The 70182-nt window shown below is 38.9% G+C and overlaps 3 protein-coding genes across 5 annotated transcripts; 1 reads left to right on the forward strand and 2 right to left on the reverse strand.

Annotated features, from left to right (window-relative positions):
• Positions 1-1063: 1063 nt before the first annotated feature.
• cubn (cubilin (intrinsic factor-cobalamin receptor)) lies at positions 1064-33375 on the reverse strand. Its single transcript, XM_053631408.1, has 66 exons — positions 32932-33375; positions 32378-32507; positions 31833-31961; positions 31491-31592; positions 31295-31398; positions 31066-31192; positions 30111-30279; positions 29645-29776; positions 29193-29288; positions 28684-28808; positions 28244-28430; positions 28043-28161; positions 27698-27932; positions 27072-27253; positions 26803-26965; positions 25911-26101; positions 25613-25769; positions 25188-25366; positions 24868-25033; positions 24524-24749; positions 24278-24408; positions 23971-24157; positions 23722-23882; positions 22996-23177; positions 22738-22894; positions 21483-21673; positions 20516-20675; positions 18309-18490; positions 16163-16337; positions 15831-16012; positions 15320-15476; positions 15077-15193; positions 14875-14988; positions 14622-14750; positions 14385-14517; positions 14065-14270; positions 13752-13933; positions 13175-13367; positions 12854-13051; positions 12602-12748; positions 12293-12483; positions 11817-11985; positions 11508-11679; positions 11221-11399; positions 10913-11122; positions 10685-10825; positions 10406-10587; positions 10063-10234; positions 9742-9939; positions 9511-9660; positions 9283-9404; positions 8966-9191; positions 8661-8848; positions 8391-8547; positions 8133-8282; positions 7764-7952; positions 6886-7015; positions 6036-6253; positions 4676-4875; positions 4354-4516; positions 3906-4114; positions 3650-3794; positions 3349-3530; positions 2712-2877; positions 1357-1592; positions 1064-1228 (listed from the first exon to the last, which is right to left on the reverse strand). The coding sequence occupies exons 1-66, from the start codon at positions 33048-33050 to the stop codon at positions 1121-1123; spliced, it is 10875 nt and encodes a 3624-aa protein (XP_053487383.1). The 5' UTR covers positions 33051-33375; the 3' UTR covers positions 1064-1120.
• A 124-nt stretch (positions 33376-33499) lies between these two features.
• On the reverse strand, positions 33500-41420 carry trdmt1 (tRNA aspartic acid methyltransferase 1). 3 transcript variants are annotated; one of them, XM_053631517.1, is made up of 10 exons: positions 40988-41420; positions 38072-38181; positions 36826-36902; positions 36673-36744; positions 36444-36509; positions 35398-35467; positions 35004-35087; positions 34573-34895; positions 34291-34478; positions 33500-33730 (listed from the first exon to the last, which is right to left on the reverse strand). In XM_053631517.1, the coding sequence occupies exons 3-10, from the start codon at positions 36897-36899 to the stop codon at positions 33630-33632; spliced, it is 978 nt and encodes a 325-aa protein (XP_053487492.1). In that variant the 5' UTR covers positions 36900-36902; positions 38072-38181; positions 40988-41420; the 3' UTR covers positions 33500-33629. The 3 variants fall into 3 exon arrangements, with proteins under 3 accessions (XP_053487492.1, XP_053487475.1, XP_053487484.1); XM_053631500.1 differs by lacking the exon at positions 40988-41420 and adding an exon at positions 39649-39870; XM_053631509.1 differs by lacking the exon at positions 40988-41420 and adding an exon at positions 39667-39867.
• A 5020-nt stretch (positions 41421-46440) lies between these two features.
• Positions 46441-52221, forward strand: vim (vimentin). Its single transcript, XM_053631485.1, has 9 exons — positions 46441-47338; positions 48151-48211; positions 48690-48785; positions 49224-49385; positions 50773-50898; positions 50980-51200; positions 51337-51380; positions 51652-51734; positions 51834-52221. The coding sequence occupies exons 1-9, from the start codon at positions 46797-46799 to the stop codon at positions 51873-51875; spliced, it is 1377 nt and encodes a 458-aa protein (XP_053487460.1). The 5' UTR covers positions 46441-46796; the 3' UTR covers positions 51876-52221.
• Positions 52222-70182: the final 17961 nt, after the last annotated feature.

Consider the following 70182-nt stretch of genomic DNA (forward strand, 5'->3'; position numbering starts at 1 on the left):
GAACATACATAGAATGTCATGCATGCTTAGAATATTGTTCACGTCATAGATATATCATCCGTGCTCATTTTAAAAAAAAAATCTAGTTTCTAATATCATTAAGAATTAATCATACAAAAAGACATAGATGCTGCTCCATGCATTTGTGCTGGAAAGTCTGTGTTTTCCTATTGCCAAGGTCATTTTGTTGAACGTCAAATAAATACATACAGCTGAGAATTTCCCATGAGCTCACAAAGTTGACTAAAAAACTGACTATGTTCTTAATCTGCTTGTGTTCATTGTCTCTTGGGATGATATAATTTCACAGTTTCGCTTCCCACAAATCTTAAGTATTTGCCATGGGCAGTTAATCTAAAACCTCTCTGTACACCTCAAAAAGTGATTACAGTTTATAAGTTTCTACCCAGTTCCCAGATTGTGTGAATGTGTGTATGCATGGTGCTACGTGATGGACTGGTGTCCCCTCCAGGGGGTCTTCCATCTTACACCCAGTGTTCACCAAGGATAGGCTCCATCACAACTGAAGAATACTGAAGATGAATGAGTGAGAAATGCTACTCCTTGAAGATGTTCACAAATCTCATTCACAACATTTCAAGTCTTTTTTTTTTTTTTTCATTTGAGCTGTTTTAGAAGTATTTTGAAGATAGTTGTGCTAACGGAACAATTAAATAATTTGCAAGTTGGCACATTCTATATGGGTGTCTGTATGTATATTTTCATGTTTTAAGATAGGTTAGTGGGATTTTCTTAATTGTGTATCTATTGTAGATTTCACATTATTGATTCTGAATTTCAGCTGATATTAAGAGGCCATAGAGCATCAGTTCACCAAATTCTATGGTTTATGCAAACTCGACATGGTCACTGCAAATGTCCGGCAAAAAATGGCTTTATTTATCCAAAAAAAAAATATATGTATACATTTTATATACTGTATATTCCTCATTTTAAAACATGTACAAATATCACAAGATGATTAAACAATTATTAATTACATTAGACAGCACTTATTGCACTCAATTGTGGTTTATATCATTGAAAATCTGTTTGTAAACATGTATCTAAGTATATGTATGTGTATTTATATGCATATGTAAATTTTTCCAGCTTCTCTTCAGCTACTCCATGTGAGCCTGAATCCAGAAGGCAACACAACAGACTGGGCATGGAACACAATGAAGACTTGGTGGGAGCTGGCTCTGAATGGGGCTATATTTGTCTCCTACATGCAAAGGGGGGAAAAAAGGAGAAAATTTTAACAATGTGGTACACAACACCATAGTGTTATGTAAGTCTAGAAGATACGTACTAAGGGATATTATACTCTCTACAAAACAAACTGTCCCATACCGTTCCACAGTATGGCCCAACAGGTGGTGAGCTGGCATCTGGACCATCATAAAGTTTCAGATAGTTGTTCTGGCAGTCTCCAGGGTCATCAATGCTAATCTGGTTGAATGTAACCATCACAACTCTTCCACTGGGTGCCCTGATGCCCCACTCACAGTGAGTGCCATTTGGATAGGTAGCAGGGTAATCTGGACTGGTAAAGGAGCCGTGGTCTCCATACAACCCCCCACCACAACCTGAGGAGGAAAATACATGAAGTTAAAACTGTTAGAAAAAATGCTATTGTAAGCTACTTGTGAAAGAACATTTTATAATGTCGATTGTGCTGCATCATGCAAATTTATCTCACGGCTGCGAGTGCCAAGTCAATACACAATCAATGACAATTCAAGACTGTTCCAATCTGCATACTCTGCACTAAACAGCATGCATAAAAAAAAATACAACCCCAATTCCAAAAAAGTTGGGATGCTGTGAAAAAATGTAAATAAAAACAGAATGCAATAATTTGCAAATCTCATAAACTCATATGTTATTCATAATAGAATATAGAAAACATATAAAATGTTTAAACTGAGGAAATGTACCATTTTAAGAAAAAAAATTAGGTCATTTTGAATTTGATGGCTGCAACATGTCTCAAAAAAGTTGGGACAGGGGCAACAAAAGGCAGGAAAAGTAAGTGTTACTAAAAAGAAACAGCTGGAGGAACTTTTGTAACTAATTAGGTTAATTGGCAACAGGTCAGTAACATGATTGGGTATAATAAGAGTATCTTAAGAGAGGCAGAGTGTCTCAGAAGTAAACATGGGATGGTATAATTTTTCTTAAAATGGCACATTTTCTCAGTTTAAACATTTGATATGTTTTCTATCTTATATTGTGAATAACATATGGGTTTATCATTGCATTCTGTTTTTATTTACATTTGACACAATGTCCCAACTTTTTTGGAACTGGGGTTGTAGTAACAAGCTATTTAGTACAGTAGGATACAATCTGTTCCTTTTTTGTCTTATTGTAACATAATATTGGTCACTCATGGTGTTAGGTTTGTTGTTTCATCTCTCACTTTCCTTACTACCGTGATTGGCTGCTAGCTCTCACCAGCCACCATGCAATCAGACCTCATTCATGTCTGAGTAGGGACGATGTCCCTGAACCAGTAATATTTTTTTTACATTTCATCTTCAACAAATTAATCCTATACATTGTTATACTAAATCTGTAATGCTACTTTGTGTCTATGTCTTGGCCATTGTTAAAAGCACAATACAAATAAAATTTAATAGAATTGAATTGACATCCTGTACATATCATTATTAAACATGATCAGTTTATCAGTATGTGCTCACCTTGTGGGGAGGAAGTCCAGGTGATCTCAAAGCCATTTCGGGTAGCTGAGAAATCACTATGGAAGTGCAGGAAGAGTTCGTTGGACTTGGGGAAGATAGGATTGGGCAGTGTGTTCCCACAGTATTTGCCCAGCAGAGGAGCTGTAGGTGTGCTGCCGTTCCTCACCTGAAACACAAACAGGGAACATGACTGCACATCTGAACTATAACAGTACAGTTATAGTACAGCAATAGCAGTTAGATGTGCAAGTAAATTTGTTATCAGATTAAAATTAGCAGATAAACAGTAGTCTGGCAGGGATCAATTGAACAGTGCAGGACAATTAAACTAGGAAACAAAGAACAGTGGAAGTCAGAAACTGCAAAAATCTAAAAAGTGATAGAACACACAGGAAAGTGGCAAAACCTCACAAAGATAGTGAGTGAGAGAACTGGTTTAATATAATTAGTAATCAGGTGAATGGGATCAATATAATATCCAGACTGGAATCAGATGTGAAGTGGATTGACTATATAATATTAAATTGCTCAAGAATTTTACATCCTAATGCCACATGATTAACTTCACACAAGAGCTGTAACTGATTCAAATCAAGGGCTTGGTGATGCGGTTCATCACTTATCATCCTGTTCTCACCTCTAGATAGTCAAAGTTGCAGGAGGAGTGAGACTCCACATCAAAACTGTCAAAGAACAGTGAGATGGAGCTGTTCTGAGGTGAGCGAAGGACAATGGTGCAGTCCATATCATGAGGATACACTGCAGGCCAGCCAGGGCTCTTGAGGTAACCATAAGACTGCTCATATACTCTGCTACATCCTTGTTGATTCCAAAGACAAATATACACAAAGACAATCATTTAGCTATTAAAAAACAAATAAGTGTTCATAAGTATTACATGATCTGTAAATGTGGAAAAGAAACCAATTCTGACACACCAGCCACTTGGTAGGTCAGACTAAAGCCATTGCCAGTGAAAAAGGTATCAGATTGGAAGGTGAGGTGCATGGTCCTGTCATAGCTGTAGAAGTCTGGGATGTGGGAATCTGAACCACAGAACTTATGTGCCTGCCCATAGTCTCCCTAAAAAAGACCAAATATGCATAATGGGTCTTAGAGGAAAAGGAAAAAACCCACTGTTGTAATACAGAAGCGAAATTATGGCTGGTATGTTAACTCAATATGTTAACCTACCACAGGCCAGTCTTTCATCTCCAGGAAGTTGCTGGAGCAGCTTTGGCTGGGCTGCAGATGGAACTGTTGGACTATAATTTTCACTGCCTCCTGTGGTGGAGCATCAAGAACCCAGCGGCAGAAGGTGAAAGAAGGATATGCGTTGGGGTAGAATGGAGAAGTGATGGTCTGAGCTGTGGTTGTTGCATTATATATTCCTCCACATATTCCTGTGCAGATGCAAAAAAAAATCTTTAAGCTAATTCAGTATGCCATATTTTAGACATTAGATGATTCGATCCTTGCTGATCACTTTAATGTGCAGCAAAAACCATGCAAAATAGTGTAAAATCAAATTATTCATGTAGCTATAAAATTAACACAATATTATTTAATTAACAATTAATTAATAATTATTTAATTAATATTAATTAAGCGAAAAATCCTAAGGAAAAGGAGCCTGTCTTACTGTCAACTGCACTGTAGGTGGCGTTAAAGCCTCTGAAAGCCACTGAGCCATCAGTGACAAAGTGCACCGTCAGAAAATTACTGGCTGACACGAAGGCAGTAGGGATTACGGTTCCACAGAATGTTCCAACCAGTGGGTAATTAACACTGTCACCATCATAGATCTACAGAGGTAGAACAACCAGAAATGTTTAAAGAAGGACACTGACGATATACCAAAACATTTCTTCATATATATCATTAAAATGTAGATAAAAGGTCGTTTTAAAGACCAAACAGATTTATATGTATTAGAATTCTTAAATTATTGTTTTTGTCTGTACCTTAACATAATCATATGGACATGAAGAGCCACCCTCCAGCTCAAAAGTGGTGAAAGAGAGGTTGATAGCTTTATTGGTTTCAACACCAATGGTCCAGAGACAGCTCAAGTATGGCTCATACTTTCCATTCATGTCAATGTCAGGAGAACCAAACATCCCAGAGGAGGAGGTAAGGTAGCCTCCACAACCCTGCTGAGTTCCTGAGTGAGCAAGGCAGAGAGAATATTCAAGTGCCTTTCCTAGTTTGCCAACATTGTACAAATACACAGCAGATGGCGGTAAGTGTTCACTTATGTGAATTCCAGCATGTCACTTTTTTTTTTTTTTTTTTTGCAATGCTTTAAGAGGATTAAGCAACACACAATAAAAAACGGGGTAATCATGTAACCATAAACTGAGTAACCTGACCATAATCAGTGTGATTTGAATTTATGATTATGAAAGTACCCTTATGGTACTATACGTGTATATTGTCCTAAATGTCACTCACTCATCTCAATGCTAAAATCAGCTATCCCTAAGGGGTAAAGGAAAATTCCCGAGCCATGTAAAGGAATCACAGTGTGGGAATGAAGGATTCTTATCTAGGATACAAACATAGCAAGCAGGAAGACATACAGATAAAGCTTGCTGGAGGATTTACTAAGCTGGCTTGTTGTTTTTCACACTAAAAACAGCTAATGGGTGTGAATGTAATGGGATTCAAATAAATGCATTAAAATCAAACAGAAATGAAATCTCATATAGGCAACTGAAGAAACATTTCTTCTGTTTGTACAAATTTCAAAGAGACACATAATAAAACATTATCCTTCTGTTTCTGCCCTTTGACAACAGAAGCTGAGAGTGGAACCTTCTTTTTCATGTATTGAGACAAAGACCAAATGGATTGGCATGAATACACTTGCTTGTAACCACTGAGTTATGCTGAACGTGCCTGGCCCTGGAGGACAGAGGATAAAAGTGTGAGGGCAGCTTGTTTTCTATTGTTCACTAAGAGAAAGTAAAATTGATCCATCCAGGCAAGCTCTTGAGGCTCTAAGGTTCTGTCCAATGTGATCTGATTATTCTAAAAATACTGGCACATAAGAACAAAAGCTGTTTTGAAGCAGCAGTTGTTTGCCATGTGAACACCCCAGTTTGGCCCCTCCATCCTCAAACACTTTCTAATGCCTCTGGATGACTCACTCAGCAAATATTCCTGTGTGCCTCCTCTACAGAGCAGTTAAGGTCTATGTAGTAGAACAGCTACTTAAAACTGAAAATAGGGAATTCAGTTATAGGGAATATAGGAAATAGGGAATACACTTATGTAACTGATATTAAGATAGTGGCAGGAGTAGCAAAACAAACACTGTACCCAAAGTTTCTCTGTAGGTTGCCCTCCAACCTTCAGCAGCAACTGATGCATCTGTTTTGAACACAAGAAACATCTGATTGGTCGAAGACTTGAGGGTTGGGGGAAGCACACTGCCGCAAAACCGTCCAAGGAGTGGGGCCAGGGTGTTTGGTCCATCATAAACGGCCACGTAGTCAAAGGCACAGGTAGAGGAGGCTTCCAGGTGGAAACTGTTGAATCTAGCAAGTGGAGTAGCATAATACAATTTGTATTAAAAATAGCACTATATAATTACCCAGAAAGTTCCCTTTGGATGCAAAACATTATCTCTGTATATAGAGCTGGTACTTAAAATGGAAATTTTGAATATGTAAAGGAAACTGCGAAGGAAATATTTCCTCACTGAGACATGACAAAATGTCTCAACGCAGTTGGCTACACAAAAGGTCTAGCACCTGCAAGGGAAACAAATGGAGAGTCACAGTATATATTTCTCACTGCACACCAGGGTGCCTCACTGGGTGAACAGAAGATGGAGGATGCAAGTGAAATGGTAGACTCTGAGTGTTCAAATAATTTGATAAGACACTTCTGGGTTTCATTGCTTTAGAGAAGAGCTGGATCAGTAATATAAAAGTAGTACCGTGCATTACATGTCATATAAATATAAATAGATGAGATAGACGTTTTGTGTGGTTCAAAGATTGTAGGCTGTCCTGATGAAGCACAGTGAGTGTCCTTTCCCAACAGCTGCGTATGGCTGATCCAGTGTTTCAGGGTTAATATTAATATAGCAATCACTATATGAGTCCTGTCTTTCATTAAGTGTGTAAACAGAATCCATGTAATTAAGTATATAACATAGGCTTACTTGAGTTCAACAATGCGATTGTCTTGTAAAGAGATGTGGTAGGTACAGTTCATGTTGTGGTGGTAGTGGATGACGGAGGCAGCAGGACTGCCAATTGTTCCAGTAGTGCCATTGAAAACGCCTCCACATGCTGTAAACACAACAGTAACATTACTGTCCATTTAAATGATAAAGGTACATATTTAAAGACGTCTATACGGTCAAGAACAACACACAGGACAGCACTTATAAACTCATAAAGTACTTATAAGATAGAGCATGTAGGGGCTGCTATGCAAGATCTGGGCCTAGTATCCTACATCATGCCCCATCTTATAGTATACCATTCGACATAAGCTTGTTTCCTCCAGCAAAGAGCTTATAATGAAAGTGTGCAGAAGACCAAATGTCTGACTAAAAGAGAGTTTAGAGAGCACAAATTGTTCAAATAAACTATACAATCATCTAGTGAATGTGAGTGACTGTCCATGTGTGTGTGTGTGTTTGGGTGCTCTCTCAAATCTCCCTTTTTGTTTGAAAAGTGTTGAGTCCTTTCAATCCAATCATTCCACATTTTTTGTACTCAGTGGAAGGCTGTGACATTCCTGCCAACAGGAAACAGGGGTAAACTACCAAAACCCACAGCCAGGGTCACTGCCAAACTACAGGCATAACAGTACCTAAATTCACAAGTGCCCACAGTGTGTACCCTTCTACACATATTATATCAAACCTTACAACTGCATAAATGATTATGTTGCAGTAGTTAGCTTTACTTTAAAAGATATTATTATTAATAGTCATGGTATTAGATTAAGTGCATGTGTCAAATAAATAATATTGGATTATACTGTACGACTGACAACAATGAAAAATATATTTTGTTATATAATACTCACGAATGGCCATATATTCAGCCAGGAAGCCATTGTCATTGATAATGGAATCAGAGTAGAAGTTGATGAGCATGGGACCGAAAGTGGAGAATGGGCCTGGGATGGTGTTGCCACACAACGTGGCAAGAAGATTTCCACTCTCTGAAGAGCCCTTGTAGATCTTTACTCCATCAAAGGAACATGTTGAGTGAGCTAAAACATTCGCCATAAATAAGTAACGTTTTAAGGGTTTGTCTTCCCAAGTGTATTTAAAAACAAGCCTAATCATAATTACATGATTAGCCTAATCATATCAGAAATGCATTCATTACATTTTACTCATTCATAAAAACAGTGTTTTGCAGACTGCACTGATCTTTATGGATGGCCTACCCTCTAACTGGAATGTTCTAAAAGTCACTACAATGACTGTCTGGTCTCCAGCATCTATACGGTAGTCACAGTTGGAGTTGTAAGGGTAGTGATCTGGATAGTTAGGGGATACAACACGACCTGCAGGGGCAGAGAAGTTTGCTCCACATCCTGAAAGACAACAGACCAGCAACATGTAAGGCATAAATAGATTCGATGCAAAAGGGGAAAATTACAGTATGCTCAACAGACCCTAAGATAAAGGCCCAGGATACACACGGGTAAAGAAGGAGGCTGAGAAGCCTTTGCCAGGTGTTTCAGTGGATTGGAAACGGGCAGTTATGATGTTGAAAGGAGCAATGATGGGAGGAGGAGCTATGGAGCCACAGCCTGTTGCCAACAGAGCATCATTCTGCTGTTTGTCACCAGCCCACACCTGAGAAACAAGCAGAAAGAAGACAAATAAATGAAACCCAAATACTCATGGTAGGTTATTAGCATTCCTTCATACAAGTGTAATGCTTGCAGAAATATCTTTCAAATGGCCACCTTGATGTAACTGCTCTGGCAATGTCCGCTGGAGTCAGGTATCTGGAACTCACTTGCAAAGCCCATTTCCAAATGATTACCCTCATGAGCAATGATGGTCCATGAACATTCAGAATTAGATGGGAAGTTTTGGGGGTAATTGGGGGACTTGAAGCTACCCAAGTCAGCATGTATGACCCCACCACATCCTGAAAAAAAAAAAAAAAAGATAACAATTAAAAAACAAAACAAAAAAAAACAAGTGTCAGAAAGATCTGCAGCCAGATAGTAATCAAGTGTGAGCACATTTGTTGGTGACTTCATACCTGAGGAATCCACTGACCAAGTAGCCACAAAGCCTCCTTTGGACACAGTGTGGTCAGCCAGGAACACCACTGATAGCTTATTCGAACCTGACTGGATTGTCCCAGGTGATGTATGACCACAGTATTGTCCAATTATAGGAGCACCTGGCGAACCTCCATTGAAGACTGTTACTGAGTCCCAAGAACACTGGGTGTGTTCTTCCACTTGGAAGTATGTAAATGTCAGCTGGTCAAAGAATATACAATTAGTACACATTTATAGGAATGTAAAACAGTAGTGTGTAAGAATCAAGGTTCATGTGTCAATATAAATTTACAGTGATGGTATGGCCTTCTGGAGCTTCTAAGAGCCAGGCACAGCGACTCGGGCTTGGGTAGTTATCTGGATAACCTGGGCTGTAAATGATCCCTTCCACACCACTTTGCAAGCCTCCACAATCTAAATGATAGGACAGGTCAGTTCAAATCCTGAAACAAATACTTTCAAAGCAATACTTTCAAAGACACAAAGATGGCGATTTGTGTCACCATCTGCAGACTGTTACCTGAGAAATAATATGTAGCTTTGAATCCCAAGTCAACTACCGCTTCATCGGACAGAAAATGAACCCAAAGTTCAGACGTGGACACCACAATGGGGACTGTGGGAAGGGTCTGACCACAAAATCTGGCCAGAAGTTCGCTGTTCACATCACCTAAAAAGTTTATTTAATTATTTATAAACAAACAAACAAACAAACAAACAAACACATATTTTATTATGCAACGTCACTCACCAAGTCTGAACTCAAGGTAATCCCATTCACAGGTCTGATGGTGCTCAAGATGCAGGTCATCTAAGATCACCACAATGGATGAGTTCACATGTTCAGGATTTTGGATCAGCCACTCACAGTTCAGATTGTTGCTGTAGTTACCAACACCATAGTCAGGGGAGGTAAAGTTCCCTGGGGTACTGAGGATTCCTCCACACACTATAAAAGTAAACAGAGACCAACCACAAAAAACATCACATAAGGTTTACTATATGTAGCATATCAACGTTTGAATGTATGCGTAAGTGAATGAAAATACAGACAGACTATGAGTTTGCTCACCTGCTGCCTCATTAGAGGAGTAGTCAGCAGTAAACCCACCATTAGACACGGAGGAATCTGTGACAAAAACAACAGTCATGGTGTTGCCAGAGGACTTCACCTGTGTGCCTGCAGGTACAGAACCACAGAATCGCTGCAACCGAGGGGAATTGGACAAAAAGCCATTGATAACCTTAAAAAAAAAAAAAAAAGTCAGATCAACAAAAAGATTAATGTCACTAGAATTTCAACACCAAGGATTTTTTTTTTTTATATCAAACAGAATTAACAAGTTGATAACTGACTTTATAATCATACCCTGAAATATTTTTTTCCTATAATAGCTAAAATGTAATACCCTCACCTCCACATAGTCAAATGTACAGCTGTTGTGGTCCTCCAGCCGTAGGTCATTAAAAGTGAGGGTGACTCTACGACCCTGAGGCACCGTGATCTTCCAGCGACATAACCGGTTATGAGGGTACAAGTTGGGGTAGTTTGGTGACGAGATGGTCCCAGAGGGTGCATTCAAATCCCCACCACATTCTATAAGAGATAAAGCATCAACCATGATGACATTAAGCCGGAAGCTAATGTTTCCTAATTGTATGATGCTTGTTGTGGTTCATAAAAGTTTACCTACCCTCTACACTGGCTTCAAATGAAAGGCTAAATCCTGTTCCACTTCCACTGCCATCACTGACGAACTTCACATAAGCAAAGCTGTCTCCTGTGTCCACGGGTCCAGGCAGACTGTTTCCACAATACTTTCCTATCAGGCGGCCTGGAGAAGAGTATTAATATTTTACTATATTATAGTACATGTAGTGTATATTCTTGTGCATTATATTATTTATGTTGTTTAACTCACCAGAAGCATTGTACTCTCGTATTTCTACATAATCACTGGTACAGCCAGCAGAGCTCTGCAGGTTGAATGCCATGAAGCTAAGGGTTAAGTAGTGTCCAGTGGGGCCTTCCAAGTACCATTCACAGTTAGAATTGTCTGGGTAATTTGAATCTGGGTATCCAGGACTTTTAATGGTACCACTCTGGCCAATGTACGTGCCACCACATGTAGCTGTTTGGTGGAAGTAAAATACGAATTTCAACTGAATGGAGTCACAAAGATAGAAATCTGAACATGTCTACATACCAATAGATGCAAACTCTTGTTACCTATAGAGTACTTGGCCTTAAAGCCCTTGTGTGTGATACTGTCATCTGTGCGAAAGCGGAGATACATAGCAGAGGCTGTGGAATGTTGGGTAGATGGTTTTGTATTGCCACAGAGCTTGGCAATGAGGTCAGCATTTGAACTGACACCATCACGCACTTCTAAATAGTCATAGGAACATCTAAGAGAGAAGAGAGTGAAAAGATTAGGAGTGTACAGTACGATGTACCAAGGGTATGATAATGGGTAATAGCTATGAATAATGATCAATGAGAAATGCGTCCTATACCCAGTGTTTGGCTCAATGTAGAAATCCTCAAAATCCAATTTCACAGACTCCCCATTAGGAACCATGATAATCCAGACACAGTCAATATTCTGAGGGTAGTTTGATGGATAATTGGGTGATGTAATGTAACCCGGTGGATCTCCATCACTTAACTGAATGGTTCCTCCACAAGCTGAATAAACCCAGTCATTATCAATCTCATTTAATAACGATATGCTGGGTTACACAAGAAGTAAGTAAATCATACCAAGAACATTACTCTGCATGCAATAACCAGATAATTAAGTAATTAATTAAGCTTTGCAGTACCTGTACTATGAGCTTCAAATAACAGTTTAAAGCCAATGCCCTCATTTGAGGTGTCCGAGACAAAGTGCACATGAAGATGGTTGTCAGTGGTCTGTGTAAGAGCAGGGGGGCTGGATCCACAAAGACGACCACCTAAAGAGGGTGCATTACCATCTGGCCCATTCTTCAACTAGAAAACATTACATGATTGACATCATAAAAAAGACGCACGTCTATCTCCAAGTAAGCATAGACCTTTGGGATAAGACACAAAATGTACCATCCAGCACCAGCAAAGTTACTGGGTTTAGCAGCCTGGAAGGATCCTTAAAGTTTCTATATAGAGATTTGGAATAGAGGGTCTGCCTTTCAGAAAGGTTGTAGAAGTTCAAAGTAGAACCTCTTTATAAAGTTAGAACTGTTAACCATGCAAATCACTGTTGATCCCTTTCCCTTTCTAAGAGTGTATGGCTATATTTATCCAAATAAGGTCTTACCTCTAGATAGTCTCCAGAGCTGCATGCTGTGCCAAATCCTTGCACCTGGAAAGGACTCAAGAAAGTAACAGATACTCTATAGCCAGGAGTCACCATCACATGCCAATTACAGTTGAGGCTAGGTTTGTAGTTCTGAGGATAGTGAGGGGAGCTAAGAACTCCTCTGTCTGTATGGAGCAGGCCTCCACATCCTAAAAAACACACATCATAAATGGTACAACTACAAATCAACAGGCAGAGCATGTGTTTTTAATTACCGTTGAAACACAGTCAATGAAAAGAATGTTCCACCATGGTTTTAGAGCTTGCCTTTAGAATAGGAGGCATTGAAGCCACGGCCGTTAATGCTGGAATCAGATGTGAAACGCAGGAACATGGCGTCACCAGTGGAATGAAGAGAACCAGGCAGCTCACGGCCACAAAGCTTTGCCAGCTCTGGTGACAAGTTTGTATCACCTGGGTTACAAAACATCAAAAGTTCATTTTAGCCTGTTTATCTATCATTTTAATCCCATGACAAATATAAAAAGGTGTGAATTAGTCATGGAATTAGAGCCTCACCATCCCTAATGACTAAACTGTCATACAAACACATGGCTTGATCCTCAATGTCCATAAACAGCATATTGAGTTCCACAGTGGAGTCTGGTGACCGGATTACCCATGTACATTCCAGGTTAGGCTCATATTGATTAGGCCAGCCAGGAGAGAAGAGGAACCTTGGAGTGTCTTCAGGCTTCAGAACCCCCCCACAAGCACCTAAAATACAATTTTAACATAGCATGTTTACCACTGGATAAAATGGTCATTTTCCTCTCATATGCGTATGACTTGTAAAAATGTTAAGGAGTAGATAATTTTCTCTTCTGTTCTTCATCACACCTGGTGCTATAGTGGGCAAAGGTCCAGAGCTCTGAACAGCTGTCCACTCCACAAGAAAGCCTCTTCCTCCAATCACAAAGTCCGATTTGAACTCCAGAGTCATGGTGCTACCAGAGCTTCTCACAGGTTGAGGCCGAATCAGACCACAGAAAACTCCCAGGGGATATGCATGGACATTAGGTCCATCGAATATCTGATGAGAAGAAGAGGAAATTAATTTGCACATACCTACGCAGTAGTAGATCATCTTTGAATAGATAAACAGATAGTATATGATTATTAACCAATGGATATTGGGGTATTTCAAACTGGTATAGGTACAGGTCAAAATAAGAGTATGGTATGATTGGTTTGATTCCCATTTAACTTTTTATTTTCTCTTGAGGAAAAATCCTCTTGAGTCTCATTACATTCACCACCCCTTAAAAGCATTTGTGACCAGTCTTCGTCCATTTAATCCTTTGAAAAACATACAAATTTGTACCTTCCCATTTGTGAAAAGTGACTATGAATAAGCATTAATTTCACAGTTCCATTAAAAGCTAAACAAATGCAAAATTTCATTAGCAATGCAAACCTTGAGTTGGTCATAGAAGCAGTTAAATAGATCCTCTATATCAATGTCCAGGAAACGGATCTCAATGTAGGAGTCTCCACTGACGGTGATGGTCCAGCGGTAGTCTGCATTGTTGGGATAAGTACGTGGATACAAAGGTGAAGCAATCTGGCCAGAGCTACCTGTGACATCATTTCCATACACTGAAAAAAATGGATAACAGAATAATGAGGCACTATAAGCGCTATTTATTAATGTAATTGCTGCTTTTACAAGGTCCAAAAAAAAAGGACCTCTAGTATTAGATTGATTATGTGCAGGGGAATAAAATTACAGTGAGTGAATGTGGCCCTGAACCCAGCTCCACTGACAGAAGAGTCTGAGACAAACTTTATCCACAGCACATGACCGATGAGTGAGGTGTAATTAGAAGGAAGGGTGTTTCCACAGAAACGACCAACAAGAGTGCTAGTAGAGTTCCCCTCACGAATTTCCAGGTAGTCATTATTGCAGCCTTGACTCTGCTGCAGCTCAAACAGACTACATTACATAGAGAGAAACAAAATATACATAAAAAAAGCTAATCCCTCACCATTCTCATTCAGCATGCTTTAATTACAAGTATGGTGCATGTAATAGCAAGAAGATGCTTACATGAAAGAGAGCTGAAGACGGTTACCAGGGGAACTAATAATAGTCCATACACACTCAATGTTGGGCGGGTAGGCGCCTGGATAGTTGGGACTGTTGAAGGCCCCCGACTCCATGTGCAGGTTACCACCACAACCTGAGGTAAGAGAGAAGTAGTTAGTAAATGGTTACTTCACAGACAGATATCTGTTTACAAATTGCAATGCATGAATGACTGATGATGACTTATTGCATTCTGACCTGAGGTTGAGGCCATGTACGTTGCCCTGAAACCTTTCTTGGTCACAGATGAATCAGAGACAAAGTTCACCACTAGTGCATTGCTGAATGAGGTGACTGGATGGGGTAAGTCAGTTCCACAATAGCGACCTAAAAAAGCACAAAAGAGTTCCTATACTGTCCTACCTTAAATTATAATTCACTATTATATTTGAGCATCTAAGGTTTAATATTTAGAACATATTTGTGCAAGTTGGCTTTTTTTTTTTTTTACCAAGTACTGGGGCCTCATTATTGTTGCCGTCTAAGATCTCTACAGCATCATGGGAGCAGTTTGTGTTCACCATCTCCAGCTCAAAGTCAGTAAAGGAGAGTGTTATATGATTAACTAGATATGGATGAGATAAAAGCATAAATGGAAATATTATAGAAGGAGAACATAGATTTTAAAAAAAGGTAAGATGTTTCTCACGCACATGGCTCTTGTGCCACAATGATCCAGCTGCACTGCTGATTGTTGGGATATGAGGAAGGGTAATTAGGGGAAGCAATATCACCACCCACATCATCAGCCATGATGGTGGACCCACATGCTGTAAAGAAAAAAAAAAAAAATGTTGCACCACAAGCTTTCTGTAGACAAATGATATAATCCCATATGGCTGCAAAGTAACCTAAAGTGAAATGCTGGAGAACCGAGGAACTGTCATGTGACTAACCCTCTGAGAACTTGGCTCTGAAGCCCTTGTGGTTGTTGCTGACATCTGATCTAAAGCGAACATAGATGACATTCTGCGTGGAGATGACGGGATCAGGTGTGGAAAACCCACATACTTTTACAAGCAGAGGAGAATGCTCTCCTGGTCCATCATGTATCTAAAATGTAAGGAGGAATAACAGACTGAGTCTCTCATTTTAAATAGCTGTGCATAATGCTCTGTATTTAGGGAACAGTCAAGATGTAGGGCTTGAAAATTTTAAATTGAACTGTTGATCATTGGCCTAATTGTTAAACATGACCATACAATGGTCTATGAATAGTCTATAGCTGGTGCATCAATAAATCACTTCTTAATGGCTCTTTAATTTGTAGAATGTGTGTGAAATTAAAGGCAGTCTCCTTTAATTATGAAGTTCTGTGGTGATAAATAATTGATAAGCTACAAAGTCAATTGGCCACACAAAATCCTGCCAAAGCCTGCACGAAGGCACCAAACATAAGTCACTCACAGCCACATAATCCCAGTTACATGTAGTGTGACCCTCAATGTCCATGTCAGTAAAGTTGAAGAGAATCCGGTGTCCAGTGTCCACAGTGATGACCCAGGAGCAATCGGCATTGTTGGGGTAGTTGTTCGGAAACTGAGGAGAATGGATCTCTCCTCTAGGTGCTGTGACAGCTCCGCCACAGCCTAAACATATCAGAATAATAATAATGAAGTTGTGCATTAACAGAAAAAATGATGAGTATTAAGTAGGAGACAATAAAAACCTCAAAAGGGCTTTAGTTGGAATCACATTGTCACCATATATGCAGTATGAGAGTAAAGCTTACTGCCTACCTCCTGAAGTCTCCTGCCAGCTAGCATTGAAGCCCCTCCCACTGCCAACTGAATCACTTTTGAAACGCACAGTGACGGCATTGCCTGTGCTGGACACGTGCAGGGGATTGTTGGGGGGTCGAGTGGTGCAGAGCTGCGCCAGTCTAGGGGAGCTCATGTCAGGACCACCGTAAACCTGCCATGAAAAATGTCCAGGTAAACACATGCTCCTTACTGTATAAATTAGTACAGTGTCATCTGATGCAGTATTAAGGCACTGTAAACCCTTAGGGGGCCACTTTTAGAGTTGAGTTACGCACACGTAGTGAGGATTTAATACCGAAATTGCGCAGAAATAATGTTTTGGACTCTACATTCAAAACACTATGAATTCCATTATTGTTCATTAATGAACAAGCTGTCATGTCACAGCAAACTAGCGACTCCATTTCCCAGAATGCACCGCAAACTACAAGCATGGCCAACGACGACGACTACAACTCCCAAACTACACACAGATATGTTCACCTTCCCCAGAAGATTAATCACACACACCTGTCCCCAATCACAAACACCTGTTCCCAATCACACCACTCTTTACTAGACCTTTGCGAAGTAAACGCTCAGCTGATCTAGTCTCTGTCGTTACCAAACCATTCTATTGTGTTGTGATTCTGGTTCCTATTCTGTTTTGACCTTGACTCTGATTATCTGCCTTACTTGCTCTAGTCTCTTTGCCTGATTGTTTGACCTCTGCATGTCCTCATTGTTGATTTTGCCTTGCACTTTGGATTATATTCTCTTCAATAAAAGCTCTTAACTACACTTGCTTCCGTCTTAACCGCCATGATATGGCACAAGCGATGAACACTTGGTGTGCTGGCCGTGTTTTTCTGAAACCTTGGCATTATTTTATTAATTTTACAGTTCAAAATAGCCAATTAAAAGCATGTATTAAAACAGCCTGATTTCTGCACACACAATATGATTTCACTGCTTCACTGGTGGCTTCATTAATTTATGCACGCAAAAAACTGTCAGTGCAGGATTTGTAAGTTAATATACAAAATAATAGCATGTGCTTGATCGAGTGCTGTTTCATAATGGGTGGAAGCCATATTATTAAATGAAACCAAATTTGTAGTAATTAATGTGTTCATTACAACTAGAACTATTCTAAATATGACTAGCTTTCCCTGTATAAATAATGATGTAACCTTTTGACGCAAGTCAACAAGTTTCCAATTCTGAATACAGCCCTGTATGTGAAGAAACATTGCTTTTGTATATATTGCAGTAATGAAACTGAGTTGCAGATGGATGAGACCAAAAAAAAAAAAAAAAGCACCTTATGCTAAAATCTTTGTTTATGAACAAAAGGCTACAGGGCCACAATATTAGGAAAAGAGTTAGCAGAGCTAGCAAGAAATTACACTGCCACACTAAAATTAGCAGGCTGGTGTGCATTTGTGCATATATGAGTGTGTGCTTTGGAGAGAGATGGAAACAAAGCCTGTGCTCTAATTGTTGATTTCCACTTTTCTTCCACCCTGCTAACTCCATTCACTGCTATTGTGGAGGTCAGCATTCCAAAGGTCTGAGATACTCTCACACACACACCCCTAACAGTGCCCACTGAGTCTGCTGTGTGCCAACAGGCTGCACACACACACACACACACACACACACACACACACACACACACACACACACACACAGTGTGATCTGATCACTGCTATGCAACACTATGAAGTGTTGAATTCTATAACAAATTCATATCCATTCATATTCATATCTGTTATTATGCATTACTAAGTGTATTTTGTAACGCGTGATAAATAGTAATTGTGTTTTGTATTAGGTAGAGTCATATCAGTACAAATTTAGAGATGCAAGCTGAGGAGACTGTGTCTCTGCAAAACAATATACTGTCATGTGTTTTATTGTTCAATAGGTGATGATTTACTTGTGGGCTTACAAATGGACCTCAATGTGACATTCTTTAACTGAGCAACATGAGCTTATATTTGTGCTACATGTGTGTTCATGATGAACGCTAGTCTTTTTATAATATCAGTTTGATTTTATTAGTGGCATGGCAATGGAGCTCTTATGAAGAAGGTTGCACAATAGCAGAAAGGCAGGGATGAATATAACTATGCTTTACCTCGAGCATGTCATAGTCACAGTCAGGATGGTACTCAATATCAAACTCATGAATAGTGATGGTGATACTGCTGCCAGGGCTGGTCTGGATGTACCACACACACTCCCGGTTGTCTGGATATTTATTAGGATAGCCAGGGCTGTTGAAGGAGCCAGCTGGCCCAGTGAGATCTCCACCACAGCCTGCAGGGGGAAATAACAAGCCTGAATATGACACGAATGACCTTCCTGTAAAAGCTCTCATGAAAAGAGAGGTTGCCATGCCAGCTTTGTGTTTACCATTACTTCATGTCCTTTAAAAGCATTAAATCCTGTTATGTTTGAGGTCACTTAATATCATTTAACTACGATATAACCGTGCCCATGTCAAAAGGGAGGACTGAATATTGCACATGATATTTAAATTGAATAAGCACATGGTACTTAATGCTGAATAAGCATATGATGTTAAATATTGATATTTTCAATAATTCCTTCTGTAGAGAAATGACCTAAAATGACAGAAGAAGCTGTGATTGATTAAGTGTAAGAAAGTCAGGTACAGAGGAAATCCTGGTGAGATGACTCGGGGGAAGAGAGTATTTTAATGTCTATGATCATTTGAAAAAATGTGAAAGCATATTAGAGATGATTTGAAACACTGTGGAAATGTGATTACTTTAAAGAGGCACCTCTGATTGTTGGTGATGCATGATGTGTCTTCTGGAATGGCTGTATAACTCTCTCTCATCAGTAACATAACGTTCAGCACAGTCTAAGAAGAAGCTCTGCACTCTAATTTGTGCCAAACTTTAAAAAAAATCTTTAATCAATAACATCAATCTATTACACCGACAGACCACATGGGAAATGAAGATTGGATGCGAGTTTCTCCGAATAGAAGTTGTTGTTTTGTTAATTATAGATATAATAATGTTCACTAATCTGCCCTAGTCTTTGAAAAAACTCAATTAAAAACTATTGGCTCCCACTTTCCCCCATTTCCATCCATTTTTTCTTCTTTATTCCTTCTTTCCTTCTTTATTCCTTCAGAACAAGGCCACTGTATTAGTTCTGCATTATAATAACTTTATAATAAATTTAGAGAGTGCTATACTTGTTTCAGTGCTTTATACAGTGCTGGCCCTTAGTCTGCTGTCCCACTAAGAAATAAATGCAGCCACACCCATTATCCCAGTGACTCATTATCTCTGGGCATTAACTCCACAACACACACTCTGTCACACTCTGGCAAGCCAACCACTGCTACAACACAATACACACTGACACAAAGTACTACCACCATACACTTTACAAACTTCTAGTCCTCATGAATTAATACTCTTAATATTATTATTATTATTATTTTACTAAACAGTTGGCTGAACAGTTTTTGGCAAAACAATATACCCAAATGACCTCAATGACAGACTGGACTTGCCAGTGATGTCAATGAAACCATGGTTGGGTTGCAATAGTAGTATGGAATGTTCTTTTTATGAAGTATTTTGCAGGATTTTCCACACTCCCATTCTGGAAAAGATGATTAAGGACAGCCCCTATCCACACAGGCTTACACTGTTAGTGTAATATGTAAATTTACAGTGTATGCAGAGCACCTTAAACTTATGAAACTGTCCAAAAGGGGGTGAGTGTGATAAGGAATTGCATGTGAAGTCTACAGCATGTATAGTATGTGTAAATTGTATGCATAAATATAAATATATATGAAATATAAATATAAATATGTAGACCCTGCTTCCATACAGTTGTACAGAATCTAATTCTGTTTCTCTTAGTGAACCATTTACAGTGTCATGCTTAACATTAATCAGTACAGGTGAAAAGGGAAGGTGAAAAGGGGATACATTTCTCACATATCCAGTGACATCCTAAGGGTCATTCTGAGGCAGAGTGATAATCACTACAGGCGGCTGTGGCTCAGGTGGAAGAGCAGGTTGTCCACTAATCGTAGGGTTGGCGGTTCGATTCCCAGCCCACATGACTCCACATACTGCAGTGTCCTTGGGCAAGACACTGAACCCCAAGTAGCACCTTGCATGGCAGCTCTACTACCATTGGTGTGTGAGTGTGTGTGTGAATGGGTGAATGAGGCACAGTGTAAAGCGCTTTGGATAAGAGCGCTATATAAGTGCAGACCATTCACTAACCCAGGATTTCCTCTGACCTGCTTTGCATTTCCTTTGCCTTATTTCTTTTTCTCCCTACCATTTTGGTACCAGAGCATCTGGAAACCAGTTCTGGAATCCAGAAAATCAGAGTGGAACACAATGTGCAGGCTGGTCCCGGAGGTAGTGTTTGCTGGAGGAGGTACATCCGCACAGAATCGACCAATTAGAGGAGCTTGTGCATTTGGACCATCATGAAGCTAGACACACATAAAGAGGTAAAATCATGATTTCTTCTGTGTCTGTGTTGGGGGATCATACGGGTACTTAGAGTGCAAAATAATGTAAGGCACAGGTTAGAAAATTTTATACAGGTAACTAATCAGAATCTATTAGTAAAAATAATTTTGTCTCTACTTAAAATGTAAAGCACATTGTTCTTTTTTGTTTCGAGTACAACACCATGGAAACAAAATAACGCACTCTATTTTCTTATCTTCAATTTTGAATGAGCACATCAGAGCTGAGCACAGAGCATGTGAACACAATGCAACAACATAGACACATTTTACATTCCAGTGCTGTTGTTTTTTTCCTTTGCTGGGCAGAACTGACATATTCCTGGGGGTATGGGTAAAACAAAAAGTTCACTGTTGATGAAGACAGCCTGAGGAAAGACTGCCTTTGAATGAGCCTACAATAGAAAATCCCCCATTTCTCCTGTGGGCCCCATGATGTCATGGCTGTTTGGATCACCGTGGTGATGAAGGAACCAAGTATAAACTCATTCTCACTAACTGAGAGATTCAAAACTTCTGTCAGTGAGTGAGCAAGAATAATTCAGTGACTGCTTTAAGAGATCCCTAGTGCAGCTCCCTATTATATCACTCAGAGGTTAATAGCATTAGACAAAGATAATGCCAGCCTATATAATATGGTCCAATGTTATAATCAAGGTTTAGTTTTGTAAATATTCATAAAGGATGTGACACCAATTCTGAATGTTACATAGAGAGCTTTTCACGGAAAAGGCTTTCATCTGACATTTACCTCCAACTCAAACTTACCTCCAAGTAGTCAAAGATACACCTGGGTAAGAAACCCTCAAGATTAAAGGCAGTGAAGGTATAGTTGATGGTGTTGCCCATGGTCACCTGGATGGTCCAACTGCATCTAGCATCAACTGGATAGTTGTTGGGAAAGTTCTGACTCTCAATCACACCATTTGTCTGGTTGGCAATTAGAATACCCTGACAATCTGTGGAGGATCACATTAACATTAACAACAGTGACACCCTATGATGTGCAATTATGTGTTTATTTGCCATGAAAAATGATACTGCACACTGGGACATATATATTGATATACACTATATGGCCAAAGGTTTGTGGACGCCTGACCATCCCACCCATATGTGCCCCCCCCCCATATGTGCCCCCCCTTTGCTGTTATATTCTTCTGGGAAGGCTTTCCAGCAGATGTTGTAGCATGGCTGTGGGGATTTGCCCAATCAGCTACAAGAACATTATTGAGGTCAGGCACTGAAACCGGGCAAGGAGGCCTGGGACACAGTCTGCATTCCAGTTCATTTCAAAGGTGTTCAGTGTCAGGGCCAGGGCTCTGTGAAAGGCCATCCACTCTAACCTTGACAAATCATGTCTTTGTGGACCTTGCTTTGTGCACAGTTTGGGCTCCTTAGTTCCACTGGAGGGAGATTATAAAGCTACAGCATGAAGTGACACTCTATAAAATTTTGTGCTTCCAAATTTGGTGCAACAGTTTGGGGAATACATTATATATATATATATATATGATATTACAATTTATTTATTTACCACATACTAATTGATTATTAATGATTTATTCTGTGTGCAATACTAAAAAGATCAGGTTTTCTTTTTCTGGACAGAGGATCTAAATATGTAATCTAGCAGTAAAAGTGTACTGATAAAAAAAAAAAAAAAAAAAAAAAAAGCATGAGAAGTAAGAGTCAAATTGGCTAATGCCACTGCAGAGAAACAAATAAAGGCAGATTTATTGCACGTGATCTCTCAAATGCTAAGTTGAATTTCCACAAATTTCACAGGGGACAAAGAAAAGCCTCCTGGACATTGTTCAGTGCAAAGTGCACCTTCCTGCCAGTTACCCACAGCTGCATTTTGAAACCAACCTGGCCATTTATGTATTACACTGAAATTGAACAATGGGCCAGAAATGCAGAGGAACTCATTATAGCTACACCAATTCATGAAATGAAATCATTAAAAAATATTAAGTGAAACTTGACATAGTTCTTTTATCAAGCATCTCTGTTCACTTACTAGAAATATAGGAGGCTACAAAGCCCCCTGCACTGATGATGCTGTCTGTGCGTAGTTTAACATACAGATGTTCTTTGGAGGAGTTAATGGGGGCAGGAAGCTGGTTCCCACATAGTTTGGCCAACTCAAGAGCATTTGAGCTGTTTCCATCATATACCTGAGAATGCACACGCATATATATGCAAAAGATAAATTAGTTTAGTAAAAACATACTGAATGTTCTTAAACACTTCAAGTGAAATGAGTGCCTGTTCGTACCGCCAGGTAATCATAACTGCAGCCAGTGCTGGATTCGAGATGAAAGTCTCCAAAGCTGAGCTGGATCTTACTTCCTGCACTGATTTTAATGTGCCAGTAGCATTCAGCATTGGGGTGGTAGGGCAGGGGGTAGTTAGGGGATGTGAAACTACCAACACTGGTAGTCAGAGTTCCTCCACAACCTAGTGCATGAATGAGTGCATTAGTAGGAAGGGGTTGGAGTGCCAAGACATTGCAAAAATAAGATATGATAGAGCAAATATCCATACAGTATATGCTGTAGAACATATATAATGGTGTTTTCCAAACAGTCCACATTTTTGGTCTCTTCCAACTCCCAACAAACCTGTACCAGCTATTCAGTGTTATAGATACTATTCAAATATTAAGCTCATTATAGCTCCAACAAATAGCCAGAATATGATTGTGCTCATTTAAATAGAGATCCCCACCCCCGTAACTTTCCACTGTCAAAACACAGGCTCATGTTGACATTATTTATAGGCCTATTTGTACTTCAGTGATTAAGATTTGGAACCCATAATTGATTCAAGTGACCAGACAAACTGGCTAATTCATATAAACCAGCACTCAATAAAAAAAATACAACTTTTACAACAGTGTGGGTTGTGATTTCCACTGCTGCAACAAAAAGATCCACTGGTCTAGGGTTCATGAAGGCTGGTTGGGAAAACATTGTAATATGTCAAAGGAATTTTCAAATACCTGTCTGTGTGCCATCCCAGTGTGCAGAGAAGCCTTTATAAGTGATTGATGAGTCTGAGCGGAATTTGATCCACAGTCTGTTACTATGTGATAGCACTACAGGCGGAGCCTTGGTTGAGCAGTATCGACCGATTAGAGGTGATGTTTCATAGCCGCCATCTCTGCAAGAAAGAAAAGTCTATGTCAGGACAGCATTAAGAAAGAACAGTACAATAGATACAGGGCATTTTAAAAAGGTGATTTCCATACCTGATTTCCACATAGTCAAGTACGCAGTTGCTGCCACCTTCCAGCTCAAAATCTGTGAAGTTCAGCATGATCTGACTGTTGACCTCGACTATAATTCTGAAGATGCACTCGCGGCTGTTGGGGTAGTTGTTGGGGTAGTTGGGTGAGGTGAACACTCCAGTTGGAGTTGTGAACACTGCACTGCAGTCTAGAGACACACACATTTGTCAATGCAAAGGTGCAAAGGAACATTTTCATGGTTTATTGTTTATAATATTATTTAAACACACTGTAAGGTTTTATCCATCTAGTTATTTTGATATCCTACCTGTGCTAGCATTGACTGAGACATAATTAGCCGCGAATCCTTCAGTTGCCATGCTGGAGTCTGTGACAAACAGGACGGTCATGAGGTTGTCAGTGCTGGTCAGTGAGGGAGGAACTGACCGTCCACAGTACCTGAGAAAAAGAGTGCAAATGGGAGCTAAATGCTAAATACATAAAATGATTATAAAATTGTGTTAAGTTAGGTTTTTTTGCATCCAACATCGAATTGATGTTGACAAGCTCTTACCTGCCCAGAAGATGCCCAGTCTGAACTGTGCCATTGTCATATACCTCCACATAGTCAAAATCACAGTTAACATGGTACTCCAGGTTGAAGGAGGTAAAGGACAGCCGGATGATATTTCCAGGAGCTACAGCAATGTGCCAGGAGCAGTTGGCACCATGAGGGTAGTTGGTAGGGTGACCAGGACTAGTAAAGCTACCTGTAGGAGCTGTGAGAGTGTCTCCACAGCCTGTTTATAAAATCAGATCAATACATTAAGATCTCTGAGAGTTACACACGACATCAACTTTCAACTATTTTATAGCAGGGAACAACCCATACAGCGCAATGACACTATGATACATTACCTTCCATAACAGATGCATACTCTGCAGTGAAGCCATGATTGCTGACTGAAGCATCAGTACTGAATGCTATATACATTTGTTTCTGTGTGGACTGCAACATACTGGGAACCTGATTTCCACAATATCGTCCAATCAAGGGAGAGCTAGATGTAGCACCATCTCTTATCTAAGAAAGAAGACCACTTGATATTTATGATGCGTTTTTCTTTGTATGCTATAATGTCCATAAATCTACTACTGTATGTAATGCATTCAGTCAATGAGAAATAGAGAGAAATCCTTTTTGCGTGGTAAAACTATATAGGGAAAAAGGTATGTACCTCCACATAGTCAAATGAGCAAGCTGCATTGCCCTCGACATCAAATGTAAGGAAGTTGAGTGTCACAACGTAACCCGTGGGCTGATTGATGACCCACTCACACATCTTGTTGTGAGGGTAGGGGTCAGGGTGAAGGGGTGTGCGAATCTGGCCTGAGCCTGAGAGAGTTCCTCCACAGCCTGAAAGAGACAAATGTCTTCCTTTACAAATCAGGATATAATATTTATACTGTACTCATAGGGCATAAAGACATTTTGTTAGATTCATTAAAACATCCAGCTCCAGTCATACAACTAATACACCTCTCAGTTTTTGACCTAGTAATCATCAAAAGGCATATTTCCTTAACAGTGGTGATTGATGGCATGCATTAAAACTAGCCATGATTGCCTTCACAGTCTCAGTGGTATACAAATAAGTCTTACTGATTTCATATACAGCCCTAAAGCCAGCAAGACTGACAGAGCTGTCAGATTTGAAGCGAATCCAAAGGGCATTAGCAGATGACAAGATGGGGGCAGGTAGTGTGGTACCACAGTACTTTCCAAAAAGTGGGGCCGTTTCCCCTGGGCCATCACGCACCTGAGACAAGAAATACAGTACACTTCTGTTAAAGCACCATTATTTATTATTAGCCATTCTTATAGCTCCCAAAACCCACGCACAGGCTGTCTTTCTCCCTTTCTGCAATCTTTCACACAAACACACAGAAACAAAAAATACCTCTACATAATCAAGTTCACAGCCATTGTGATGTTCCAGTTCCATGTGTGTGAAGTTGAAGGCAACCCGTTCACTTCGAGGCAGCCGAATCAGATAAATGCACTGTTTGTTATGTGCATAGTTATTAGGCCAGTTAGGGGAAATGATAATGCCTTGACTTTCTGTGTATGTGCCTCCACATCCGGGGTCAGCTACAACACACAAAGACAATTTGTACATTAAAGGTTAAGAAATAAACTTTCTGGTATAATTAAGTCATAGGCTCAGTTGGCAGAGCAGGTTGTCCACTAATCGTAGGGTTGGCGGTTCGATCCCCGGCCCACATGACTCCACATGCCGAAGTGTCCTTGGGCAAGACACTGAACCCCAAGTTGCTCCCGATGGCAGGCTAGCGCTTTGCATGGTAGCTCTGCTGCCATTGTTGTGTGAGTGTGTGTGAGAATGGGTGAATGAGAAACAGTGTAAAGGGCTTTGTAGAACCACTAAGGTTAAAAGGCACTATAAAAGTGCAGACCATTTAATGAAGGAATAAATTAATACATGCATGGAACATTCTTGTAAACTATTTTCATGAACTTTGAAATCTCTTCTGGATATCCTTTATCATTTACTAGTCATAAAATTGTTTATAACTACTTTATGAGGCCATGGCATGGAAATAAAATGCAGGATTTATAGCTTTACCCATATTTGCTTAGGCATAACTCAACCCTAATTAAATATTTAAATACCAAGGAAAGAGCGATCAGATAATTAACACAGCACATTCTGTGTGGATATTAAATATCATATCATATAAGTAAAAGAGAACAGAAGTCATATGTGCTGTATATTTTACAATCCCATAATCTTAGTGTCGGCAGTTGACACAACAATTACCACCTATACTCACTTTGAGAGGTGGTGTATGTGATATGGAAGCCCTGGTCACTGATAACAAAATCAGAGTGGAAGTGGATCCAGGCAGCAGGGCCCGTGGTCTGCAGTGGTGGTGGAGAACCACTGCTACAGTATCGGTTTAGAAGTGGGTCCTCAGGGAGCAGCCCGTCTCTGATCTAGAACACAAAGAGTGAATCAGTGTGTGGGTTTCAATAAAATCTATGCTTTAAAGACAAAAAATGGCGTTGAAGCTGTGCATCGAAAGGTCAACTGTCGACCTACTTCAAGATAATCATAGTTGCAGTCAGGATGGTGCTCAAGACTGAGTGTTCCAAAAGCAAAGGTAATGATCAGCGCTGGACCAACATCTATTGTCCAATAGCAGTCACGGTTTGGTGGGTAGTTGCCTGGGTAGCCAGGTGATTTGATGTCACCGTACGGATTGGTCAGATGGCCACCACATACTGGGGACAAAATAAATGAAAGAATGAATGAATGTATAAATTAATAAATAAACATCAATAATAACAATAATAATAATAGCTTTATTTATTTGGCATGCAATATAATCTATAGGAAATATATACAATAAAATATCAATTAACAATTTACTTAAGGGCAATATTCATAAGGCTATATGACAACTGATAAACATACATAAACATTTATAATATAAACATACATAACATACATAAATATTCATAAAAGCTTACCTGTTTCATAAACATGGGTAATAAAATCAAATTAGACATATAGTGTAAAGAAAAGCCAAACAAAAATAACTATTTGAAAAGTGCTAAAAGGGTGTTGTGGGAGGAATTTCCATAGCTTTAGATAAATAATTGTGGTTTAGAAACAGTTCGAAATATAGCTCACTATAATGTAGAGCTGAACACATTAGGAAATACCTGGTTCTTGGGACTGCCAGGCCACAGTGAAGCCACCCTTGTTGATTATGTGATCAGAGCGGAACCAGAAGTACAAAGAGTTGTGGGAACTGAAGAGCTCAGCTGGGGCATTAGTGCCACAGTATTTGCCAAGCATGTAGGCAGATGCGCTCTCTCCATCATGGATCTGTAGGAAGTCAAAACTGCACGTGGAGCTTTGCTCAAGGTCAAAAAAAGGGAATGTGATCCGCAGAATCTGGTAGAGAAACAACAAAGGTACATTTTTATTAGTTTCATAACAATTTCATAACAAAACCAAGTTGTTAGATGTGTTTTTATTTGACTGTTATAGATATTATCACTGACCTTGTCTGCATCAGTTCTGACCACCCAGGCACAACTGACCATATGGTCATACTGGTCATGTCCAGGAGTGTTGGGATAACTAAATGTACCAGACGGACCCTCCAGGACTCCTCCACATTCTGAACCACACATAAACACAGGTCAAAGACTACCAACGGAGTATTGTCTAAGTAAGTGCAAACACACCAATGAAAAGCACACCTTGTTGTGGAGTCTGGCACTGCGGGCCTGTCCACTGTGATGTGCAGGTACAAATGTAGCCGTTAATACCATCAGTGCAAGTGCCTCCATTTTGGCAGGGGTTACTTGCACACTCGTTAACATTCTGGTCACAATTGCGGCCTGTCCAGCCTGGGTCACAGTGACAGACATATCCGGTGGCTGTGTTCTAGGAAATATGGATGAAACTGATGTTGTTCATCACACTTCCAAACAATATGGTTAAGTTTAGCAAAGGACAAAAGAGAGAATAAAATGTGACATTCTAAGATGTACACATCCTAAGATATATAGAGTATATATTAAATAGAATATATAATATATAGGTATTAAAGATTATATATATATATATATATATATATATATATATATATATATATATATATATATATATAATTATCTTAAAAAGATGTGTCAGTTACCTCACACTGGCCATTGACACATGGGTTATTGGTGCCACAGGTGTCAATGATCTGAGTACAACCAGCAGGACCAAAGCCATTCCCCACATAGCCAGGGGGACAAGTGCATATAGGGATATTGCTGCCTGGAGGATAGTAGGGCTTTGAATCAGAACTCTAAACTTGACGTTATGAATGATAAAACATCAGTATGGTTGTGGAAAAAATCCCTATGTATTGTCTATTTATGATCTATTTCTCTCTACTAAGCACTACAATCTATAGTCAGAGTTGCATGTCAGCAGGCAGATTCATTGTGATAATTATTGCAGAATGACCCATTTTGTTATCAAGCAACAAATGGCAATGGTGCATTTAAATTGTAAATCATAATGGCTTCATTTTCTCCAAAGTGTCACTGATCATGTGCTACTGTGCAGAGTGCCTACTGTAAAAAATGTGTGTGTGTGTGTGTGTGTGTGTGTGTGTGTGTGTGTGTGTGTGTGCGTGTGTGCATGCGTGTGCATCACCTGGAACAGAGGTACAAGTGGCCAGAGGATAACATCCTCCATTGTTAGTTGAGCATATGTCAGACTGAGTGCAAGTCTTTCCATCTCCTTCATAACCTATGCAAAGAGAAATTAAGACACTGATATTATTTCAATGCATTTAGTGTATAATGTAAAATGGTTTTAGCTGTATTAGTCCTTACAATCCTGTTTCACTATTAAATCTCAAAGCTGCCCATTCACTGAATTGAATATATGAATAGTCAAAGTTCTCTAAGGCAAATAATGTAAAAAGCAAAGTAATACTAGTCAAAGCTGCCTCTTTTTTTTTTTTACAATTGTTTTTTTTTTTTTTTTTACAGTTTCTCCTGCCTATCATATTTACTTGATACAATAGTGTTATTTAAATGAGCATTGTAAAGATGTGATAAAAAAAATAAGTGTATAATCAGGTTATAAGGTGAATTGGATACCTGGAGGACACTGTCCACAGTGGAAAGAGCCCATGGTGTTGAGACAGGGCACCACTGGGGAGGTAGAACATCCCCCGTTGTTTGTCTCACACTCATTCACGTCCTGACAGCTGTAGCCATTGCCCTGCCAGCCTGGATGGGTGACACAAGAATGATACCCAAATCAATCTATGTAACAGGACTGATATTACACAAAATGATGTTAATATGTTCAATGTTTGTTTGCCCAATAGGTAAATTTAGTATTTGTGAACAGATGGCATAGAGTCCTGCACTAGACCAGAATTCAAATGTATTATATACACTAGAATAACAATGCTGATCTATGATTACTACATTAGAATAACAATTCATTCATTAGGACAAAAGGTACATCTTCATAAATGTTCAAAATGGAGTCTAGATTAGTACTCCGACTCAGAAGTTTCTCACGCATGACTCCAGAGAAACCCGTCCCATGTCTCACCTGCTGGACAAGCACCACAGAAGTAGGAGCCTAGAGTGTTGAAGCACTGAACAGGGGGATTAGTGGAGCAGGGCTTGTTGGGGAGGCTACATTCATCCACATCAGCTGTGCATGCAGAGCTGCCAGGAGGAGACATCCACCCAGCATCACAGATGCACTTATATTTGGGCTGTTGCGAGAGAAAGTAAAACGAAACGCAAAGAGTAAAGTGTATATTAGAGACCAGGTGAAAAAAAACTGCTGACCCCTTTGAAAGTGAGACCTCAAATGTCAAGTGCCATGTGTAAGAAAGCTCAAAATGCTCTTAAATGCCCTTAAAGGAAAAATCCACCCTGATCCACACAGTTTTACTTTGGTGAACAGTTTCCTACATTACCCACAATGCAATTGGACTACCCACTGATAACAGCACCAGTAGGAATTCTCTCTCACTTTATCTCTACCGAAAGAGACCAATCCAACAGCACTTTATTCCTTTACTCTGTTTGTGTCTCCCATAATTCTACAGTTGATTTCTCATTAATATGAAATTGAACATCACTGGAAAATGGTGAGTGAGAAGGATCTTACAGAAAAACCTGACTGCTATCACTTTTGTTTGAGATCGCTGAAGTTTTTTTGCTATTAAATACCATTGTAACTGCCCTAGCAATGTGTTCCTGTGACTTCAGAGAAGCACACACGCTCTACCTTCTAACAGAAGTAACAAAAATACATTACCAATCAACAAATTAGCACCATAATCACTTATGACAAATATTTCAATACAGAATCATGTTTCATGGTGGATTTCTCCTTTAACAATAAGCACCATCCATATAATACTCCAGAAAAATATAGGAGTATGTGTCTTAACAATAAATTAGAAAAATCTTCAACATAATTCAGCCACCTCTGCTGTGGCTGAGGTGTGTTTATTATATTTAAATATGCATTATCTATCACAGATTATTACCTCGTCAGGTGTTACTCTGTCAGAATCAATGCACATCCCATGCACACACAAGTCCTGACTCCCCCCTGCACAGTCATCATAGCGAGAGGTGCAGTGGGCTCCATACCACTCCGGCAGACAATTACAACTAGAATGAAAGACAAAAACAGTAAGAAACAGTACAATCAAAACACCATGACGAAGGCTATTCATTAGAGGAAGTGATGACAGGGATCGGGAAGCATGTTACGTGTAAGATCCAGGAGTGTTAACACATGTGGCTCCATTCTGGCAGCCCTGAGTTGTTCCAGCGTAGATCTGACACTCGTTGACATCCACAGCACAGATGGGACCCTAACATGACAACAATCTCAGGATCAATGCAGTACAGATATTTAAAACAATACGAGTGTGTGCTGTGTGGAAGTCATTTAGAGCCGTCATACCTGCCAGTTCTGAGGGCAGAGGCAGTGAAAGGAGTCTAAAAGGTTTAGGCAAGTCCCAGTGTTCTGACATGGGTTGCTGCTACATGTTTTCCGCTGGATAGTCTGAAAAAATCAGGAAAATTTATATAAACATATAATATGCTTAAATATATAATACTTTTTTTTTTTAAAAAAACCATTGGATTATATTAATATATAATATACATAAAAGATATATATTTATTTACATATTATTTTATATGATATATGTGTGTGTATATATAAATGTAAATATCAAATATAATAAGTTAAATGTATTATAATTTTACACTGAAGAACACTAAATGTAATACTTAAATATACCTGCTCTACTGTTTGGACTTTGGACTCAAGTGTGGCCACTTTTGTGTTCAGCTGATTAAGCTGGTTTTGGACCTCTTGAGATGGGCCACTGTTCTTTATTGATTCTATATCATCTTTATTGGTTTTTATCTGAAAGTTAATTGAAATACAGACACATAATAAAATTTAAATACTTTAGGCAACAGAGTACAGGTGGAGCTAAACAAGTTAGTGCCAATCAACAAAGTATTAATTTAAAAAACAAAATAAAACAAAACCAAAAAACCCTACAAACCCATCTAGGTTAGTAATATCTACACATGATAAACGTAATGGGAATTGCCTAATCATCAGGTGTTTACAGATATAACAGATATCTACCCAGTGGTATCCAGCCTTTCATTTAGTCTATAGGAACATAAAAGTATCCAATTGCCTAAAGCAACATAATACTATCCATAGAAGCCTACATTTTAGTTCAATAAGGAATGTATTAGCAAGTATATCTCTGACATCTAATCTGAGCCTGAAATCAGAATCTGATCTGAGGCTTTTCATGAGCTTACCTGCTTTAATAGCTCAGTGAGGTCCTCATTCCCCACTTTCACATGACCTGTACCTGAGGTGTCAAAATAGATGTCTTTATTGTTTCCCGGCATAAAAGTAAGGTGGCCATCCTTTGAGATCATACGAGGCCTGCAGGTAAAGTAATCATATGAGTCTTGAGCAACAGGGCACCAAATTCAAAATCTCACTTCTTTTGTACCTCCTCAGTAAGCTTCATGAGTTCCACATTTACAGAACTACATCGCTAAATTAAAAACAACAATAACAACAACAACAATAATAAAAATAATAACCTCTTAACTGGCAGAAACAAGATTGCAGTCGGACTGTAATGCGACACATTTATTTCCTTAAAAATCATTTAAACAGCACACTGAGAACTCGCAGAATATACTTTATATGTTTAAATAATTTGCTCAGCCTTTATAAACACTTCCATTATCTTTGATACAGTTAAATAAATAAAAAAACATGTCAATTGTATACTGATCAGTCTAGCAGTGATCAATATGCAACTAAAAGTCCTGCTAATAAAGTAACCCTGTCTACTTACTGGGCATCGCTGATGTCTCTCTTGCTCCGGCTGTGGGCCCGTTTACCCTGCTCACACTGCAGTCCACTGAGGAAGAGAAGGGCAATTAAGGGCCAGGACAGCCGAAATGTCCAAGCCATGCTGAGAGAGAGAGAGAGTATGTCTCAGGATGCTCTTCAGACTCCACACTGCAGGTGAAACTAAAAAGTGACTTAATGGGCCAAACACAAAAAAATGCACTTTGCCTGAAACTGGTCTTCTGAGACCATCACACTCTCCAATAAACTGGACGAAACCATTTGAGGAAGGAAGACAGGTAGGGCCAATATAACATGGCAGTTAATTCACTTTACTGCATCCATTACCAAACATCAGCATGTGATTTTCAGTGATCAGTAACCACAGTTAAGCTGCTGATCTTCCTGCACTTATATAAATTTGGACCTTCCCCCACCGAGCTCTGCAGTGCAAAACTAGAGTATGGTATTCTTCAGTTACTTTGAACAATTCTTATATTTCATTAAGCAGAGCTAATTATGGATTTCCCATTTTCTGCTTAAAAAAAAAGAAAAGGAGAAACACAATAGTATAACATATATAACTTTATTTAATAACTTACAAATTTGATCCATGTAATACAACAGTTGAACATATTAAAACTTGAGTCCATATGAACCTTGAAACAGCCCTCAAACACTGAAGGAAATCTGATTTGTTGGTCATGACACCATGAGACTGATGAGCTTGGCCACTACATGAACATTTAGACTGTTTCCCAGAACTCGGTACTGCTGCTTTGTGGAGATATTTGATGGAAAGCCTGAAAAAGAAGAACAAAAAAAATATGCAAACATTAGTTATGTGCCTATTCTCAGCACTTTGGTCAGCTGGGACACATTTAATAACTCAGTGTGTCACTCTTCACTTCAATATCCTAATTTTCTTAGCCCAAATATAAACTGGCCATTACAGTCAGAGTGTGCATAAAACACAAATATTGAGCCATATAGTCATAAAAAATGGAGTGATATTAAAAAGCTAATAGTTGAGATCTAAAATGGGACTTTTTGAAATATGGTTGATGGCAGTTACCAGAAACAACCTGCACTGAAAGATAAACAGCACGATAGTTACTAATTAAATCCATCCATCCATCCAGTTTCTATACCGCTTATCCTACTGGGTAGCGGGGAACCTGGAGCCTATCCCAGGGAGCATGGGGCACAAGGCGGGGTACACCCTGGACGGGGTGGCACACCATCGCAGGGCAAAATCACATACACATTCACACACTACGGACACATTGGACATGCCTTTACACATTCAAGCTGCTCTTTGCTCTATATTTACTCAGTCCATCAGGTCATAAACCTGACTTACTGAAATGTGGTGGGAAGCCCATAAGGTTGGCGATCTCTCTGGGTGTGAAGTATCTGAGCTTCAGCTGGGACAGCTGCTCCAGCTTCTCCTCTTCAGATAGCGCATCCAGTGACTTAAAGATGCTGTCCAGTTCCACACCTGTACACGACTGCAGAACAGAACCAGTTCCCTCCACATAATGCCCATATCTGAAGAGGAACAAAAAGAGTATTAAACTTGGCAGTGGTCAAACACAGGCTGAAAAGGATTTAGATGATGTGACATGAATTTGTGAAGCCTCACCCTTTAGTGAAGCAGACTGATCTCCTGCAGTTTGGATTGACTATGTCCATGAGCAAGGCGTATCTGAGCAGAATCTTTGGAGGGAGCAAATAACTGTCCATGTCTGTTCCTTGTACTTCCTTTTCCAGGAAATCCTGTAGTCTTCTCACTGTCTGTTCGTTGTCCTGACTCCTCTTCCTCTCCAGCTCCTGTGCCGTCTCCATCTTATAGATTATAGTCTCATCTTCTCTCATGTCACCATTAACTGTACTACAATGGCTGTCAGGGATCGTGGGACTGTCTGTGTCAAAGCTGGAGTCTGACTTCGGAAAGCCCTCTAGAATCTGGATGAGTTAGGGATTACAGTTTATTATAATGAACAGTCAAAATGCAACGTCTTAGCAAGGCACTCTTATGCCATATTCAGGTTGACAGGATGTATGCGTGTTTACCTCTGCTGTTTTCTGAAATGAGAAGGAATCTGGGGGAGCTTTAGCAATAAGAAAATAACGCAGCCTTGAGTTTGGTATTCCTAGCTGTTAAAAAACAAACAGACAAAAAAAATAAGGATCAAGTTATTGTGGAACTGGAGTTCCAGTCTTGGGTGCATTTTCAACAAAAGCTGGTAAAAGTTGCTATTAAAATTCTCTACAAAATGAAAGGAGAAATCTCTCACTTAGACTTAGTGAAACAATTAGTTTGCTTTAACATGACTGTATTATTACAAATACTGATATCAGAAGATTTCAAAAACTGATTATTTGCATTTGTCTATTTATAATTACCCAATTCTCAAGGGATAAAATGACAATTGCTTTAAAATACAGAATAAAGGGAAATGCTTACACAAGTGGGTGATATCATTAATTCCTGAAAGTTGTAACTACAGTCCTGCAAAGTCTTTATCAAGGCATTTCTGGAAAAAAAACAAACCAACAAATTAAGTCAGGTTACACTACAAACGCACACATTTTAGTTGAATTTAGTTTGGATCTAGCACAAGTTCCTTCCATTTAATCTTCAGAATCAAAGTGTCCTGTTGTTTTTCTGCTTACAGATGGTTCCAATGTACTAATCTTCCATTAAATACTTCAATAAGACATGGCAGCGTAGGTGGCTGCATCTATGACATGATGAGAACGAATCCCAAAAGAGTACCTAATAACTAATAATCTCTTTGTTTCTGGGTCAAGCTTCACATGCTACTCCTGAGATACCAGTGATCCTGACCCCTTCTGCTCTCCAGACCTGCCTGATCCATGCTGATGCCCTGCTTCTGGTTGGATTTCTCATCACTTGGAAACCACTCACTGCTGCTGATGATGGCCCCACATGGTGCAGCATAAAGATCATTGAGATTACTGAGGACGGTACCACTTAGAAACCATGAACATGGCTTAGGACTACAACTGCCATGAACAGATTTGCAGTCAAGTCTCCACCAGTGAACAGTAACTTCAACTTCAACAAAACAAACTTCATGTTTGAAACCATCATGAATTTTCTTGGTTACACACTTTTGTCTATACCGTACACAGTTATAGAAGGGAATTATTTATAATTCCCTTCTATAAACAATAGAAATAATATCCGGAGTCACCCAGATGAGAATGGGTTCCTTTAAGTGTCTGGTTCCTCTCAAGGTTTCTTCCTCATGTCATCTCAGGGAGTTTTTCCCTGCCACTGTCACCTCTGGCTTGCTCATTAGGGATAATTTGTTCAATTTAAAATGTATCTCCTCAATTTATATACTTCTATAAAGCAGTTTTGTGACAATGGGCGTTGTTAAAAGTGGCCATACAAATAAAATTGAATTGAATTGAGTACTGACTGTTAGCCATGTACTGACAGCAATCTCCCAAGCTGAGGACTTGCCCTATATCCCAGGTTACCTGGCAGAGGACGTCTCAAAGCCTTTCACATTCTCCAGCAGAATGAAGCGGGGCATCTTGTTCAACCTACAAACAGAGTACAGAGGTTCTTTCTTTCACAAAACAACATTATTTTACTTTTTAAAAACTTTCAAAAACCAAATTAAAAAATAAGAAAATTATTTCAAATAAAGGAGCCAAGTAGCACTGTGAACGTATATAAACTGATCTTATATAAAGCAAGTCTGACCTTGGCAAAATGTCCAGGATGTAGAGAAAGCTTTTTGTTCTGGGGTCATTTACATCACCCTGTAATCCAATCCTATATTGATAGAAATCCACATTACTCTTTATTTCTATTAACAACAATGTAAGTGAAAAAGTGAGGCAAAGTTCTGATTACCTCGTAAAAGGCTGACAAGGAGGGCTCATCAAAATCATATCAAAGTCCAGTTTATTGAAATCGCTTAATGCCATTCCCTGGATGAAATCAAACAAAAGGTTCTTTTTAATAAAAATGCACTGCATTTTATAAAAACTGTACCGAAACGTAACATAACAATATATGACAAAAATAAGGTTTGAATCTGCCACAAAATGGTAAAGCTTTGCATATCCTGAATACATAAATGATATCCTCATGACACCAGCAAGTTTGAGAAACTTCTTATAACCCAAAGTTGAAGATAATGCAAAACTGAAGCAGTTTATGTAAAGAAAAAAACTGTTACTTATTATTAAATGAAGATTCACTTTCTAATGAAGAATATAAAAATATACTATGCTTGGGCCATAATTTGTCACATACATGAGCAAAGCTTTACTGAATCACACTAAGGCCAATGAGCCCAGCAGCTGGTGCATCATTACCCATGCTGACGATGCACACAACCTTTACCCAACACTAAATCTACTAAGTTACTCTTTCACTTAAAATATTGGATTAACTGCTTGTCACGGGATGAAATGTGACTAGGTTTGAATAATAGGAAACATAGATTAGCGACAAAAAAAGCTCTTTTGTTCTATAATTTTCCAAAATAAAGCAAAAAAGGTTACAAAGACATTGTTTAGGCACTTAATCTGTGTTGTTGGTTTTCATAAAATGGGTCTTAACAAATAAACATATTTAGTCTTGAGTTAATCAGTTTATGACTTGGTCACAGTCTCATTCTCTTTAAGACATATCATCACATTCCTTACACAAAGTTGGGAGTGATATTTTTACCCAAATAAAATCATATCTATCTTACTACAGACTGTACCAAGGAGACAAAGTTTGGGATTAATGTCAAAGACAGCTTGCCCCTAGAGGTGACATGAGATAACTGCACACCCATGCTAAAAGCTTTTTTATTATTCATTTACACCAGTAATAAACACGGCGGGGTGGGGGGGGGGGGAGTGCTTTATGTTTTGGTTTAGATAATTAAGCACAAATATCAACCACGTCAAATGAATTAATGTTAATCTCCAGTCACTAAAATGATCAAATAGGAATGCTGTATCTGAGACTTAATTTTCTGTTTGTCCTATTCTACCCCTTTATGCCTGCTGTCCATTTAGCATGTTATTATGCCGTTTAATACGGTCTTTTACAGATTAATTAATTTAGAAAACAACAGTCAAGCTAATTAGCTGGTGCTCACTTCAATGGTCTTGGGTAGCAGCAGAGTATTTGGGAAGTTGTGCTTATAGATTTCATTGGCCGTCGTGTTCACATCCACCGCGGCTACCACTTCAGTGGGGACTGAGCTCTCTAAACAGAAAAAAAACAAAAAAAAAACAAGAGGAATCAGTGCAATGTGTTGCAATGCAGAGTATGCTACAGTCTCAAATATTAGTGATGATTTATGCTTAAAGGTGAGGGGAAGGTAGATACAGGACCTTGTGTGAAATCTTCCAATAATGCAGCTCAGCCAGTGCAGTGCTTCAGCTACCACAGAAGAACATTAACGCTTCCTGCTTTTTAAACAGCTGCATTTATTTTGGTCCTAATTTTATAGTTAGACTTATCATAATTTATGGATTTCTTTCTTTCAAGTCATTAATTTTTTTTACTTAAATTATTTTGTCTTAACTGAAGGATTAATCTTATTTGTTTGAATTTATGGATTTGTTTCCAGTTGCTTTCAGTCCTTGTTGTCCAGTTTCAACAAGGTTCTCATTAATTTGTGAGTGAAACTAAAAGTAAATTAAAGATTTAAACTCTTCAGTGTAATCTGCTTACTTGCAGTAACTTCTGCCAATTATATGATGTGAACCCTATCCATCAATACTCACATTACGGGGTTTCCTTATATATCAATTTATACAAACTCAGGAACTCTAGAAGTATACTAATATTTTTTCAGACTAACTGGATTTTCATGGATACCACATTTCTTTCTCCTGTGAACGATTATGAATACATTTGTCAATATCCAGCTTGAGAAATAAAGCCGTTCCTATTCTTCCTATTACTGTCATCCCCTGATGTAAGTGTTTTAACTGTATTTAACTTTTTTTTTTCCACTTTCACCGAAATCATATATATATATATATATTTTTTTTTTACCAGCACCACTGCTAATCATAACTACCAAACATTCATTCATTTTCTGAATTTTAACCATTCAAACACTGGCTTGTTTACATAATGCAAAAATCTTCAAAGCTCAGTAACCTTCTTTGAATCATATACATGGGGTGGGATTTGTGATTTCCAGTACAATACAATTTCTATCTTTCAAACTGTTTTCAAACACAAAACAGTACACACATACAAACCACAACTTGATTATAGCTGCATCATATATTCAGTTGGTCTGCAGTGTGTATAATATAGCAGAATCAGAAAAAAGGAAAAGCATGTATTTTCCCCACAGGCTAAACCTGAGAAAATACTACACATCTCAGAAAATCAAAATAAAAATTCAATGTTTTGAAACCTTGTCAACAAAATAAAAGCCTATTAACACAGACTGCATGTTTTTATGCTTAAATGTCACGGGGATTAAATACTGCAGTTTGAATAGGTTTCAAAGGGGACATTTTTTGTCCTTAAGGTCCTGAGTGTAAGTATTTTGAGTATCTAGTTCAAAATGGATTTATGAAAGCAAATGAGGGCGAAATATTAGAATTCCAATAAAAATACACACAAAATACACACAATGGGATGCTAATTAGTTTCGTTAGTATAAGCAGGTAAAATTAATCGCACGAAGTAACCAAACCAAACCAATACCAATATCCGGGAAGATACCTCGCAATGCATAATGCATCCCTCCAATGCCACTGTACAGTTCCAAAACACGGAGCTTCTCCATATTTTAACACTTAGCTAAGGTCCCAACTCATAACCATGAGTGCTATCAGTACAACTCCGTCTGGAAACAACTTCTGCGCAAGAAAGTTCCGCTCTACGACAGCATCAGACTATTTTCTGCAAAGTAGAGTGGATTCAGGTACACTCAGGCATTTTTATTATTATTATTATTATTATTATTATTTTTTTAAATATACGCCTTGTCTAAGCTTTCTTGCCGTTAATAAAAACAAATCCCCCAACACTTCTGAAATCCTCAAGGTGTTGACCATCTCCATGTGAAGGAAAGAAACCTATTTATATCATATTTTAAAGAAGCATGCGGCTTAAATTTTGGTTAAGACTGACTGAAACCCATTTTTAATGGCGTTTGGTAATTTGGGGCAGCGTGCTTGGTCGTTTAGGACACATCTTTCCATTGGTGTAAGACTCATTCTCAGTGACATGTTTAAAGTGTTATTTATTAATTGAAGATTTATTAAATGACATCGGTGAGTTAAATTTCAACAGCAGGACTTGAAAGAATCTTCTCCTAATTCATCATCACCATATTCTAATATTTTATTAACACAGATTAGATAGATTAAGATTGAGATAGATTAAGTTAAATTGATTGCATGTTAGGATGTTGACCATGTTGGGTCAGTTGAGGCATCTTGAAAATGACTAAACATCTCTTCTGGAAAAAAAAAACAAAAACAAAAAAAAAACAACAACAACCCAAACACAACAATGGAAAGCTTCATAGAATTTGTAATGGTTATAATAGGAATTGTATTTGGTTTTAATGGAACTTGTAATGGTGCCTGTGGTTCTCTACTGGTAATTTGTTGCCTTCTTTTGGTGACATGTTATGTCTAGTGGATACCACTATGGACCAATAATGATAATTAGAGATGCACCGATGTATGGGCCGATAAAGGCCATTTTTCACACAATAGGTTATCGGCTGATAGTTTAAAAACATCCGATGATCAGAGCCGATTATATCCTGTCAATCAAAAGAGGGCGGGAAAACACATCGATTTCCTGCTATGTGTAAAGATAATGTCTCTTGTGTGGAATGACAAAACTGCAGTTTGTAATCTCTGCACTGCTAAAATTTTACACCGGAAGTGCGCAGAGGTGAAGCAGAAGTTTCGGCGAATTTTTTTTTTTTTTTACCAAGCTGCTCGTGCAGAAAAATATATTTGTAGAGTAATATATTTCATAACCAGTTAATGTTAATATATACTAAACAGTTTGTATTATATATTACCAGTTTGATGTTCAATGATGAAGTAGAATGCGTTTGTTTGTAGTGAGTGAATGTGAGCCTGTCACGATTTCCCCTCGCGCTAAGCGCTGGAGCGAGCAAGCGCTTTCGGATTTCCTTGACACTGACTTTGTTTACTTCTGACACGTGTGTTTTGTGATTTCTGACCTGTCTCCGCCCCTGTATTGTCATTGGTTGTTTCCCCTATGTGTCATTAGTCTCAGCTGTTTTGTTTCACCCTTGATTACGTTTGTCATTTAAACCCCTCGTGTCTCTTTATACTTCGCGAAGTATTACGTGAGTTTTCAGTAAACCAAGCGTTTGTGCCTTGTCTTATGTGTTATAGTTTTGATCTTGTTCTCGCCCTCGTTCTTCGGTTTTGTTTAGCCTTGTTTATCCCCCATCGCCTGACCTATTGCCTGTTTTTGACCACGCTATTGTCTCAGGTTTTGGATTTATCTGCCTGTCTCTACTCTAATAAATCTCTCATCTTGCATCCGTCTTAACCTCCAGTACGTGCTTAACGTGACAGGAGGTTTTTTTTTTTTTTTTTTTTTTTTTTTAAATTGTCAATTAAGACTGTTAATATGAATTAACAACATTCAATAAGTTAAGAAATCTTACTTTAATCTTCAGAATTTAGTGAATGTGTTAATGTTAGAGTAATGTGTTTTGTGTTTATGAGACCAGTTACTGTGAAACAACTTGTTCAAGTGGAGAGAATAAAGTTTTTATTTGCATTTCTTTCAGAATTGCAGAAAATATTAATTATTCATTTAAAAGAAGGTATAAAAAGCAGAACTATCAGTATCAGCTATCGGCATCAGCCGATATCACTCTGAATAATCGGTTATCAGCTGAGAAATTTAGCCCCGGTGCATCTCTAATGATGATGTTGCTTTTAATGGTTAGCTGGTGGTTTGTAATGGTATTTGTAGTGGAAACCATTAGAATTTCTGTTGTTTGTTTGTTTTTTTTCAGCAGGGATGTGCATGGTTTCAACGAATTTTATACTAACAGTAGTTCATTTTATGCACGTCATAAATATCTGTATTATATTAGTCATGACAATTTCATAACTGGCCAAAGCATACTGTCATTTTGCATGTACCTCAAGAGTTTTGGTACCATCTTCAAATTTAAGACTGACATCATGTCACAACAATTAAGTCATGTTATTTCTATCAAGGATTTAGTAACATATATCGGCTTTTAGTTTTCAGGATAAAAAACAAATGTGGTTAGGTTATAACTTCCTAATTTACCTGATGTCACAGTAACTTTCATTTTGGGCTTTTGTTTAACCCAAAATTGAAATGTTACACAAATATTGAATGGTTGCCATCATTTAATACGTTTTCCGGCACAGATTTCAAATGCACTGAAAATGTCGAGTAACTTTTGCCTGAACTCAACCATATTTGGCCCAAAATTGTGTATCTGGGACAAGACCAGAGTTCCATAAAAGCTGCTATCGCACTAAAGCAGCTAGAATGTCAAAAGATTAAACCACAAGAGGCACAAAAATATTTAGTATGGTCATTTGCTATGTAGTATGTTTTCCTGTCAGTACAGCTGAATAAGCCCCTCAATACACCATCAGCAGCATGCGTACCTTAATGTCATTTGCAGTATAAAGAAGAAGAAGCCTTTATTTGTCACATATACATTACAGCACAGTGAAATTATTTTCTTCACATATACCAGCTTGTTAGGAAGTTGGGGTCAGAATGCAGGGTCAGCCATGAAACGGCATCCCTGGAACAGAGGTTAAGGGCCTTTCTCAAGTGCCCAACAGTGGCAGCTTGGCGGTGCTGGGGCTTGTAACCCCTTCTGATCAGTAACCCAAAGCCTTAACCATTGAGCCACAGCTGCTCTTGCACTGAGCTCAACTTTTGGCAGAGAAGAGCTGCTGTGGTGTTCAGTGGTAAAGTGAGGACCAGGTGGGCTAACCTGCAGAAACAACTCAACTATAAAATGCCTAATCGAACCTCAGCAACTACCCGCCAGTCATCTTCTTACACAAGGATATTTGGTGGTGAGCACAATGCCTCCACCTGCTCCAGCTATAATAATAGTAGTAGAAAATATGTATATTATTGCCATACTCTGATGTTTTCATTATGAACTTGAAAAGCAGTACATTATTTTGTAGTTCATAATGAAAACACCAAAGTATGGCAATAATATACATATTTTCTAGTTCTATAATAAAGTAATCATTTATTTTAGTGTTTTTTTTTAAAACTTACTCTAATGATATGGTTCTTATTTTTGTAGGTGCATTGGATGAGGCCTTGGAATACATCGCAGAGGAGGCTTCTGAAGAAAATTTCACTGGAGTAACCAACTATATTTAGTAGGTTTTGTGTGTCTGATCACACAATCCACCACTACACCAGGTATCCCTCACAGGATGTTTTCCAGGTCTTCTGGGAGTCCATTTGTTCATCTGCTACAAACAGTTGTGTATTGGACCAAGGCACAGAAGATGGGACAAGAAGCTTTCCCCAACACCAAGTCACGCACGGAAAGTACATGAGCTGTTCATCTACTGCTGCTGGGTAGCTGTTGGCCTTAGTGAGCAAGTAATTGCTGAAATCTGTGGTGTAAGCATGGCAACAATAAGCAGGACCGTCATCACCTGGGCAAATTATCTTAGGCTCGGTTCCCATTTGGATGTCAAGGGAAGAAATTGGCTCCTTCATGCCTGAGATATTCAGGTTATTCAGTCCAAAACTGCGAGTCATACTGGACTGTGCAGGAATCCGCTGTGAGAGTCCCATATCTCTGACGCTCCACTCAGAGATATTCTCTAACTACAAGCGCACCACAGCTGGTTGGAGTTGCTCCATGTGGTACAATGACTTATCTTGCGCCTTTACACAGGTTCAATCTCTGACACACAGATTACAAAGAAGTCTGGCATTTTGGACCCGCTTGAACCTAGAGATGAGGTAATGGCAAACAAAGGGTTCATAATTGAGGATATGCTTGCCAGTGTTTGCGCTAGACTAATTATTCAACCTTTCAAACATGAGAGGCAGTTCAGCAAAATGGACTGTGAAGAAACACAGGCAACTGCAAGGCTCAGAATTCTCGTGGAAAGAGTGATTCGCAGGGTTAAAGAAAACCCCATCTGGGATTCTGCTACACCACTCAGCTTGTCAGGAACATCTGATCAGATCTGACATAATTGTTGTTTTATGGTCAGCTACCAGGGACCAATGTTTCTTGAGCAGTGAATGATTCCTCCTGAATGTTTTGTTACATTTTGTTCAGTTAGTTTTAAGATTTACACCATTAACAATTTCACCTCATTACTTATCTTCTAAAACATTTTCATGTTTTCTTTAGATTACAAGATGCTTTACTTTTTATCACCTTTTTTTGTTTGTTTCTTAAAGGTTTGTCAAGTAATCTCTGCATTGCTCTGGGCTCAGAGATAGGTTGCTACTTGTTTTAACAAACTAAAATCTGTACATAGTTTACTAAAAATAGACAGATACTATGGAAAACAACGGTTTTTTTTTTGTTTTGTTTTTTAAATCATCATTCATTGTAAAATAAATATGTCAAACCTCTGTTCTGTTCTCCAGTTGTTATTTCACACACTGGAATTTTGGATTTCTAGATTTGTACAGAATTATAAAATTGAACTATGGATACCCAGTGGGAGATGTATACAATTGTAAGAGGAAAAACAGAACAATATACATTCAGTAATTATATATATACACACACACACACACACACTATATATATATATATATATATATATATATGTGTGTGTGTGTGTGTGTGTGTGTGTGTGTGTGTGTGCGCCAACAAAGGCTGTGGGTGAATCTGCTTCAGTTTTGGTCCAGAGGCCAGGATGTGGATCTGGAGGTGGACCTAAAGAAATAAATACAAATGATTAGTCTTAAACTACAAAAATATGTAAAAACCTATAAACACGGTATCTGCAGGTATCATCACTTCAAATTGAATACTTTTTAATACGATAATCAAGACATTTCCAAAAAAATTAAGACCTGTACGTCACTTCAATCATGCTACACGATACATCAGCTATAATGTTCATGCATATACATCCATTTCGGGGTTTAAGTAAACTATATCAGGGTAAACTTCTGTAGCGGTAGATGGGAGATCGTAGCAAATATTCTTTTTACATTACCATTTGCTCCAACAGTGAAAGAAAAAAAAAATCCAAAATAAAGTTGGATTACGGCAGTCAGAAGAGAAAAAGATGTTGAATTTACCATCTCTCCCTCAGCAGCTGTATTAGAAATCCCCTCGCAGCAGTGTTTACCAGCATTTTTGTAATCTAATGCCAGGGTAATGTAACAAGTAGTGTCATAAACATACATTTTTTTTGTAAAGAAGAAATTATATATATATATATATATATATATATATATATATATATATATATATATATATATATACACACACACACACACATACACACACACACACACACACACACACACATATTTCTTTAAACTTTGCTATTTTGTAATATTACTGTTGCACTGAATAATGCTTAACAATAATACATTTTTGGGGGGGGTACAAATATTAATACAATAATAGTAATATATTTCTGACTTAATTCACTTTTATGTGTTACACCTTGTGGCTTTTATTTTGGAGGAAAACTGCAGGAAGACCCGTTTAGTCGGCAACAGTTTTTTAAAATTTCTCATTAGCAATCAGGTGAAATGCTGTAAACCTTTGCCCACAGAAATGTTAGAGATTACTCTGAAGTAAAACCAAAGTGAATCTGGTGTGTGTTGTGTGTAAATGCAGGTTAAAGCGACTGAATCTCACAGACAGACAGATGAAGATGGTATGCAGCGGCATTTCCTGTGAACCGAGCCGCTCTAAAACACCGATGAGCCGCACACATACTCCGAGTGTAATAGTGACATGAGTTTATACGGTAGCCGTGAAGTGTAAACAAATTAACTAGTCAGGAAACAAATTAAGAAATCCGAAAACACATTAATGGATTTGTTAATGTGTTTTGCGCTTCACGGCCACCGTATGTTTACCATCTCAAACAGCAACGAGCCAAAATAACATCTACACCTGCTTTACGGTGTCGCTTCGGCTGCGTTTTTAAGACATCTGAAATGTGAATTTAAGACATTTTAATGTTAAGCAAGGCCTCATTTTTACAATAAGGAATTTAAGACATTTTAAGCCTTTTTAAGGACCTGCGGACAACCTGTATATAAGATTATAGTTGATTATGATTATACACACACAACCAATGTTAACATCAAAAGTCGGCATCAAATTAAAATTGACCCAGTTTACTTTGTTAATACATGTTTTTGGTCATATAGTGAATGATGAATGCCACTGTTGCTAGCGGCTGCGCGTGACAATAGCAGCTAGTTATCAACTTACTTTAATAACCGTGAATAAAGTTCAACACAGAATGTATAACCCTTCCTCAGCCTTGATTCTGTAGTGGAAGAGTGTTGTACAACAATTCACTACATCACAACAATTACATCCTCGAATCTGATTAGGGTGGAGAGAGACACAGAAAGAGAAGCGGTGACGTGAAAATTTTTCCATTATTCCTCATCATAGAAAACGCGTTAGCCGTAAACTAGAGCGGAAGTAGGTTTACACGGCAATGACGTATTTCCGACTCTTGTGACCTGGCCCAGTATAAAGCCCAAGCTCCCGCACTGATTTCAACGTGTGTGAGGGCAGAGTTGCTGTGGTGTTCAGTGGTGAAGTGAGGACCAGGTGGGCGTTGTCTGCAGAAACAACTCCAAACAACTACAACATGGCTAACCGAACTTCAGCGACTACACGCCAGTCTTCTTCTTATACGAGGATATTTGGTAATGAGCGCAATGCCTCCACCCGCTCCAGCTATTCAAGCCGCCAGTTCTCGGTTCCAGCGCGCAGCTCTCGGCTCTCCTACAGCTCCTTCTCCGCTCCGCCGTCCATCATCACGGGCAAAAATGTGCGACTGCGAAATGTGAGCTTGCCCCGACTCACCTCCGACACGCTGGACTTCGCTCTCTCCGATGCCATCAACACCGAGTTCAAGGCGAACCGCACAAACGAGAAAGCTGAGATGCAGCAGCTGAACGACCGCTTCGTCAGCTACATAGAGAAGGTGCGCTTTCTGGAGCAGCAGAACAAGATTCTGAGCACCGAGCTGGAGCAGCTCCGAGGCAAAGGAACATCCCGAGTCGGAGATCTTTACGAGGAGGAGATGAGGGAGTTACGCCGGCAAGTGGAGCAGGTCACCAGTGATAAAGCCAGGGTGGAAGTGGACCGAGATAATCTGGCGGAGGATATTGAACGCCTCAGAGAGAAGTATATGTGAACTTCTATTTTTTTTTTTTTCCCCCCGTTTCATTCTAAGCTGTATGAAGTTCCAATGTTATATTCATTAGTGAAACCAGATTTTCAAAACATTTCATAGGTCATAAACTCACTGCCACTACTACTAGAGTGCATAGAGTATATAGCCAAAAATTTGTGGACACCTGACCGTCACACCCATATGACCCTTCCATAAAACATTGCCACAAAGTTGGAAGCACACAGCTGTATAGCATGTCTTTAGATGCTGTAGCATTGCAACTTACTTAAGTGGAAGTAAAGGATCCAAATATGCTCCAGCATGACCATGCTCCTTTGCACAACATGTGCTCCATGAAGACATGCTTTGCCAAGTTTGTAGTGGAAAAAATTCAGGGCTCCTCACCCAACATCAGTGCCTGATCGCACTAATGTGCTTATAGCTGGATGACCCAAAATCTAATGGCAAGCCTTCCCAGAAGAGTGGAGGTTATTATAACAGTAAAAGCAGGGGCTACATCTGGAATGGGATGTTAAACAAGGACATATGCATGTTATGATCAGGTGTCCACAAACTTTGGGCCTTATAAGGCATGTCAGAAATTTGTTGGGTGATGTTGGTTAGTAGGCTTTGGTCAAGACAAATGGATGGATGTATACTTGTGATAAAATAACTGATGGCTAATTTAAAATAATCATATATACTTCAAGGAAAATCTTTAACAGTATAAATCTCTTGTTAAATAAGACTCATTTACTTTATATCTACTGTTTATGTGCTATTAAAAACAATGTGAAAAGTTTGTCATAATGCCTGTCTTCAGGCTTCAAGAAGAAACTCTTCAAAGGGAAGATGCTGAAAACAACCTCCAGTGTTTCAGGCAGGTATGTATATTCTAGACAACTCGGTTATCACTACACATTTTAACTGTTGTGATCTGGATTTGTCGCTGGAATTTTTGGCAAGGATGTTAATTCCACTCTGGGATGGCTTCTATGGTGATGACAAGAGGGGGCATGTGGGGGAAAATGTCAAAGCAAGCTGTTGTCGGAGTGGGGGCTGTTACTTGTAGCTGGGGGAGGGTGGTGCATTCAGACAGTAGAAGAATACAGTAAAGATGTGCACGTGTGTTTAAAGCCTTCTGCCACTTCCACCTGGGCCACCTGCAACTTTGCAAATAGGCACAGGAAAATACTGTCCACCATTTTATTCAATGCTATACATAATCTGTGCTCTAGAAAAGAAAACATGATTTAATGTCTCTATTGTGATTAGCAGCATTAACTTGTTAAATTGAGACTGTCATGCAATCTTTAGTTTGACCTGGTGGCTGCATTTTCTTGATGTGTTGCATGTTCACAGGATGTCGATAATGCGTCCTTGGCTCGCCTAGACTTGGAGCGCAAGGTCGAATCCCTACAAGAGGAGATAATTTTCCTGAAGAAACTTCATGATGAGGTATATGATGACTGTCCAGTTTTATGCATCAAAATGGTTTCCTGCATGTGACTGACTGTTACAGAGCCCTGAGTGGATCATGAGATTGGCAAAGAAGGGCATTGGCATGGAGATTAGCAAACTGTGTCAAGAGGATGAAGAGTATTAGACTAGCCCTTACAAAACAGGAGAGTCTCAGGACAAGTCTGAAACATGCAATACAATGGACCAAATACAGTAACTTTAATCATGGACCAAAACACTAATCAATATGCAAATCAAATGGTTAAACAGAATGTATTTAAATTATTTTGACAACCTTAACATAGCAATTGAAGAATTCTCTTCAGTGTAAAAATGTAACGCATGGATGTTGCATATGTCTTCTAAAGGAAGCTTCTGTACATTTTTAAAAAAACAAAAAAAAAACTCAAGCTTTCCCCTTTGACTTGCCTGCAGGAGATTGCTGAGCTGCAGACCCAGATACATGATCAGCATGTGCAGGTTGATATGGACATGGCTAAGCCTGATCTGACCTCTGCACTTCGGGATGTCCGCCTTCAGTATGAGAATCTGGCCACCAAGAACATCCATGAGGCTGAGGAATGGTACAAATCCAAGGTCAGTTTCTAGTTAAGATTCAATTGTGCTTTTTCTTGAACTTCACTAATGATTAGTGGCAAGATAATAAGCCCCAGTTAAATGCATACAGCAAACAGCATTTGGTATTGACTATCCATGGTATTAAATGATTCTCACGTACAAGACTTTGTCTGGAACAGCACTCCGCTACCTCAACACTCTCCTTGAGGCTAACGTTCCCTAACACAATCTGCAATCATTTAATGACTGGCACTTGGTAGTTCCTAGTCAGTGTGGCTCAAGGTCCCTTTCCAGAACCTCCACTCACTGTCCCTCAGTGGTGGAATGAACTTCCAACCTCAATCTGGACTGCAGAATCTCACTATTTTCAAAAAACCTCTAAAGACCCACCTCTTCTGTGAACACATAACTAACCTCTAAAATCCCAACCCCCACATCATCCTTTTTAAAAAAAAAAAAAAAAAAAAAAAACCTTACTGACTAAATTTACATCTACTCTGCACACTGTTCTTCTCTAGAAATCAGTTATAAAGCTTGTATTGTAGCACTACTTGTATCACTTTGCTTGTATTTCCTCATTTGTAAGTCACTTTGGATGAAAGTGTCTGCTAAATGAATAAATAAATGATCAACAAATGTTGTATAATATCCTATCTTTCAAAGCAGAATAAGAGAATACATTATGTTCATAGTGTTGCAGTGGCTACAGCAGTAGTTTGTAATGGCTGTTCTTTCCTACAGTGTTTGCACATAAACTGCAGCTTTAGAGAAGTGCTTGCATTCACTCTGGGGTTTGTTTGTTTTTTTTTTTTTTGTTTTTTTGAGCACAGCAGATGGTAATGGGATAGAGTACAGATGGCCGATCACTGACAGCACACCAAACAATGGATTACTGAACTTATTTTTTTTTTTATATATCTTTATTTTTTGTGATTGGCAAGCACAATATTGATCCGAGTCTTTATTGGTCACAAAGTAGAGCACAGTGAAATTCTTTTTCTTTGCATACCCCAGCCTGTCAGGAAGTTGGGGTCAGAGTGCAGGGTCACCCCTGGAGCAGAGAGGGTTAAGGGCCTTGCTCAAGGGCCCAGCAGAGGCAGCTTGGCAGTGCTAGGGCTTGAACCCCTGACCTTCTGATCAGTAACCCAGAGCCTTAACCACCAAGCCACCACTGCCCCTATGTTCCATGCTTAATAGATTAGAACAAAGTTGACCTAAAACCCTGATTAGACCAAATCCTTTAGCAAGCACAACAAAGTGCTAATTAAACAGTATCTTGAAGCCAAATTGAAGCTTTTAAGTTTGGTCCTCTATTCATCTTCCACATCTTGACACCACATCTTGTGGTGTCATTTTCAGGGAGTAAATTGTATATAAATGTAAAACAGGCTTTTTCTTCCTCCAGTTTGCAGATTTGTCAGAGGCTGCTGCTCGCAACACTGAAGCCATCCGCCAGGCCAAACAGGATGCCAGTGAATATCGCCGCCAGGTGCAGGCTTTAACCTGTGAGGTGGATGCTCTTAAGGGCACTGTGAGTATACATTTCATAGTAATAGTTGGCTAGTGTTAAAAAATAAAAATGCCCCATCCCAATCTCTACGTTTATGGGTAGAATGAGTCTCTGGAGCGCCAAATGGGAGAACTGGAGGACAACTTTGCCATGGAGTCATGTAGTTACCAGGACACCATCGCACGTCTGGAAGAAGAAATCCGCAACATGAAGGATGAGATGGCTCGTCACTTGCGCGAGTACCAGGACCTGCTGAATGTCAAAATGGCCCTGGACATTGAGATTGCTACCTACAGGAAGCTGCTGGAAGGAGAGGAGAGCAGGTAAGTATATTTACAATTTCTGTTTGCTGATTGCAGCTTATGTTCCTTTCTATTTCTTATTCAAAGTAGATGTACTTTAGTTACAGGACTCGTTAACATGGTACAGTGTAACAACCTCTGTGCTTTCCTTCTACAGGATCACCACGCCACTGCCTAACTTCTCCTCTTTTACTCTGAGAGGTACTGTATACTGCAGTTTCCTTGCAACCACATACAGAATTTATAGAACTTATATTGCCAAGACATCACTGTTGGACCCAATCACAGTTCAGCTACTTCTATAGGACCTGAGTATAACAAGTGATGACTGGTATGTTTTTAGCAATGCAGTGCTGATGCAAGCAAATAACACTCATCAGAAAGTGTTGGATATATACTATACTCGAATATACTTCTTAATATACTTTGAATTTTGCACAAAAATGGCATAAAACTAATCCTCTCTCTGCAGAATCCATGATGGAAACCAAACCACTTGTTGAGAACCTGACCAAGAAAGTGGTGATTAAGACCATAGAGACAAGAGATGGTCATGTATGTAAAAACTACAAAGCATTAACATTGCAAAACAAATACCTCAAAGAAAAAAATCAGTACAAAATGATCCCCTCTTTTTCTGCTGTCTTATTACAGGTGATTAATGAGTCCACTCAGCATCATGAAGACCTGGAGTGAACTGCATACAAAACCTTTAAAAGAAAAGCTGTGGAGGCGAGCACTGATATGAGTGGGTTATCTCTGGTTCTGTGACACTTAAACAGCTTTTGTGTGCCTTTTTGCCTCTCTAGACAAATCTGCATTTACAGATGTGTTTTGAGTAGTATAGAAAATGTAGGCCAGTAAAAATGAGCTTTACAGTCTTCCTGTTTTCCACAACTGCTATAGTTTACACTGTACAAGTTGGACCACAGCAATAATCTTAGCTGCATTGACTTGTGTTTTGGGCAGCTTGACAAAGATCTAGAAGAATGAATTCATGTTGTATTTTTAAAAATCAAACAAATAAAGTTAAACATTTCTGAAAATCATGTTTTGTTTCTTTAAAAACTTGCTGGATAGATGGCTTGCTTTATAAAACCATCCAAAATTAATGACCAATTTAATTTGACTCCTTTCTAAATATAGTGCTCAGTATTTCTATACTTCAGTGATCATTGTTGCTGGGAGAGACTGCCTACAGACTTCAATGACTCTCCAGACTGTGGAACTTCCTCAGTTCTGATAGATGAAGGGATATTGATACTTAATGGTATCTAATCATTTTGGTCCTCACTCAAGGCTCAAATTTTCCTTTTCTCGCCAGCCCCCTGGTGGACAACGTGCAAAACTACACATGCACTTTATAGCACTACAGACCTCTAATCATCCCTATAAAGGATACACGAGTTGCTTAAGACTTTATTACTTTAATGTAAGAGAAACGTTTTTAATAGGCTACAAAATATTAACTGCCTGGCCCTTGGTTATAGGGTCAGAATTAAAATATTGTGTTAATTCTATATTTGGGCTATATCATTGTCCCCAAACTATTTTATCCTGCATTTTTGTTTAAGTAGCAAAACCACTTCCTGCTCCCTACTGGTTATGTCATTACTTTACTTTTATTTAAGCTGTTGGAGCAAGCTGAAGCTTTTTCAATGTGAATGACCAAACCTCAAAACAAAAGCAGTGGTTTAGCTGTGGAGTTGATATCAAATCACAAGACATATGGACATCAAACTATTGGTTGAGAAGTGAGCACATGCTGGAGTAGTTCTGACAAAGCTTCTATAAGAGGAAGCATGGGCTGAGTTCTGCCCTGATAAAAAACACTGTACATTGCTGTATAGGTGAGAGAGGAGACAGAGCTGAGTTGGTGTGTTTGTGATAGCAGGTACTCGGAGGAGGAACAATGCATAAAAGCCCAGCTGTGAGTTCAGTCTTTCAGCACCCAGTGTTTTGCATCCTGTCCAACTGTCTCTCTCAGGGTTTTTTCTCTTTTCTTTTCTCAGTGTCTTTGATTACTCATTCTCATCAAAATCTTCACATGATTCACTCAGTTGAACAAAGCTAAGCTAATGGAGTCAGAGTGCAGGGTCAGCCTTGATATGGCACCTTTTACTTGCCAAAGAGCCTACTATAATATTGCACATAATCAAGCAGAATCCTGAATGTAATGTTCTGAGAATAATCTCTTTGGGAGAGCTAAAAATCTCTTGTCAAATAGTCCTTTGAGTGGTCACTCACTGATTAAGGCTCTGGGACAATGATCAGAAGGTCAAACCCCAGCATCGTCAAACTCTTGAGCAAGGCTCTTAGGATTAAGAGCCTTGCTCAAGAGTTTGACGATGCTGGGGTTTGACCTTCTGATCATTGTCCCAGAGCCTTAATCAGTGAGTGACCACTCAAAGGACTATTTGACAAGAGATTTTTGGCTCTCCCAAAGAGATTATTCTCAGAACATTACATTCAGGATTCTGCTTGATTATGTGCAATATTATAGTAGGCTCTTTGGCAAGTAAAAGGTGAGCCCATCTTGAAACCACTTGGTTTAATTTTTCAGCTCAAGACAATTCATGGCAGGGGTCGTGGTGGCTTAGTGGTTTGCATGTTTGCCTTGCACCTCTGGGGTTTAGGGTTCAAATCCTGTCTCTACCCTGTGTGTGCGGAGCTTTCATGTTCTCCTTGTGCTTCGGGGATTTCCTCCTTCATACTTTGTGGTCTGATTGGCATTTCCAAATTGTCCATATTGTGTGAATTTGTGCATGATTGTGCCCCACGATGGACTGGCACCCCTTCCAGGGTATCCCCCACCTTGTGCCCCATGTTCCCTGGGATAGGCTTCAGGGTCCCTGTGACCCAGTAAAGATTAGTGGTATGGAAAATGGATGGATGTATAGTGTGTTTAACAATAGGCCTTGTCTCAAAGTAGCCTTACAGAAATCTATACATTCGTGATCTAACTTTTAAATGTAGGAATTTATCCCTTATGAGCAAGCCAGAGGTGACGGTGGCAAAGAAAAACTCCCTGATGAGGAATAAACCTGGAGAGGAACCAGACAAATGAAAATTGATGGCATTTATTGTGTGCTTATATTGTCTTAAAAGATTAAAAGCTAATAGATCAAGATAGAGAAGCAAATCTCTGGACTGGCAAGTGTACAATATTTGGCACTTTATTTATTTAAATATATTTACAGTATTTTTATGCAAGATAAAAAGGAATTGTATTTGAAAATTAAAGCTTACTGATAGGAAATGCCCTTTCTATCTCTAACCCAATAGTAACTGTTCAAGATATTAGACTTTAAGAAAAATAAAATAAATAATAATAATATTTATTGAGTTTTATTTCTACCTATGCATACAGTATTGTCTTAAGTCATCCAAGTAAATGCTTAAAGTAATTTATCTGGCCAGTAAGTGTTGTAAGTATTGGTATCTTGTGAGATGGTTTTAGACGTGCACTGCTTTGTTTTCCAGTCTATGGCTGTATTTATATAGTCATTGGTGGGGGAATTTAGCAAATACATGAGTGTTTTGGGGTGGTATTTAAGGACAGATAATGTACTGAAGTATCCAAAATCTCATTGCGTCTTAGAGGTAATTTCTTTAAAGCAGTGCTTTTCAATCCTGGTCCTAGGGACCCACAGCACTGCACGTTTTCTATGTCTCTCATATCGGACACAGTTCAGTTCATGAATCTCTCTCCTAGTGAGCTGATGATCTGAATCAGGTGTGTTAAATGGAGGAGACATACAAAATGTGAGGAGTGGAGGGTCCCCAGGACCAGGATTGAAAACCACTGACTGGATGTCTTTATGTTCTTTAAAGCAAAATCTTGAAAAGCATCAAAATCAGTTTGGATAACAGAAGTCCTGAAGTCTCTTTGAGACTTGAGATTTTGAGTTCAAATAATTCCAAATTTGAGATTCTGTTTCATAATATCACATAGCATAACATACTGTATGGCAAATGTTGTATATGAAAAACACAAGAAATAAACATGAGGGAGACCAAGGATAAGTAGTAAGTAACTTTATTGGGAATTTACAGGGCTGACTTTATTGAGAATTCACTGGGCTGGTGGGTAGGTAATCCGAGAGCGGGGGAGAGCGGTAGGGAGAAAATGGGTGATAAAATGGGGTGAGTTCAGGGGACATGGGATAGCCAGCTGAGGTGTACGGAGGAGAATACTCAGGACTGGCAGGTGAGAAAGTGGGAGATCAGAGCCTGGGTCAGAGAAGGCCACGTCATCATCAGTCTGATAGCTGGAGGAAGGGTCAGGTAGAGGGTCCGTCTGTGTAGAGGCGTCAACACACATTTGCTGTGCAGATTCTATATCTGAGAGGTGGGGGGAACCCTGCATGTCCAGAGGGGGTGCGAAGAACTTCGAGTAGCATAGTGATGTCAGCAGTGAGAGGCGCAAGCTGATAGCGAGTGTTCAGATCCAAATCCAGCCCCTCCAGTAAAGGAGATAAGGAAAAGTGATGGGAACCTAGGACACATAGAAGAGAATGAACTGTATTAGGTGGTGATATTGATGAGTTGGACTCACACTTTAAGATTAACATTATGATTTATTATTCACAGAGAAATCTAGGAGCTGGGGAGTGCAGGCAGAGAGATACACACATACACAGACAAGGTCAGGCATGCAGACACACACACACACACACACAGAGAGGCCTATGCAGACACACACACACACACACACACACACACACAGAAGGAATGAATAATATTATAAGGATAATAAAAGGAGTATAAGGATATTATAAGGATATTATGAGGTATGGAGTACAGTAAAAGGGGTAAAATACTTGCAAGCATTATAAAATAGAAATGTAGAACAAATATGAAAGAAAAAGCATTCTAAAACAGAAATGCAGAACAAATATGAAAGAAACTTACCCATAATGCACGTGAAGGTGTGGAGAATCCTCTTCTCACAAGAAACAAGTCAGGAGTGACACAGACGAAGGTCTTAATTTTTAAGACAGAATCAAGACGGGCCGTTTATAAGGGTATTTGAGCCGTGCTAGGGCTAGAGATAACGGTCGATGGGAACGGCTAGAGCCGCAACATAACTGTCTATGGGAACGGCTAGAGCTGCAAGATAACTGTCTATGGGAACAACGGACCCCGTGAGTACAAGGTCTCTCAAAAATGTTGAGTCGTGTATGTAATGGTATTATGGGAAAGCTTTTTCTAAACATATTGGTGTTTGGGTTTACAAAACTGTATAAATAAGGGAGCTTCAGCTCCGGATGTGAGATCACTTTTGAGACTCTCAACGGTATGGATCTCGTGTGGTGGAACGGAATGAATAAACTTGGACTTGGACCCTTGCTTCTTCTCACTCACGGCTGGTGTCTTATTTTTCTTTCTCCAATTGAATATGTGAGTATGTGTTTCTATGTTAAATATTAAGTGTCTTCGGTTAATAGGCAAAATTTGAGCCTGCACAAAACATAATGTATATGTCTGAAGGTTTCTGTGAAACATGGTGATATCTCTGTCATGGTCTGGTGCATTTCAGTCTGTAATGTAGGGGATGTGGTAAAAGTCAATAAAAGTCATCATGCCCCATATGTGGAAAAATGGCTGATTTGTGCAACTTTGATAAGTATGAACCAAACACTGCAAGCACAATTAATGCAACCGAAATAAATACCTCCGGCCTGTTATATACTACAATATACAATACCTATGCTGTGTTTAATTCAATTCAATTTTATTTGTATAGCGCTTTTTTACAATGGACATTGTCTCAAAGCAGCTTTACAGAAATATATAAACACTGGATACAGATTTTAAATGTGTGGATTAATCCCTATTGAGCAAGCTGTTGGCGATAGTGGCAAGGAAAAACTCCCTAAGATGATATGAGGAAGAAACCTTGAGAGGAACCAGACTCAGAAGGGAACCAATCCTCATCTGGGTATTGATTCACAGGGCAGCTACATCCTTCCTGCATTCATGAAGTAATTCCTTCATTACATTACATGAACACATTAGTCCTTCAACTGCACATTCTAAATGAAAATAAATAAATAAATAACAACCACCCCCTTTTTACATTTTAATTGTTGTAATATTCATTTCCACTTATTGTAATGAAATATGGTATTTCATGCAATTAGTTTATATCAAAATAAATAGCTTGAAATATATATTTGTTTTATGTTATTTATGAATGACTTTTTCTTACAGACCTATTGTACATTATTTATAAATATATACACTATAGTACATATCAACATTAATATTAGTTACTTCAGTTAAGGTGTAACATGCCATTTAGGAAGCAACCTACTTTTGAGTAAAATTTATTTTGTGTAACTAGAATATTTTGTATGTTAAATGTGACACATGGCACTCAAACTGTTTTGATATGTAATCCCTCAAGATGGTTTCAATGTCTTGTCCACACCTTCTGCATAGCAATGTGTGTGTAATGAGGCAGAGTGTGAACAGAATAGAGGAGGATGTGCTTATATTTACATGCAGATGAGAGTTGAGAGCTACAGGCCTACTTGAAAAGCATCTGTTCTCCAATGCCCCTGCAATCTGCCACTTCATTGAAAGAGAGAGAGAAACAGAGATAGAGAAATGAAGTATGTGGTTAACAGGGTACTCCTGGTCTAAAAACACTGCTAACATTTGTGCTACAATACCATAGCATCAGCTCTTCTGTTTGGCATGATGAAAAAAGAAAGATTAACCTGAATGCTAGTCGGTAAATATTACTGTTGTTTGGCACAGCTGGTGTACAACTCCTTCTACTCGGAACACCAGGGCATTATAAGGCCTCTATAAATACATGTGGCAAGATTTTAGCATGTGAGGAAGTATATTTCTCAGTACACAATTTGGCCTCAGGGCTCAGACATCGAGTCTATGTTCTATATTATATGAAGTTGCTGTGGACTTGAAATGTTTTGGTTGCATTCATCATTTGTGATAATCAGTTTAGGCATGAATCTTTTTTCTTAAGTGACTGTTTTTGTATTATGCTTCTCTTGCACTAAATCCTCAGAATACTTGCTTTGTCTATGAAAACATGTCAAATGCTATGTTTATGCTCCTTCATTATTTTACTGATACTTGTTTGCCACCTAGTGGTGTACATGTGATGTTACTTTATTGCCTCTATTGCCAGCATCTATTTCCCCATTTCTTTCCATGCGTAATATAAATTGTATTCATAAGGAACACTAAAACTAGAAAATCTCCAATGTCCTCATCGTGAAGTTTAAGAGAGTTTGGTGCAAACAGCACTGGAAAAGCACAGGGCCTCAGCAGCACACTCCTTATTAAAAAAGCACCCTTAAAGGGTTTTTTGGTTTGCACCTCTGGGGGAACCCTTAGGCCAGGGGTGTCCAATCTTATCCGGAAAGGGCCGGTTTGGGTGCAGGTTTTTATTCCCAACTATCCAATGTGCCTCCTATTTGGCTGGAACAAAAGCCTGTAGACACAGCGGCCCTTTCCGGATAAGATTGAAGACTACTGCCTTAAGGTTTCTATATAGAATCCTCCAGAGATTTTACCTTTCAAAACATTGTCAAGTGGAACCTCTTTAGGAAGCTATGAATCTTTAACTATCCAAAGAACCCCAGAGAAATCTTTTTTTTCTAAGACTTAGGGTTAGTAATGATTTAGGGTTTGTAATCATGATTATGCGTATGATTGTGGATACAAATGGGACATGCCTTCAGCTTTATATATCTAACACACATTACTGTGTGTGTGTGTGTGTGTGTGTGTGTGTGTGTGTGTACTATGTGTTTGATACATGCTGTTTGTATAAATCATACACATACAGTAATAAAAGGTCATGTCATTAAAATATAAGCACAGTATGATCATACATGCAGTTGTATAGAAGCCCTAAGAGGCCATGAATTATTTTTTTTTTTCTTTCTTGTTTTCTCATGATCACGACTTAATTTCCTCAAGATCTCCACATAACAAAAAGTTGTTTTCTCGTGATCACAACTTAATTTCCTTGTGATCTCCACATAACAAAAAGCTGTTTTCTCATGATGTAATTTTATCACGAGAAAATCTCTCACCTTATGAATGGGACTGGTGTTGCATGCATTTTGGCATCTTCACGATCACCATCATAAATATAATAATTGCTCACTGTAGAGATGGACTTTATCTTCGCATTAAGCGAGAGGGGTGTCCCCTTCTCAAGTGTCGTACACTAATGTAGAAGTTATCAATCATAGCACTTCTCAGGCTTACTCAATCTCAGACTTGAAAGCTATTTCAGTTGAGAGTTTGAGTGAGTCCCTGATCGAAGTAAAAATGAATTTGTTCATCCACAAGACTGCTCTAAGTTTCTCTGAGGATTGCGCTAAGGTTCTCATTGCATTAAACTGCATTAAATTATATGAACATGAGCTACCTCAGACTCTTTTGTGTTGCAGTGGTGTGTCTAGGTATTTAGACATTGGGTGGCAAAGGGGAAGCAAGAGTCACAACAGGGTGGCACCACCTTAATTATATTTAGGACTGAGTTACATAAGGTTACATCCTCAGTAGTGTTCTCAGCACAGTTGTGTTGAATATCCATTGACAGTTTGTGTGTGCTCACAGTTTTTTTTAATGAGATAAAATCAGGCCTGGGTGCTACAGTGGCACCACAGCAGGTAGTGTTGCTGCCTCACACCACCAACATCCCCGTTTTACTCCTGACTCCAGGTTACTCTCTGAGTGGAATTTTGCATGTTCTCCATGTGTTTGCTTGGGTTTCCTCCGGGTTTCCTTCCACTTCCCAAAGCCATCCAAGTTTACCAGGATAAAGTGGTTACTCAAGATGAACGAAGATGAAAATCAGGCTCAGGTATTAAAGGTCAGGACTTTAATATATCTATAATGTTGCTCAGTCAAATTATGTATTTTGCAATCTGCAGAAGAATTATGTATGAAGATAGACATTACATTACAAAGAGTTTTTAGGAGCAACAATTATGAATCTCATTAACATTGCATGAAAGTTTTCACCAGTATCTCACCTGTATGTCAAACTTTACTCTCAAATGGATGCTTTAGGAAGTAGGATTGTCAGTATTTTTTTTATTTTATTGTTAAAAACACTCACCAGAGCCAGTCAGCTCCAAAACATGAATCATCACTGTTTAATGGCACCAGAAGGTGACAATTTGTAAGATTTAGTAACAAGTAGTATTCATTGGAAAGAAGCCACTAATATATACACAACAGACTTGTATGTGTTTATGTTTATGAGAGAGAGATGCAGTTTTCCTCATGTGTAGGAAGGTGGAGTAAGAAAAACCCTTACACATGCTCTGGCTTTTATACATCATGAGCATGGCCACTGCCTCATCTCTGGTGCGGGAGAGCTAATTATTGGGAATGTAGCTTTAATTAACACACTTCTTGAAGTGTTTGTTCAAATGGTTTCTCCACCCCTATGGCCAATGAAATCCCTATAAATTGCTAACATCCAGAAAGGTAATTAGGGAATCATTGTAACCACCAGATGAAGGAGTGTTCATGTCAGGCCTAAGGCCTAACACAAATGACTGCTGTTTTTCAGAAGTATTTTAATGTGCCTCCTAGAGTCATACATGGGTAATTACAAATATTGTATGTAATTTAAAACAGAGTCCACCACTCAAAATCAAACAGACATAGCAATCACACACCGCTTAGATTTTATGCTTTGCCCCGCTGCTCAACATTCAATTAAATTCAACACGGTCAAACACAACGGATGAGCTAAACTGCTGCGCTGCAACAAGAAATAACTCATATTTGTGAAGGCATGAAGGGGAAAATGATTCTCACTATTTCACAGTACCCTGAATTATTCAAAAACAGCATTAAACATTACAGTGGCAGTGAAAAAATACTGCAACACTTTGCAAACAAAACTGTATGAGAGCTAGGTTTCTTTTGGCTCGTAGGATTGTTAATGTGTTAGGTGATTTAGGATAAAAAATATTGTGGTGGAGGGACGTCATCTAGTGGGTAGACACACCTCATGTCTAGGGAATATACCATTTTAAAAACTTTTTTTGAGAGAGATAAAAAAACATGACAAGTTCCATAGAAAGCTTACGTATAGAGGTGTAATACAGTTACACCTCTATAAGTTAGTGCTCCAAATATTTGTATCTGGCATGTCCTAAACTGGAAGTTTTTCTTTTAAAGGTGTGTGTGTGACTGTTTTTAATAATCTCACTCACACAGTTATTATTTTTGTCTGTACCTGCCTGGGACATTTCTAATGACTCAATTGGGTCTTTTATTAATATACCTTGATCAGACATTTACTAAGGATGAATAAATGAACCCTTAATGAATGTGGTCTTTCTTTGTTCTGCAGGTTTCATATCTGACCACTTGCTTGCAGAATCCCAGTCCAAATGCACATCTATAGTCTCAGCCAGATGGCATGTGACCCATTTTGGCAAGCTTCATAAAAATAAAAAACAAACAGTGCACCTCCTATTTGTATGTGTATTGGTATCTGTTCAGAACACATTATCTAAATAGTGTGCCTCCTATTCATATCTGTCTAATATGTATCTGTTTAACATATTATCTGTTCATTCTGAATAATTCAGAATTCATATTCTAGTGCATCCCTCTTACATCTTTTACAAATCTCTCATAGGGTTAGTCATTAATGTGTCTCTTTGTGCCACATGCAATATGGCAAAGGTAACCTTACTTGCAAATCCAAACTTGCTCAGTAGAATACACTATAAACAGGTTATAAATAATAGATGAAATCATGCTTAAAAAAACTCAATCAATGGATTTGGAGAAGGACTATGATCTTGTGCATCTATATGTCATTTTAAAAGATTCTGCAAGAGTATCAAGGGGATCTGAATTTCCTACTTGTTGTATCTGTATTCTTGGCATTCGAAACCATTTAAGGTGGGTGTTGGACTGTGTCAAAAGTGTTACTTGTTTTCACTCTTGTTTGTGGTTTTCATGGACAGGATATCAAGATGCAGCCAAGGTTGGAGAGGTGTCGAATATGGAGGGCTAGAAATAACATCCCTGTTATTTGCAGATAATGCTGTTCTCTTGGCACCATCCAAAGTGAACCTCCAGCATGCACTTAAAAGGTTTTGCTGCTGAGTGGGATGAAGTCAGCTGGGCCTGAGGCCATGGTTCTTTAACACAAAAGAGTGGGATGCTACCTTCAGGTGAGTGGAGAGACCATGCCCCTGGCAGAGGAGTTTAAGTATCTTGGGATATTATCCCGGGGCGCACGGTGACTTAGCGGTTAGCACGTTTGCCTCACACCTCCAGGGTCTGGGGTTCGAGTCCTGCTGGGGCCATGTGTGTGCGGAGTTTGCATGTTCTCCCCGTGCTGCGGGGGTTTCCTCCGGGTACTCCGGTTTCCTCCCCCAGTCCAAAGACATGCATGGTAGGCTGATTGGCGTGTCTAAAGTGTCTGTAGTGTATGAATGGGTGTGGGTGTGTGAGTGTGTATGTGATTGTGCCCTGTGATGGACTGGCACCCTGTCCAGGGTGTACCCTGCCTTGTGCCCGATGCTCCCTGGGATAGGCTCCAGGTTCCCCGTGACCCTGAAAAGGAGTAAGCGGTAGAAGAGGGATGGATGGATGGATGGATGGATGGGATCTTATTCCTGAGTGATGGAAAAAGAGAGGGTGAGATTGACCAACAGATTGAAGCACCAGCAATGTTTATTTTGAAGATATTTGGGATAGGGTATTGGGAGTGGCATGTGATTGTCTGTAGCCAATGCTGTGATTTGCTGTGCAACTTTGATAATAAGCGTAGTCAGATTGTTCATTAGGCTGTATAAACAATTATAGGGCCAAAACATCATCAACTCAACTCAACTCAACAGCGGGATCCAAAAGTCTGAGACCACACTGAAAATCTGGGATTGTTTTAATTTATTTAAAATTGGAAATAAACAGAAGGTTTTTAAAATTATGAAATATTTAAAACAAAGAAAGTAAATGTTCAATATCTTGAACATTTACAAATATATATTTACTATTCAAGAATCTGCACCATTTCTAAGTCGTTATTTAAATTGAAACAATTTTGTGATATTGACCATGTACAAAAGGTTACATTTTCCTTATGTCTAATCTCTTTTATGGAAGCATGTGCCCAGACAACAATGGTCTCAAACCTTTGAACCCCACTGTATTTTCAATATGTAATATGCTATGATATTCCTCTTTTACTTAAACATGTTTTTAGTCACCTGACTGTATTGCGTGAGGGGTTAATAGCTGGTGACGTTGCATATTGGCTGCTAATGCTTTGTTCTCAATATATATTTAAAGAAAAGAAAAGAAAAGCAAGTGCAAAGCAGTTTTGTTGGAAAATGCTGAGGGGGTGACCATTCTGAAAACCTCCCTTAATGCCCTACAGACTAAGGCTAGCCCTGACGATGATTTTCACTAATAGGAGTGTCTATATAGGACATAGTGTGTGGGTGCTGCTCCTGGCAATTTACTGCTCCAGAAAATTGTCTATGCCAGGGACCACTGCTGGTTAGAGAGCATAAATATGCTGTTGTTGCATAAAGGTAAAAAAGGATGTACAGCAACCTCACCCACAAACTCAGCAACAAGCTCTTCAACAAAGTTTATTTCCATAAGCATGTCAAATTATAACTTATGAGTAAACTGTGATAGAAACCAAGAGACTGTGAGATTGAGGTCTTTTCAACCTTAAACTATTTGAAATCTTTCTTTCTTTCATTCTTGCACAAATGTCTTGCTTTGTGTGCATACACAGACCCTTTCCCCCAAATAACATATTTTTCTATAATATATTTTCTGTTTATGGGCAGGAGAACAAGCACACAACTTGTGCAAACCTCATGGTCAATGGGAACCCTGAAAAGACAGGCTCGTTAAACTCTCTGGCTAAATGAGAAGTAGGTAAGGACAAATTCATGTGGAAGAATGCCATGGCCCATTCCTTACAGCTGATGCCACCTATAATAATGAAGGCTTTTCTCCACTCTGAGGATGGTATAAATGGCTAAAAGGTTCAATTTTGATCTGACCATATGATGCACTTCCAGTACTTTTATCAATCATTTGCCAATGATGTTATTGCTTACCTATAGTTTTAATGTGTGGAAGTGGGAGGCAGGAAGCAAGAGCAGATGCTTAGCATAATATTTCTAAGGGCAAATCTATAGATGTAAGTCAAACAAACTGAGAGACACATTAAAACACTAGGCTGAGAAATAATGCACAGGAACACTGAATGAGACTTTGCATTCTATCATTTCTGAAAAAGTATAAAATGCTGGTAATGAGGTGCCATCTTGTACACACAGTAGTGTTGTGTTGTGTAGTGTGATTTAGTTTAACAATTTGCAATGGAACACAGAATGTAAGCTGTTTAAATATATTGAGTAATGAGCTGGAACAGGAAACAAATACACACATGCTGCATTTGACTAGAGGTCATAATTTGTATTTTTGACCTTAGAATAAGAAAAAAAAAAAAACAAAGAAAATTCTCCCTCAACTCTAGCACAGTCTCCTCAAGCCTGAGTTCAGCAAGTGAAATCAAATAAACATTGTTGCTCACAATATTAACAATAAACAAAGTAGCACCTCTTACCTTTAAATGAGTTACGCTGTATATACATACATGTATTTCCATTAGATCAATCAACATACAGATATACACTATATAGCTAAACATTTGTGGACATCTGATCATCACATTCATATGTGCTTTTTGAACATCTCATCTCCCCTTTGCTGTAATAATAACCTCTACTCTTCTGTGAAGGCTTTAGGCCAAACTTTGGATCATGGTTGTAAGGATTATTAGTACATTAGTGAGGTCAGGCACTGATGTTTGTTGAGGAGGCCTGGGGTGCAGTCGATGTTCCAGTTAATCCCAAAGGTGTTCAGTGAGGTTGAGGTCAGGCCTCTGTGCAGACCACTTGAGGTTTTCCACTCCAACCTTGGCAAACCATGTCTTCATTGACCTCACTTTGTGCACGTGGGCATTGTCATGCTGGAACAGGTTTATACCCTTGGAAAGGGAAATTGTAATGGAATAGCATATAAAGACATATACATTTGTGTGCTACAAATTTTGGGGAAAACAGTTTGGGAAAGAACCACATACTATATGGGTGTGATGGTCAGGTCTCAAAAAACATTTGGCCATATAGTGTATTAGCTTGTTAAATCTATAATACTGACTACAGTTCAGTGTTTCGAGGATGTAAGTATATATCACACCACAGTTTTTGGACAGCTTTTTTTTTTCATAAACATGTTAAGTGAACAGTAGTGTGCTTATTGCTGTCAATACTGGTAACTCAGCTTATTGCTGTCAATACTGGTAACTCAGTAATTGTACACTCTTCAAACATTTACAAGGACAGTAAGCTGCTTCTATTCTGTCCCTTCCAGGGTTGGATTCAGTTGCATTTTATCTTAATTTACTAGAGCTACATCCTCTCAAATTTGAGATCACATGCATAGACACTGTCTTTTGCAGATCTTTTTAGAGTAAGTTTTATACCAATAAATATCTACATAGAACTGACAAACTATTTTTCATGTCAAACAATCTACTATAATTCCAGATGTAGTTCAGATATGATTTATGAGTATGTAGATATGCAGTCTACGGTACCTGTGAGCTCAAAGCTCAGTTACTATGGTAACGTCCCTGCAGCATGCTCGGGCCTGAGTTTGGAGCACCATGGCCTTTTCAGTTAACAAGAGCTCCAATGCTGTAGGAAGGTGAGAAAAAAAACAGATCAGGCTTTTGTGCTCCCACTCACACTCAAGTGAACAGACCTTGTACTGTGCTTGAATTGACACATCATGGCTTGTCCTTGATTTTTATGTTCCTTTTAGTTATATCAATATGTAAGTGGAGATTAACCCATGAATATTATTTGAAGTGCTTGATCTTTGTTTAGGTAGTGTGATTTAAATGTTGCAATTAACCATAAATATAGCATGTGTTTTACAACAGGTAGGCAAGGCCTCAGTGAATCATTGATGCATTTCTGTTAGTATTTGCCCTTGATACTACTCAAAATAATGAAGTAAAAATGGTTTAGTAAGATTCCTGGGGGTGGGGTGGGGGGGGGGTTTCTTTTTCAAAACAGATGCTTATGCATATTCATGATGTGGTCAAAGCGAGTCATCTGTGTGTAAACACATGGGAGAAGGCTTCTAGAGACACAGTGGGTGGTTGCTTTCAGTACTTTCAGAATTTAACTGGCTTGAATAAAAGTTCAGTAGGAAGGCTAATGTATACCAATATTCATGAAATTCATGAAATAAGTCTGAAGTCTGCTTATATAAGAACTCCAGCTAATGTTTACATCAAATGCCAGAATGGGGAAAATTTTGATTTAACTGAGATTTTTCATGCCATGATTGTTGGTGCCAGACAGGCTACATGTACAGCAGTCTTTAGAGTTTGGTATAAAAAGAATGGTGCAAAAAAAAAAAATATCCAGTGAGCGTCAGCTCTGTGGGCAGAAACGCCTTGTTGATAGCCAGACTGGTTTGAGCTGACACGAAGATTAACTCTTCACAGAAAAGTATTTCTGAATGCACAATATTTCTAACCTTGAGGTTGATGGGCTACAACAGCAGAAGGCCACACAGAGGCTACAGTGGGTACAAACTTAATAAAACTGTACAGATTGGAAAAAGACCAGGCAATGTTTTCCAGTTCAGGTGCACCTGTGTAAACTCTAGAAACTATATTTAATGCATGAAAATCCTAGGAAATCAAAAGTTTCTGAACTTCTCAATCCAGACTGTCTGGCAACAACAACCATGTCAAAAATCACAGATATAACATTTTTTTCCCCCATATTATGATGTTTGACATGAACATTCACTGATGCTCTTGTCCTGCATCGACATGATTTAATGCATTGCGTTGCTACCACCTGATTGGCTGATTGGGTAATTGCATGAATGAGAAGGTGTAGAGGTGTTCCTAATAAAGTGGCTAGCTTAGGGCTTTCCTTGCTGATTCAATCAAATCTAGGGCTACAGAGAGTTACATGACAGCAGAATATGAAAAGCCCTGTGCTTCAGTCACATGCCACATGCCATATTAATTTTGTTACATTCTATTGCACCGCTTTTGTTCCATTATATGCGGATCATCTTTGACCCACATGGCTGACTGGATAATTTGTGTAAACGTTTGTCAACAAATTGTCTAGTTTGATAATTTGGCTCAATGTACATGCATAGGAACATATACTGCATCAGAGTACTGCCTAATTAATAAATACAGGATGAACTGTTTTTTGTTTTTGGCTTAAACATGAGTAGGTGGGGGTCATACCAATATGACATTTAAATGTCATTCTCATCTACGTTCTGTCCTGTAACATAAGTCATGTTATCTTCAACTCCTACACCTTGATTTTAAGTGCACGTTAAAAGTGCACATGTGGTTCAACACTTTAATTTTAGTTGTGGCCCTTGCACTAAGCTTCACTCAAACTGACCTCCACCTGACACCAATCCCAAAACATAGTGCAATAAGGTCTGATTCACATTTACCCCCTTTATCCACCAATGCTTTACTCCAGTTTACAGAATTACATGTGGAAATGAATAAAAGAAAAAGGGGTTACCAAGTGATATCTTTCTAGCAAATCATTTCTGCTGCCAGTAGCTTACAGTGGCCTTGGGACTGAATGGATGTGCTTCACTCCTCCACAGCATCAGAAAATTCACTTTGTGTTTACCTGTTGTCCATGGTAACATGGTGTGAGCAGAAAGCTTGTAAGAACTTGTTTCTATCATCAAGTGAAAAGCATGTTGGCTATATGTATCATATAGTACACTGAATATAGGAACAAAGAGTTGTTTTAATCATGTGTTTCTTCCTAATTTCCATTTACCTTTTTTTTTTTTTTTTTTTTTAGAAATACCTTCAGTGCAGTACCCAAAGAGTGCATTCAAAAAGATACAATATTGTTCTTGTTAGAGCTGGTCTTTCAACATTTCTCTAGAAAAACTCACAACCCTCCTTCTCTGACAAGCTGTTTCCACTCTGCCCCCCTTTTTTCAAAGATGCTGAGAGTTCTGAAGTCAACCCTTTGAAACTCTTATTCAGTTGTTCATCTTAACCCAATATTATTAGTATGTGTTAGGAATTATTCAGTAACTGTAGTGAAAATAGTAAGAAAGGGTTGTAGAGATTGGGTTATGAGTTTGAGAAAAGTAAAGCTGGACCTGGGGTTTAACGGGTTAAACTGGGTCAGGATATAAATGTCAAATCAATTTCAAATCAAAGTAAAATGCTGTAAACCAAATGGGTTTACTTCATTTGACACACACTGACATTCAAATACCCATTGTCCCAAAATGGCACTGCTGTAATTATGGCTTTGAGGTGCTATGTGTCACTGATCCACCATGTACAGTTTAAGTGGCTAATCACATGGATGAAAGGGCTGTAAGAGAACAACGATGGAGGACCATCTCTGTAATTATGTGCAATGGACTCACCCTACTGTGAAACTACTTTACAGACTACCAGATAGTATAATATAAAAATTGGCCTTCTCCCTCTCATTCATTTTTTCTGTGCTACTTAAACCCTCTCAAATCCATTAGCCTAATGTGAGCTGTGAGGATGAGTAAATATTTTGGTGAAACATCAGCTAGGGAATAATATTGTGGCTGTGTCATTAAAACAGATGCACAGATGCATGATAGTCACATTAGCTTTACTGTATGTGCATAAACACTCCCGTGCACACCCACTCACAGCCTGCTGAACTCACAGTGACTACACTGTACTAAAGACATTCATGAATTTATGAGCAGCACAACAGAGTTCATACATTAGCACCTGTGATTCTGACTTTGGTGCTTGACAACTTAACACTCAAATGAGTGGGTTAACAAACAAGATGGAGAGAGTGTATATCATGCGCTGTGAGGGCTGAGAAGTGGGGAGGATCTCAGAATGGGAGGGTTAGAAAGTAGGAGAGAGAGGCGGGGGGGGGGGGGGAATCAGTGTCAGTGTCTCTCTGTGCATTGGCAAATGAGCAGGCCTGGGATGCAGTCAGGACTTTAGAGCTCTCATAGGGGTACTGCAGAGGGGGCAGCCCACCTGCACCCCAAAACTTCAAATTCTTCATCCTGATCATCCTGACACACACACACACACACACACACACACACACACACACACACACACACTCAATCACACAACCCACACATGTTCCTCTGGATCAAGACAGCAAGTTGTTCATACTCTCTAAACGTGCACCACATCCATCTTAAAGGGATACTTGCAGAAGACAGACAGCAACAAGCAAAGGACTATCTATTAAAGCAAGATGACAGAGCCCAGCTCCAAAAAACAAGGATTTAAAAAATGCCGGAGTGCCACGTTCAGCATTGACGGGTTCAGCTTCACAATCGGTAAGAGTGGAAGGAACCGTGTGGGGTTGTGGGTGTGTAACACAACTTCTTCTTTTAATTACTGGCTGTTTGAATAGTGTGTTCTGATTAAAATCTTTGCAGTTAACAGTAGTAACTATTTCTTTGCTAATATCTGAAATACAAAAATAGCAGGTACTTGTTTATGAGGGAGATGCATGGAAGCATTCAAAGAAGTCTTTTTGTGCTAATGTGTCAGTAAAATGGGGAATAAAGCAGGAAACATATTTTGAAAACGAATACAACGAATGCTTATGAGGGGTTTAGTGCATCTAATGAAAATACTTATGTATGCAATGTTTAAATATTTTCCAAACTTCATTATTAGCATCCTAACAATTAATGCTTTTGAAAGTGTTTTTTTTTTCTCCTTGGATCTGATGATAACAATTGGATTTTATTGAAGTTTACATTTGTATTATTGAAGGTTTTTAGCTTTTGAATGTTAAAGATTTCTCTTACTCATGTTGAATAGAATTAGATTACATAATAGCCCTGTTGTTTTATGTAAAATGAGTCACAATATCTTGCATTTGTA

The sequence above is a fragment of the Ictalurus furcatus genome, chromosome 1 (assembly GCF_023375685.1).
Source record: "Ictalurus furcatus strain D&B chromosome 1, Billie_1.0, whole genome shotgun sequence".
Taxonomy (NCBI): Eukaryota; Metazoa; Chordata; class Actinopteri; order Siluriformes; family Ictaluridae; genus Ictalurus; species Ictalurus furcatus.

Bases quoted from the DNA above. Each gene is read 5' to 3' on its own strand.
- cubn (XM_053631408.1), bottom strand. From the start codon at position 33,050: ATGGCTTGGACATTTCGGCTGTCCTGGCCCTTAATTGCCCTTCTCTTC. The intron at 13,052-13,174 runs GTGTGATGAAGA...ATTGTATTTTAG, and splicing joins TTTGCCCACTATAGCACCAG to GTGCTTGTGGGGGGGTTCTG. The intron at 8,849-8,965 runs GTATGAAGTCAC...TTTTTTTTTCAG, and splicing joins TTGGTCAGTGGATTCCTCAG to GATGTGGTGGGGTCATACAT.
- trdmt1 (XM_053631500.1), bottom strand. From the start codon at position 39,730: ATGGAGAAGCTCCGTGTTTTGGAACTGTACAGTGGCATTGGAGGGATG. The intron at 36,510-36,672 runs GTCAGACTTGCT...CTCTGTTTGTAG, and splicing joins ATCCTGGACATTTTGCCAAG to GTTGAACAAGATGCCCCGCT. The intron at 35,468-36,443 runs GTAACCTGGGAT...TTTTTTTTCCAG, and splicing joins TTTGAGACGTCCTCTGCCAG to AAATGCCTTGATAAAGACTT.
- vim (XM_053631485.1), top strand. From the start codon at position 46,797: ATGGCTAACCGAACTTCAGCGACTACACGCCAGTCTTCTTCTTATACG. The intron at 47,339-48,150 runs GTATATGTGAAC...GCCTGTCTTCAG, and splicing joins ATTGAACGCCTCAGAGAGAA to GCTTCAAGAAGAAACTCTTC. The intron at 51,201-51,336 runs GTAAGTATATTT...TTCCTTCTACAG, and splicing joins CTGGAAGGAGAGGAGAGCAG to GATCACCACGCCACTGCCTA.